At 39.5% G+C, this 72,089-nt stretch overlaps 4 protein-coding genes and 2 long non-coding RNA genes across 6 annotated transcripts in view; 4 read left to right on the top strand and 2 right to left on the bottom strand.

Annotated features, from left to right (window-relative positions):
- LOC125377892 overlaps positions 1 to 1,468 on the top strand; it is a gene marked incomplete at its 3' end in the record, with an annotated part of 9,045 nt that extends 7,577 nt beyond the window's left edge. The window contains exon 9 of the mRNA XM_048391970.1: positions 25 to 1,468. Coding sequence (XP_048247927.1) covers positions 25 to 1,468 — 1,444 coding nt within the window. The remainder of the gene's footprint in view (positions 1 to 24) is intronic.
- Positions 1,469 to 4,918: 3,450 nt separating this feature from the next.
- LOC125377884 lies at positions 4,919 to 6,701 on the top strand. Its single transcript, XR_007219855.1, has 2 exons — positions 4,919 to 5,187; positions 6,211 to 6,701. It is a non-coding gene; the product is annotated as an uncharacterized LOC125377884 (long non-coding RNA).
- Positions 6,702 to 36,900: 30,199 nt separating this feature from the next.
- On the bottom strand, positions 36,901 to 39,052 carry LOC125377885. The gene is made up of 3 exons (XR_007219856.1): positions 38,886 to 39,052; positions 38,557 to 38,617; positions 36,901 to 38,088 (listed from the first exon to the last, which is right to left on the bottom strand). It is a non-coding gene; the product is annotated as an uncharacterized LOC125377885 (long non-coding RNA).
- Positions 39,053 to 43,782: 4,730 nt separating this feature from the next.
- Positions 43,783 to 48,266, top strand: LOC124125692. The gene is made up of 6 exons (XM_046489039.2): positions 43,783 to 43,840; positions 44,576 to 45,645; positions 46,353 to 46,487; positions 46,998 to 47,155; positions 47,694 to 47,811; positions 47,913 to 48,266. The coding sequence occupies exons 1-6, from the start codon at positions 43,783 to 43,785 to the stop codon at positions 48,264 to 48,266; spliced, it is 1,893 nt and encodes a 630-aa protein (XP_046344995.2).
- Positions 48,267 to 49,154: 888 nt separating this feature from the next.
- Positions 49,155 to 50,375, top strand: LOC125377893 (ankyrin repeat domain-containing protein 50-like). The gene is made up of 2 exons (XM_048391971.1): positions 49,155 to 50,188; positions 50,340 to 50,375. The coding sequence occupies exons 1-2, from the start codon at positions 49,193 to 49,195 to the stop codon at positions 50,373 to 50,375; spliced, it is 1,032 nt and encodes a 343-aa protein (XP_048247928.1). The 5' UTR covers positions 49,155 to 49,192.
- An 11,750-nt stretch (positions 50,376 to 62,125) lies between these two features.
- On the bottom strand, positions 62,126 to 63,330 carry LOC124125687. Its single transcript, XM_048391973.1, has 3 exons — positions 63,142 to 63,330; positions 62,762 to 62,822; positions 62,126 to 62,439 (listed from the first exon to the last, which is right to left on the bottom strand). The coding sequence occupies exons 1-3, from the start codon at positions 63,181 to 63,183 to the stop codon at positions 62,126 to 62,128; spliced, it is 417 nt and encodes a 138-aa protein (XP_048247930.1). The 5' UTR covers positions 63,184 to 63,330.
- Between the last annotated feature and the right edge of the window lie 8,759 nt (positions 63,331 to 72,089).

Below are 72,089 nucleotides of genomic sequence, written 5' to 3' on the forward strand. Positions count from 1 at the left end.
TGTGGATGAGAAAGATAAGGAAGGCAGCACACCTCTACATGATGCAGCCGACCAGGGACATAGGAAGGTTGTGGAGGTGTTATTACAGAACAAGGCAAATGTGAATGAGAAACGGAATGATGGCAGCACACCTCTACATGATGCAGCCTACCATGGACATAGGAAGGTTGTTGAGGTGTTATTACAGAACAAGGCAAATTTGAATGAGAAACGTAATGATATCAACACACCTCTACATCTTGCAGCCTGGCAGGGACATTGGGAGGTTGTGGAGGTGTTATTAAAGAACAAGGCAAATGTGGATGAGAAAGATAAGAAAGGCCGCACACCTCTACATCGTGCAGCCTACCAGGGACATAGGGAGGTTGTGGAGGTGATATTACAGAACAAGGCAAATGTGAATGAGAAACGTAATGATGGCAGCTCACCTCTAAATGATGCAGCCTACCAGGGACATAGGGAGGTTGTGGAGGTGTTATTACAGAACAAGGCAAATGTGGATGAGAAAGATAAGAAAGGCCACACACCTCTACATCGTGCAGCCTCCCAGGGACATAGGGAGGTTGTGGAGGTGTTATTACAGAACAAGGCAAATGTGAATGAGAAACGTAATGATGGCAACACACCTCTGCATGTTGCAGCCTGGCAGGGACATAGGGAGGTTGTGGAGGTGTTATTACAGAACAAGGCAAATGTGGATGAAAAACGTAATTATGGCAGCACACCTCTACATATTGCAGCCTACCAGGGACATAGGGAGGTTGTGGAGGTGTTATTACAGAACAAGGCAAATGTGGATGAAAAACGTGATGATGGCCCTACACCTCTACATGAGGCAGCTTACCAGGGACATAGGGAGGTTGTGGAGATGATATTACAGAACAAGTCAAATGTGAATGAGAAACATCAAGACGGCAGCACACCTCTACATCTTGCAGCCTGGCATGGACATTCGGAGGTTGTGGAGGTGTTATTACAGAACAAGGCAAATGTGGATGAGAAAGATAAGGAAGGCCGCACACCTCTACATGATGCAGCCTGGCAGGGACACAGGGAGATTGTGGAGGTGTTATTACAGAACAAGGAAAATGTGGATGAGAAAGATAAGGAAGGCTGCACACCTCTACATCGTGCAGCCTCCCAGGGACATAGAGAGGTTGTGGAGGTGTTATTACAGAACAAGGCAAATATGAATGAGAAACGGAATGATGGCAGCACACCTCTACTTGATGCAGCCTGGCAGGGACATAGGGAGGTTGTGGAGGTGTTATTACAGAACAAGGCAAATGTGAATGAGAAACGAAATGATGGCAACACACCTCTACATCTTGCAGCCGTCCAGGAACATTGGGAGGTTGTGGAGGTGTTATTACAGAACAAGGCAAATGTGAATGAGAAACGGAATGATGGCAGCACACCTCTACATAATGCAGCCTACCAGGGACAAAGGAAGGTTGTGGAGGTGTTATTAAAGAACAAGGCAAATGTGGATGAGAAAGATAAGGAAGGCCGCACACCTCTACATGATGCAGCCGACCAGGGACATAGGAAGGTTGTGGAGGTGTTATTACAGAACAAGGCAAATGTGAATGAGAAACGGAATGATGGCAGCACACCTCTACATGATGCAGCTCACCAGGGACATAGGAAGGTTGTGGAGGTGTTATTACAGAACAAGGCAAATTTGGATGAGAAAGATAAGAAAGGCCGTACACCTCTACATGATGCAGCCTCCCAGGGACATAGGAAGGTTTTGGAGGTGTTATTACAGAACAAGGCAAATGTGAATGAGAAACGTAATGATGGCAGCACACCTCTACATGATGCAGCCTCCCAGGGACATAGCAAGGTTGTGGAGGTGTTATTACAGAACCAGGCAAATGTGGATGAGAAACGTAATGATGGGAACACACCTCTACATCTTGCAGCCTGGCAGGGACATAGGGAGGTTGTGGAGGTGTTATTACAGAACAAGACAAATGTGCATGAGCAACGTCAAGATGACAGCACACCTCTACATGAGGCAGCCTACCAGGGACACAGGGAGGTTGTGGAGGTGATATTACAGAACAAGTCGAATGTGAATGAGAAACATCAAGAAGGCAGCACACCTCTACATCTTGCAGCCTGGCATGGACATTGGGAGGTTGTGGAGGTGTTATTACAGAACAAGGCAAATGTGGATGAGAAAGATAAGGAAGGCCGCACACCTCTACATGATGCAGCCTGGCAGGGACACAGGGAGGTTGTGGAGGTGTTATTACAGAACAAGGAAAATGTGGATGAGAAAGATAAGGAAGGCAGCACACCTCTACATCGTGGAGCCTCCCAGGGACATAGAGAGGTTGTGGAGGTGTTATTACAGAACAAGGCAAATATGAATGAGAAACGGAATGATGGCAGCACACCTCTACATGATGCAGCCAACAAGGGACACAGGGAGGTTGTGGAGGTGTTATTACAGAACAAGGCAAATGTGAATGAGAAACGTAATGATGGCAACACACCTCTACATCTTGCAGCCGTCCAGGACCATTGGGAGGTTGTGGAGGTCTTATTACAGAACGAGGCAAATGTGAATGAGAAACGGAATGATGGCAGCACACCTCTACATAATGCAGCCTACCAGGGAGAAAGGAAGGTTGTGGAGGTGTTATTAAAGAACAAGGCAAATGTGGATGAGAAAGATAAGGAAGGCAGCACACCTCTACATGATGCAGCCAACCAGGGAGATAGGAAGGTTGTGGAGGTGTTATTACAGAACAAGGCAAATGTGGATGAGAAACGGAATGATGGCAGCACACCTCTACATGATGCAGCTTACCAGGGACATAGGAAGGTTGTGGAGGTGTTATTACAGAACAAGGCAAATGTGGATGAGAAAGATAAGGAAGGCCGCACACCTCTACATGATGCAGCCGACCAGGGACATTGGAAGGTTGTGGAGGTGTTATTACAGAACAAGGCAAATGTGGATGAGAAAGATAAGGAAGGCCGCACACCTCTACATGATGCAGCCGACCAGGGACATTGGAAGGTTGTGGAGGTGTTATTACAGAACCAGGCAAATGTGGATGAGAAACGTAATGATGGCAACACACCTCTACATCATGCAGCCTACCGTGGACAAACGGAGGTTGTGGAGGTGTTATTACAGAACAAGGCAAATGTGCATCGGCAACGTCAAGATGACAGCACACCTCTACATGATGCAGCCTACCAGGGACACAGGGAGGTTGTGGAGGTGTTATTACAGAACAAGGCAAATGTGAATGAGAAACGTAATGATGGCAGCACACCTCTACATGATGCAGCCTACCAGGGACATAGGAAGGTTGTGGAGGTGTTATTACAGAACAAGGCAAATGTGAATGAGAAACGGAATGATGGCAACACACCTCTACATGATGCAGCCTACCAGGGACATAGGAAGGTTGTGGAGGTGTTATTACAGAACAAGGAAAATGTGGATGAGAAAGATATGGAAGGCCGTACACCTCTACATGATGCAGCCGACCAGGGACATAGGAAGGTTGTGGAGATGTTATTACAGAACAAGGCAAATGTGAATGAGAAACGGAATGATGGCAGCACACCTCTACATGATGCAGCCTACCATGGACATAGGAAGGTTGTGGAGGTGTTATTACAGAACAAGGCAAATGTGAATGAGAAACGTAATGATAGCAACACACATCTACATCTTGCAGCCTGGCAGGGACATAGGGAGGTTGTGGAGGTGTTATTACAGAACAATGCAAATGTGGATGAGAAAGATAAGAAAGGCCGCACACCTCTACATCGTGCAGCCTCCCAGGGACATAGGGAGGTTGTGAAGGTGTTATTACAGAACAAGGCAAATGTGAATGAGAAACGGAATGATGGCAGCACACCTCTACATGATGCAGCCTACCAGGGACATAGGGAGGTTGTGGAGGTGTTATTACAGAACAAGGCAAATGTGGATGAGAAAGATAAGAAAGGCCGCACACCTCTACATCTTGCAGCCTCCCAGGGACATAGGGAGGTTGTGGAGGTGTTATTACAGAACAAGGCAAATGTGGATGAGAAACGGAATGATGGCAGCACACCTCTACATGATGCAGCCTACCAGGGACATAGGGAGGTTGTGGAGGTGTTATTACAGAACAAGGCAAATGTGAATGAGAAACGTTATAATGGCAGCACACCTCTACATGATGCAGCCTCGCAGGGACATAGGGAGGTTGTGGAGGTGTTATTACAGAACAAGGCAAATGTGGATGAAAAACGTAATGATGGCAGCACACCTCTACATCTTGCAGCCTACCAGGGACATAGGGAGGTTGTGGAGGTGTTATTACAGGACAAGGCAAATATGGATGAAAAACGTGATGATGGCAACACACCTCTACATGAGGCAGCCTACCAGGGACGTAGGGAGGTTGTGGAGGTGATATTACAGAACAAGTCAAATGTGAATGAGAAACATCAAGACGGCAGCACACCTCTACATCTTGCAGCCTGGCATGGACATTGGGAGGTTGTGGAGGTGTTATTACAGAACAAGGCAATTGTGGATGGGAAAGATAAGGAAGGCCGCACACCTCTACATGATGCAGCCTGGCAGGGACATAGGAAGGTTGTGGAGGTGTTATTACAGAACAAGGCAAATATGGATGAGAAAGATAAGGAAGGTTGCACACCTCTACATGATGCAGCCTGGCAGGGACACAGGGAGGTTGTGGAGGTGTTATTACAGAACAAGGCAAATGTGGATGTGAATGATAAGGAAGGCAGCACACCTCTACATGATGCAGCCTGGCAGGGACATAGGAAGGTTGTGGAGGTGTTATTACAGAACAAGGCAAATGTGGATGAGAAAGATAAGGAAGGCAGCACACCTCTACATGATGCAGCCTGGCAGGGACACAGGGAGGTTGTGGAGGTGTTATTACAGAACAAGGCAAATGTGGATGAGAAAGATAAGAAAGGCTGCACACCTCTACATGATGCAGCCTGGCAGGGATACATGGAGGTTGTGGAGGTGTTATTACAGAACAACGCAAATGTTTAAGAGAAAGACGATAAAGAAGAAACTGCTTTACAAAAAGCAGAGGCACAACATCACGATGATATTGCAAGGATTATAACTGAGGCAACAAATATACATGACCTGACAACCAATCATGGTACAATTATAGATAGGTAAGAGCAATGTGGAAATGATGCTTGAGTTGACAGCCCAAACACATATATTGTATACGCTGTTTTGCATAACAGTTTTGAAACCTCACGAAACCATATGATACCTCGAAGAGGACTGTACCATCAGACAATAAATCAAAATATCTATTTCAGCTAAATAAAGAATATAGACAGAGCATTTCTACAAGACCCCAAAACAACATACTAAAAGTCCCAAATCAATCAATCAAATATGTCATGAGAGAACAACAGTGTATTGATATTCCATGTCTGACCATGTCTTGGAGGTCATCTTGGAATTTTGGGCCAGTCAGTTAGTGTGACAAGTTTTATGCATATAAGTCCCAGCACACTGTTTCAGAGATAAAAGCTTCAACAGTCTAAACTCATATTTAGGAAATGTGTCGGCCATCTTGAAATTGCCGGCCATCTTGATGTTTTGTAGATTTGTCAATAGTCGAAAACGATCAATACGTGTGAATATCTTTTTAGAAACGTAATATGACTATTTTGCAACACAACACATGCTGTTTTTCATCAAAACATTGAACCTCATCTGAAATAAGGAAAATACTATTGAGAGATGGTTTCCATATTGAATTATGTAAATTAGACATATTTCCCAAACTGGGATTGCTTGGGACTTTAAGTATGTTGTTTTGGGGACCTTGTAGAGATGCATTTTGGTGAAATGAACTCTATTGCTATTTGTTCCAAGTGAAACCTTATTTTCCATGGGCTACATATGTCAGTGGGGACTTTGCAAAAACATTGAAATTATGTTAACCAATATTTTAACTGGATTAGGCTTCACTGTCTATAATAATGAATGATTCGTTGGTTTACGTTTATGAGTATGTGGGGCTTCCATTTAGTTGGAGTCTTTTTCATTAGATACGAATTCGAAAGCGCTGGAGGCTTTTACATCTTGATTTTGTATTATATGTCACAATAGCATCACTATTTTGATTAAGTCCTATTTTCTCTGAAATGTTGTGTCAAGTGCATGTGGTATTGTTTCAGGGTGACAACCGATGGCCAGTTTCTTATAAAATCATCGTCAGTTCCATACGGAAGCTATAACAATGGCGGTTGGCTTACATCCAACCCACCAACATCAACTTGTCCCGTGAAGCACACATCAGGAGAATTGCCAGGGGTTTATGTTCCGAGTCAACTGGGACAAGCAGTTTCCACAGACAGACAAAGTGTTATGGAAGAGATCGCCTTGCAGTCATCCCAACCATATCATATAGACGGAAATCTTAACAACCTCCATACAGATCCTGCACACATGGAGATACGTTCACCAAATCAAAGATCAGAAACCATATATGGAAACTCAAGTCATGTTCCCACTTGTTATTATGGTGTCCAGTGATACAGTATACATATACAGTTTTACAACCTCCATTAGGGGTCAGTCGTCTGAATTTGGGATGCAGAAAATAACGAGTTATTTGTCATTTGTGTCGATGTAGCATTGATGTTTCGGTAAGCATATCAATTCCATAGCTAATGGACCATAGCTAACTTCATGTCGAAAAAAGTCCTTTACGTTGCGTAGAGGATTACATAATAGATTCTTTCAAATGTTCCTAACTGGACATATGCACCTTTCAGTGTGTACCAAACTTTCCTGGGGCATTGTGTTAAGTTGAATTGAGTGAGTGTGCGAGTTGGATTTAACGCTGCTTTTAACAGTTTTCCAGTTATATCACGGCGTGACAGTTAAATATGGGAGGAAAGCCCGAAGTTATGCAGGTCTCAGACGTTTACCACTTCGGTGAAACCCAAGAGCACGGATATGGTGCTGACAAACCTAGATACATAATCTGGGCGAACCTGGATTCGAACCAACAATCATAGGTCTCTGGCGTGCCCAAGGGACGCAACTCTGCACAGCGAATCGCGGCACCTTAGACGACTGGGCCACTCGTGCCCCTGTGTTATGTTGAAAGTAGTGGGAGTGATTTGTGTCGATGTAGTTTTGGCGTTTCTGTATGGATCTCAATTCCATAGAAAAACCATTGTACTTTACAAATTCTAGGAACATGGCTAACTTCATGCCGACAAAATCATTTATGTTTAGAAAATTACATAACAGTTTCTTACAGTTTCCAACTGGACATATGCAGATTTCAGTGTGTTCCGAACTTTCTTAAAGCAAAGTGTTTTGTTGTAATTAGTGGGAGTGAGTTCAGATTGACGTACACAATGAATGTTTGCAGCTACATGTCACTGTGTAAAATATGTACTTGCAGGAACACGTTGGTGTCTTTCTATCATAGTCGGTATTGTCACTTTGATTTGTTTCTGCACCCTTTCCAGTGTCAGAGTTGTGAAGTCTCACACCCAATACGAAGCCATGTAACCTGTTGTACATGCAATATAGACTTTAAAGTATGTTCACGGTGACCACATATTCAGGAATATAATGATTGTTTTATTTCAAAGCAATTTATCCTATTAATTTCCATGATAGCATTTTCATGTTTGCCAAGACAAGATCAAATAGAATTCTTTGAGCTGTGTCCCTTGAACAAATACAGACTATATAGCCATTGGGAAAACCAACCTGTATTACATTCTTCCATGATATCAAACATATTCTTATGTGACATATTATGTGATAGATCACTGAACGAATTCCCGTAAGATATCGTTTTTATTACAAACATTGTATCTGAAAACGTATCTAAGGAGCGAACTATTCTACTAACATTCATGGTGTAATTAATATACTTTTATCATCAGATAACTCTTGTTAGTGCTGCATTAGTTAAATGGCCTGTTATGTATTGCCCATAGTTGACCCATTGTATAACCCCTTTGTGACTGTAGACCTACAATTATGTTTTTCAATAGAAGTTGTTTTTTGTTCATTTGTATTTTGTGCTGATTTACTGATTTGGCAATATAGTTTGAACCGTTTTCTATTATTGTTACCTGAATGCTCGAAATGGGTGTTTTGAGTTCAATTTACGGTCCCCAAAGTTAAAAGGTAGAACTAATCAAGATCCAGGTCGAATTCAAATATTTCGGAGAAGTCGAACTATTTCTTTGGTCCCCAGAAGTTCGAGGCAATTGGGTCCGATAGTTCCTTTATGTGTATATATCTGAATATGCATACAGGTAGAAAAAGGTGCTTATCCAAACGCAGTGAAGTCACACAGACTGAGCCATACCAGTGCAGCGTGTATCATAATCAGAACCAATCACAAACTATATTTACTAGACTTATCTAAATAAAAAATTCCCTGTGAAAAAGACAAATAAGTGTCTTTGTTTATTATAAGCAAATAAAGAAAATACGCAAAACCAAACCAAAACAAACTAACAATTGAAGGAAGTTATCCAGGTTACATGGCATAAATAAGCAGCATGTTTTGCAAGCACATTACATGTGTGATGATGAAGCCTGCTAGAATTGTCATCATACACCATTGCATTTGTAAATACCTTGCTCTGAAATAAAGTGGGCTAGACCGCCTCCATTGTCTTATGGATCGAGTATCAGAAAGATTTATTTCGTATGTGTGGCCATGAGGCCAATAGCACAATGACATTTTGTTGTAAAACAATCCGTCGTGAAGCAACACTTGTATACTGATTAGATTGTAGCTAAATATGGTGTACACAGTTTTATTTATATTCAATGTATTATCCTTCTTTCAAATATCTTATAAACACAAACTGCAAGTCTGAGAAGAATATGGCTATTTTTGCTGTTCATTAACTGTACAAATTTTCTTTGTGATGGATACGTGTAATAATAGTCAGGCAGGTATTTGATTCTTATATCCTCAAATACTGGACATATCAATAAAACATGGTATTCATTTTCTTGGTTATATTTGCAGAAAGGACACATCGATGTTAAAACCTCATTATCTTTGGAGTGTCTGTATACTTGTATATTGAGGGTATGTATACCACACCTGAACTTCGTTAAGCATCTGCGTAAAGGGAGAGAGTATCTGCCCAGTAACGTTTAATTGTGGTGCTCTTGTTACCCCGGCTGGCGCTCAGCATTAAGGGGATAAGACTGGTCCATTTGTGGTCAGTATACTGTGTCAGAGGTGAGTATTCATGTTAAAACTTCGGCATGGTGTATCAGTGGCTTGTTCTGTAAAAACGACATGAGCAGACACACATACATGTACACATACGCGTGCATGCACGTCACTTCATATAAGAGCAGTATTCTTGAACGCAACGTTAAACCTCAAACCTCATTTTGCCTTGCCTCACCTCTACAGAGAATGAAACAATTAAGGGAAAAAAATAAATAAAATGCCTGCTTATTTATGCTCGGCAAACGTATACTGAATATTGTTTGTGAAGTCAGGTCTGAAGATTTTCGGGGTACGAGTGGCCCAGTCGTCTAAGGCGCCGCCGTTTTCTGTGCAGAGTTGCGTCCCTTGGGCACGCCAGAAACCTGTGATTGTGGGTTCGAATCCCGGTGCGCCCAGATTATGTTTCTAGGTTTGTCAAAACCATACCCATGCTCGTGGGTTTCACCGAAGTGGTAAACGTCTGAGACTTGCATCACTTCGGGCTTTCCTGTCACATTAAGCTGACACGCCGTGATATAACTGGAATACTGTTAAAAGCAGCGTTGAACCCAACTCACTCACTCACACACTCTGGAGATTTAATTAGAAAGGAAATTAGATTCAGCCCCACTCACACCCGACATTGACGAAACATGGTGATTGTCCCTTGCCGATCTCAAATTATCAAGATTTCATTTCAATTACATGTTATCGCAAGCTGTACTACCAACGCCGTTACAAACATTATCCTGTCTTGTATCCAGTCAACAAAGTCAATTGTAGACAATGTCAGGGATAGATAGGGTTGAATAATGCATACCACGTTTACGGTAGCTGGTCAAAGGGAGGCAACTCTGTTTTCAGATATTATGTTAGCATTTGAAAAGTACGGAAGTTATCCTGACGAGACCTGGATACTGTGGGTAAAATGCTAACAGGCGTATTGTCAATAGAGGCATCACCTGTAGCTGTTCGTACTGGGCTTAAATGACTTTGTTTTCTGAATGTGGCAAATGTACGTAATAATGACGAAAGGTATAATGAAATGAAGTGCACTGATTTTTAAAAGGCTTTAAATGTTCTGTTTTGTGTTGAACTCATTTTCCAGAATGGAAATAGTATTTTCCTGTTTTAAATCATACCATGGAGCAAATTTGTTCTTCATCTCATGTGCATGAAATTTTGATCTTTTGATCACCACAACCATTGTACCTGTAACCTATTGTTCAGGTTGTGAGAAAGGGAGAGAAAACGTATACGCTTACTTATGCTATTTCTAGTGATATAAACAGAGGGACGGTTTGAATATTTTAAACGATGTACGATATGAAGGTTGTATAGCACTGTGATTACGAATTACGAATATGTTCTGATTACTGACTTGAATAATCAGTTTTTTATTCAATTTAATTTAGAAAGTATGTGAATTTCTGAGTAATTAATCATTGCTATCACTGTGAGGTGGAGGTATTTGAATTCGTCAGAGATGTTTGCATGGATAAGAGCGCCAAAACCCTTTGCATAATCACAAGAAATCTCTGTTGTAAGCAGACTCCATTTTACGATTTATTCTTTATTAAAAGCATCACTATCAACTGTCAGTATTTCCGGGAGATATTTCCCATGTAAGCTCGAATACGTAGCATTCTAAATTTAATAAATATACAACGCCAGAGAATAACCAGTCTTGATTATCTACCGAAACACATTCCATTGGGCGTAAAAGGCAAAATAGCGGGGAAAACTATAGGAATCGATTACTGATAATCACTGATGACACCACGTCTTCCGAAAGTGTACGCATGTCCTGCCCAACCGGTAGCAGCCGCGAGTGGTACAATCTGACTCCACGTGTTCTTGGGGTAAACTTGCAAATGCAGAAAACACAAAGAAACAGTGGTTTGATAAATATATTTCTTTCCCAAACATGATGACTGATGATATGCTCCCTGTTTACTGATTGCTGTATAGTAGACCTGAGATTACAATATTTCGGAACAAGGTAAAAAGGTATGGTCGAATTGATAAAAACACAGTTTGTTTTCATATTTATGTAATATTTCTTCTACCAAGGTGCAATTACACTGGCAAGGAGGACCGCCACTGCAGGATGTTGAGAATGTCCTCCCATTCGATCGTGCAACTCTCTTTACATGTCCATAGTGCTTTGACCAGGACCAGATAGGTGGCCGAACTGCCATTAAACTGCTTCCATTTAGTGAGCATAATCAAGATCTGCATATACATTGAACATGGGTGTGCAACTCTGCCCTGTTGGACAGCCACAATGCTGAGCCCAAGTTCAATCCCGACATGCTCAAATCCCATCCCGATATGTCTCGCAACAAGTCCGAGATCTCGTGGAGTTAAAGGAGTCTTCAGTCTCTCATTCACACAGCGTGTTGAACCTACACAGAAATCTGTATTACTTGATGTAACACCAATTCTACCACAAAGGCTCACATAAACAGGTTTCTTTCTGTTTTATGTGATTGACATGTGGTATCGAATTAACCTTTATTTATCTCCAATGCTCATCGATATTCCAAATAAGCAATACAAATTGACGGAAAAAGAAGTTGCACAAATCGTCCCATATACATATATGTCATCATAATAACGATCAAAATATGTTGAAAGTTATGCTGAACACATATGGCATATATTGCCAAATTTCTGAAATGAAATCATCAAATCATGATAAAGAATGTCGAACAAAATTATCAGTTTAATATGGGCAGTTATAATTAACGCACCTCTGCTTATGATCTGTTGGATGTAATACTCGATCAGCTCTTTGCTTGAAAGGTGCATTCTCTAGAACGAAAAACACACACTATCAATTGTGTGTTATATGATATGAACGAGTATTAGTATTTCCTGAAAGGCTTTGAACTCAAATACAGTATTGTTCGTCAGGTGGGATCAAACTTCCACATTATAACACTTGGTAACGTACCACCACTGAATATGGAATGATAAACAGAGACAATGTCTGCAGGAACAGTAGTGAGTATATAAAGACTTTGAACAGTATTTTCGTTACCTTATATCCACTATTTAGCATACAGAATGCCACTTGTTTAGTGTTAAACGATGTGTACATATATTACTACCATTAGTGTACGTTAATGAACATGTCTAAAAGGGAGTTATTAAGACGTACCTGATACTGAAGTCTGGAGAAGCACGAGGCAATATTCCCCATGCTGCCTATATATACTCGTATGACACTGATGTACACTACTCTGTCTGTTGAACTGATCTGACTGTATCAAGAGCTCTAAGTTACATGTGAGCACTGCGGGAAGCCCCTACACAAGAGGGGACACTACTTCTCACTCTCTCTCGCGATTGCTTCAACCAAAGATTTAGGAATTTCGGATTTTCGGATTTTTGGATATCCAAACTGATATAAAGGCGGAGTGGTGTGTAGTGGAGTAAGAGATTATAATAAACCTACATGGGGGTCATACCTCTTGCACTTTAAGTTTGTTGTTACATACTATGACCAACCATAATGAGGAAATAATATTACAGCAGTGTCGATAACTGACGCGTGGTCACAAAAGCAACATGCGTATGCCGCTTACACAGGGTTACGATGGTTTCTGAAGTAGGAGTGTTGTCGCCAATACAATCTATTACTGTAGTGTATAGATGAGAGAGCAGTCACAACTTCACCGAGATGCCTCTCTCCACTACGTCCAGCTGTTCAGTCAAAAACCAAGCCATCCCGTTCAAGGTGCCATGACTTATATGTTAGTCTTGCATGGTAGACCATAGACATGGGAATATTGTCACAAAAATGGTCTATTAAAAAGGATAATAGGTCTCAATCAAAATAAGTATCTAGAAATCATGACAATACGTGTGATAATGCAAGACAAAACTAAATAAATGTTGAATGCAAAAGCTGTGGTACATTGTTGATGCTGGGGGACCTGGTCAACGTGTAGGATATATGTCGGCGTTGTTTTGGCCTTGATATGGAATACCATCTAATATATATATAAATTAGGCTTTGTTTGTAAACTGCAATCAGCAGCCTTAAACTAAAAGAACAAGACCATAGAATGGAACAGAACTTGATGTTGAACGTGTCGGCAATACGAAAATGTCCATGATTGGACTATAATAATGCTTGGATATCTTCTCCAGCTGTAGTCAAGTCGTCTTTATGGACAGACAGACAGACAAACTATTCAAAACGAACACTACAAGGTCTACGCATCATGAATAAAGTTGACAATAATTTCACATACATTCTAATCGTTGACTTTCTTTGTGACGATCAACAACATCAGATCAGATTGTGGATGACAGAAGAACCTAATTAGTTATCACTTGCCCATTGAGGGGCGGTAGGGTAGTCTAGTGGTTACAGTGTTCGCTCATCACGCCTAAGATCCGGGTTCGAATCCACACATGGGTACAATGTGTGAAGCCCATTTCTGGTGTCTCCGGCCGTGATATTGCTGAAATATTGCTTAAAGCGGCGTAAAACATTACACCCTCACTCACTCACTCTTCCCCGTGAACACATGAGGCAGAGGACGGACGGACGGACAATAAGCAGTTGCTCAACTTTAATGTCTGTCTGGGATGATAATTGTAATATTGTGGTCTCCAGCTGGAGCTGCACTACAGCGTTTCTATTGCTGTTGATATGTAGAATATCCGTGAAACAACTGAATCTGTATGTTAAGCTAGGGCTGAACTACAGAAGACACAACATCTTCAGTTAATCAGGCATGCTTACAGAATCTTCTATAATTAGTGTAAAACGTAGCATTCATGAGATGTAATCTTCGATTCGCTGATGTTATTATTCAGTCGATCAGGAAAGATAAATTTCGTTGCACAGACCAAAACTAAGCACCCACCCATCGTCAACTACATAGAATTATAATTCTACTTCATTTGTTACATGTAGGTTATAGTAATTTTCGCATATCATATCACACACGAACTGAAGAAACGACATATATATTTATGAAATCCGGAAATCCTGTTTCTATATATGACATTTGTTCCTTTCTCAATACCAGCTTGTCATCAGTTGGTGTGTGGCATTGTAAAGGAATGACATTTGGAAACACACGTATACTTGACCTCATGGAAAGAAATCATTGTACCGCTCTTTGCCGGTCACTGGTGGTTAATATGAAAGGATGGGTTATCTTTCGTGCCAATTCTCGGGAAAGAAGAAAAGACTCAAACACATTCCTTGGTGTGTTGAACTCAAAAGTTGTAGACTTTTAAACTTTTATATTTATGAAATGACATTTGTTCCTTTCTCAATACCAGCTTATCATCAGTTGGTGTGTGGCATTGTAAAGGAATGACATTTGGAAACACACGTACTTGACCTCATGAAATACAATTCTTGAATTACGTCATCTTTAAATAGAACCCTTTCTGTAATTGGAATAGATCTGGACTTAACGCATATCATAAGCATGTGTTCAATTTGTTCAACTTCAATGAAAGCAAAAGAAAACGCTGGACACAAATGAAATCATTGTACCGCTCTGTGCCGGTCACTGGTGGTTAATATGGAAGGATGGGTTATCTTTCGTGCCAATTCTCGGGAAAGAGCAAAAGACTCAAACACATTGCTTGGTGTGTGGAACTCAAAAGTTGTAGACTTTTAAACATTTTTGATAGTTGTTATAAATAAATACCAATAATCACATCTTTACCAGTCTTTCATATGTACAAACACCAACAATATTCAGAAAGTCGTGCATTCATATATACATGTGCACACATTCGAACACATTCATGCACTGGAAACATATGATGCAACCCCTGACTTCCCTCTCTGATCCCAGCACATCCTTACCTTATGGCTGTATTATCAGCATGCTACACGTAGGTCACCAAACATTGTATTTCAGACACTACCGTAGCGTCATGTCTTTACATATGATAGTATGTCCCACCACACTTAACATGCATGACACGAAGTATGACCCTTATATGTGTCACACAGTGATGGCCGTCTCTTTCACATGCACTGCAGTTAATATAGAAGGCCTACCTGATATCGAAATCCTAACAAGCATGACCTAATATTCCCCATGATCATCATCCCAGCTACGAATCCGCAGCGTGTGGTGTTGTGACACAGTTAACACAACGTAGCCAGCCCAGTTTATACATGCATGACTGATGGGAGGGGACTCCCTTGTACAATTTACCGGCACATTGTAAATCTCAGACGTGTGTAACCAACAAATTACTGTCATTTCTCTAAATAACGGACTTCGGATTTCCGGGTTTTCGGCTATGAATCACCATGTCATTCAGTTACATAGATTGTCAGATGTGCTCCTGTCGTTTCCAGAGTGAATGAGCGTTTCAATTTCATTCGAAAATAGGACCCAATGTTTGTTAAGCAATTGGCACACTCTCACTGCAGATACTAATCTATCGGACTAGGACTATTGTTTGTCTGAAATGGGGGTTGCGCACTACGCAATAAAACGAAACGAAACACTTCGGGCATATCGCAGGGAGTTCATGCAAGATGTGAACAAGACAATCCGGCAATCCGACATAGTATATGACGTTTCGTTCATTTGTCAAAATCAGTTCATAACACTGTGGTTGAGACAAGCAGTTAGGTCTAGGTAGGATACGGACCTCATGTTATACTACTCATCAGGCATTTAGTACAGGCTGGGCCCTGAGGTATATATGAAAACTAAGTGGTATTAAATGTAATGGAGATGAAGGAAACTCCCTTACAAACAACATGAAGGTTTATCTGAAAGCGTACGACGCCGTTGGGTTCGGATGACACCCACACAGCTGAATGACCAACTCTGACCACCTGATTCGCTCCAGTCAGCTCTTGCAGCAACCATAGGATACTGGTGTCTTATTGATCACCGGAATATACACAGGGCAGATGCAATGTAGTATAATCACATGATCATCATCAGTAGCATAAGTTTGGACTCTTGGAACTACTACCGGACTGTCAGTAACACCACGTAGACTAACATAGACTCAAACATCCATATGTGCAATGTATAAATGAACAAAAAAAACTGTAGTTAAAAGCAACATTTATTCGTCAAACATAAGGAAATATCAAACATGTACGTTATTCTTAACATATACTAGAGCAGTGAGTCGACAGTGTTGTTGTTAGGTCAGGGGTGCACTACAAATGACACACTAAGTCGATGGTGATTGGAGAATGTTTAGTATGGCATCAATTTCGAGCGTACATCTACCTCTGCATCTCCACAACGCTCTGACGAGCACAAGGCCAGTGGCAGATCTGCCATTCCTCTCCTTCCACTTGGTGAGCATGTGTAGGGTCTGCATATAAAGTGAATTATGGTGTGAAACTTTGCCTTGTTCGATCACCACAAGATTGAGTCCAAGTTCGATTCCAATAGATTCAAACCCGATCCCAATATGATTTGCCACCAGGCTGACACCTTTCTGAGAAACAGGGATTCTCAGTCTTTCCTCATTTACAGGGCCTACAAAACAAATGTGAATGAAAATTATAGATGAGTCTTGAGTTTTGAGTAATTTTGTTTTTGACTTTTCAAAATTATATTTTAACAAACACTTTACAAATCAGAACAGATACGGAAAGTATGTTGCGAGACATAGTACATCTTAATATATGCAGAGGAGAATACATATTCTCTCCACGTCTACAGTATAGCATATGTGTACTTAAGATATTATTCGAAGTTCATATTGTATATTTAACATAATCAAATTGATCAAGATGAAAAGGACATATTGAATGACATTAAATAAACGAACCTGTCAATGTGACCAATGGATTATATGAACGGATCATCTGGTTGTGTGGCTGGTGAAGTCTCTGGAAGGGAGATGTTTATACCATCACATGTCATGTATAAAATTAAATGTTGCAAGCTTATGTCATATATACTTTTCGTGCTGTCATACACACACACACACACACACACACACACACCCACACACGCATACACGCACACACACACGCACACGCACACGCACACACGCACGTGCGCACGCACGTACACACACACACAGAAATAAAGACAGACTGTATAAGACCATGCAACCACAAACGCGCACATTGACATGCAAACAATGAGCTCGTTAGTTTCTAATAATTAAAGTTCACCTACCCGATACCTAAATCCAGACCAGCATGACACATAATTCCCCATTGTCGGCTCTGTACATACGTTTTACCCTCGGCTTTACTGATCTGCTGTCCGTTCAATCGCTTGCTATTTATATGTAGGCTTTGTGAAGGGGATTTCACTAAATTTGTCGACAATAATTTCTGTTGCAGAAAACCAAAACCGCCGAGTTTTTATTGACGGGCGTTTATTGAAGCAAAACGCATGCTATACATCATAAATCCGAAAATCCGACTTGTTGTACATTTACTTCACAATGTCAACTAGTTGGCGGAAACGTCTTTAGGCTGTGTGTGTGTGTGTGTTCTTTGTGTGTGTGTGTTCTTTGTGTGTGTGTGTGTTCTGTGTGTGTGTGTGTGTGTGTGTGTGTGTGTGTGTGTGTGTGTGTGTGTGTGTGTGTGTGTGTGTGTGTGTGTGTGTGTGTGTGTGTGTGTGTGTGTGTGTGTGTGTGTGTGTGTGTGTGTGTGTGTGAACGGACAAATGACCAACAACAACTTCAAACATTTCATGAAGATTTTCCTGCAGAATGTTTCCTTCGCAAAAATGAAATTTGAAAAGGAACACATTGTATTATATCCAGGAAATACTTAATGTGACAAAATTACGAGTTGAATGGGCTTGAAAACATGTAGAGCTACATAAGAGGGAACAATAGTGGTGGTGTGGATTTGCATACTGTGGAAATGATACAATCATGTTGTTCACCAAGTAAGCTGTCTCGTCATGTAAGTGAGCACCAACACACTTGAAGGTTGTCCTTTTCAATAGTACATAATATAAGATGAACATATATAGGTGAGTAAGTCAGTTCGCATTGAGAGCTCAATGGGATATAACAACATAGCGAAGAGCTTCACGTGAACTGATTGTGAAGGCCGAACCTTCTGCTGTTTGATTGACCTCGATGTGAACAGACAGCAGTTGAATCATCTCACATCAACTCCCTACACATCAAGTTGTGATTAAAGTGACATGCGTGATGATAAAGGAATATCTGCTATACTCTCATCCTGTTGAATTGAATGTAATGGTTACAAAGAGGAATATAGAAAAATGGCTATAGTGTACAACAATGTCACATAATACCAAATAGACTCAACATATTATGTTTTAGATATGGTACTAACGTTACAGTTGGTGAAGTGTGCTTTGGTTATTGCAGAGCATGTGTCGGATCTTAAATAACTGACAATTGAATAACTATTTTGAAATGCATTGATATTTTTGAATGGAATTGTGACATGTTAATAAATTAAGTTGGAACGGAGAATCTCTGACTGACTATGTCGGATTTTCGGACTAGCTAAGTCACGAGACAATTAAACGTTGTTGTCGTCTCTTGAATGACTTGGCGATCGATTACGCCTGTCCAATACTCTGAAGCGGAGATTTTTTTATCGAAAAGTACAGCATAAGTAGTATTTCATTTCAATGGTTTTCATAGTTATATTGCAGGTATTTTACATGAAGTAAAATTTTAAACTCCCGCTTTTGACAATGTTTTTGAACCCAAGGGGTAAAAAAACCCTTAACATCCACGTTAGTGTTCCTGGATATAATGCTAGTAATATGTGACGTGACGAAAATTTCACGTGGACCAATATGCCTGCAGCTTCAACTTATGGCATCTATATTTTCATGTTGTTTATGTACTTAAACGCATGTGCATATCATTCAAATTTCCTGGAAAGACACATTTTTCTTACAACTTAGCTTAAATTCAATCAAGGTTCGGCATCACAGGCCTAATCAAGTCATCCCAGAAATAGGAAATTAGGTATTTTTTTTACTAAATATGACATGCTACCTGTCAAAGTGATTTGCAATTATATCCCATACTATGACCTTTACAGGGAGATTTCACACCTCCTTATTCACTAACTTAAATGGATCGGGTGGTCATGCTTGGTGACTTGGTTGACAGAGTGGAGTAGTAACCCGACCACGTGAGTCATTGCTCATGATAGTGATCCCTGGATTCTTTGGTCGAGACTCGATACTTTACAGGCCACCGTGATATGTCAGGAGTATTGCTGGTAGCGGCATTTGGCAACAACAAATAGCTTTTATTAAATTTGTGAGAGTGGCGGGTGCTTGTGGTAGAGCATTACATGCTAATCATTCTGTGGATTACCTGGTGTCATCGCTGATTTTCACTGATTCATTCATTTACTTCTCATCACTATTTTGATCTTTTCCATGCATAAAGAAAGTGACAGTATTTCAGGCTTCTTTATAATTGAGACCGTTACTTGTAATTGTGTCATTCGAATTCTTTATCAAGCTAGTTGTAGAATCTAAAAGGGTATATTATTGAATTGTCTGTGACGGGTGCCACCAGTGGGACAGGATACCTTTTCGCGAACTTCTGGTATCATCTCTATTTGATTTCATACCTGAGAACCACTACAGCCCATGACCAGTATTTGCAAACTTCAAACCAGGAAATATTCTTACAAATAGAATACAGCTACTATAGAAAGTAAAACACAAATTGTCGTCCACAATCAATCAGCAGGATTCTACGACCGGCAAACCCTTGTGAAATTGTTCCAAAGAAGAGACAACAGAGAAACCGCTCATTTGGAACAACATAACACAAATATTTTGACTGTTCAATCGTGACGGGACACTGTAAAATCAAATCATATTGTGAGACGCAATTATGTCTCCGGAATTTCGGATTACGGATGACGTTTAGGGCGCATGTAATCATCCCTCGCTAGTTCTTCCTCAAATATCACAAGAGACAGAAAGACAAGTTTTTACAAAAGGCATCACAACAATTTATTAAAAGCATTTATTCTCAACACATACAAATTAAATCACAATGTATTACAAACGGAAAATAAAATAATGTTCAAATGAAGAGTGTTCAGTGTGCAACTTGAGGAAGCAGAAAATCAATCAGATCAGTCAGGATCCCAATTTATGTACAAAATCCTCAGTGAACCTAGCATCTCGACTCGATATTTCAAAGCGGGAACCCAATGAATCAATGATGACTGTACATGAGAAGAGTGTTCAGTGCAGCGCTCGTATATGAGAAAACATAAATGTAGGCATGATTTCTCTGTATGTGGTCGGGGAAACTCAGTGAAGCATTACTTATATACCCACTCGTGTATTCACAGCGTAAAGCAAGACAGTGTCAGGTGAAAACAGCTCTCCGACTTGATTACACAGACACAGTGGACGGTCCCTGAAGGATGTTGAGAATGTCCTCCCACTCAATGGTACACCTGTCATTGCATCTCCACAGTGCTCTGACAAGGACAAGGATGGTTGCAGTTCTCCCGTTCTTCTCCTTCCACTTTGTAAGCATGTGCACAACTTGCATGTATAGTGAATAAGGGTGTGCAAACGTGACTTGTTCGATAACCACGAGAGTAAGTCCAAGTTCGATGCCAACAGACTCGAACCCGATCCCGATGTGACTTGCAACAAGACTGAGATCTCTTCCAGATACTGGAGTATCCAACATCTCGTCATTTACAGCATATGCTTGGTTCCAGTGTGTTGGCCCTACAACATTAAACTCACAATAAACTACCAATAGACTTGTGTACATTTTGTTTGATAGATGATGTAACAACATTCGGTTCGCTTTCATTAATCCAAATTATTTCACTAAACAAAGAAAAATACGATACATACATACAGTAATTTAAAAAGAAATTAATGGGGTACACATAGAACTAAACTTCCTAAAATAGAATTATAAGACAAACAGATTGTTTAAATAAAGAACTAAAGGATGACTATGCTTGTCATAAGAGGCGACCAGCGGGATCGGGTGGTCAGGCTCGCTGACATGGTTGATGCATGTTATTGTATCCCAATTGCGTAAATCGATACTCATGATGTCAATCAGTGGATTGTCTGGTCCAGATTCGATTATTTACAGACCACCGTCATATAGCTGGAATATTGCTGCGTGCGACGTTAAACAAAAAACAAGCAAACCAAATAACAAACAATGTAATTTAACGTACATGTAACTCTCTCTGTCAGATTGGGTTCATTTTGGCAGTTTATCGAGTTCTCTGTGTTGGACAGCCTCTGGAATCGAATAAACACAGTTTAAAACACGATTGATAGCTACGCCATCACAGCAATAAAACAATAAAGATAATCTTACATAAACTAAACAAGACAATGCAATGCCAAATTCACGTGAACATGTACACACGCATTACACATATTGACACGCTAAAGTTCGAATAGGGAAAGCATGTGAAATATGCCTATATACATATGTATACATAACATCTTGACCCACCTGATATCGGGATATTGGCCAGCATGAAACAATATTACCCATGCTGTCTGTAATTATGCCTCTACTTCACACATGTGTATCCCACAGCCAGCTGACACAATCTGATAGTTTCGACTGTACTGACGGGCTTTATATATCGGACTAGCATAAGGGGATTCCCATTGTTGATTCACGTAGATTAGCAGTCACCGGCATATGCTACAGTCAACTTACAACCGATTTTCAGATCGCAGATCGCGGAGTTCGGACTTTAGGATTTCATATCAGGCTGATGGGTATGGGTAAAATAGGCCGGTGATGATGCAGGTGAAGGGACAAGAAGTAGTCCTGAAACGTCGTTACAAATAATAGAGAAATAGTGATCTCATGTCTGTCTTCTTGTAGGCTATTCAACAAGTCATATCGATATTTGTCCTTTCTTGGCCATTTATCATGTTCAGGTGCAGTAAATAATAAACCTGTTTATGTTGCCTTATGTTCAATGAAGTCATATTGTAAATTGACATTGGGATGGTTTTATATCCAAGTTGTTGACGCGTTGGCACAACACAACGAAGATCCAGTTAAAATTCCCATCAAGGGAACAATGTCTGACGTCATGTGTCTCTCGTCGTGTAATTGAATAAGGCTCCGTGTGCCACAAACGAATATTATATTTAGGCTAAAGAGTGGCAATGGTGATTGGGATTATTAAAGGTTGTGTTTACTTCGATAATAATTTGTCATAAACCTGGTTTAATACTTTTAATTCATCCAGAGATATTGACCCCTAGATTCAACCAAAATGAGCTGATTCCTTTTATAGCTACCATTTCACTACTTGGTGTATTCAGTTCACTTGTTCATTCGTCTCCTTCATCAGCTCAGGTGTAGATGAGCCTGTCGTCCTCATTTTCCTTATCAGCAATACACAGTATACAAGAACCATTAAATACATCCCATCACATTTCCTTCGAGGTTACGATTACAAATGCTTCTGTCTTCAGTCTATGTTACAGACAATAACTGAATAAATACTAAAATAGCCAACTAATAGTATACACATTCAGATATCATCCGACCTAATGTCTTCAGGGGTTTGCACATAATATTTTCGGCTCAAAGCAATATTACCAAGGAATACGATATGTATAAATCGGCATGTGCAGGAATCTGACACTGGTATATGATACATTAAAAGTGAACCTTGTTTAAACCGATCGATTACGATAAAAATCCTTCATCCGAAAATCCGAACAAGGCTATAAATACATGTCGCTGTAGGAACTGTTCATACCGGAATGTACACATTGTGTCAGGGCTATCCGGGGAGGTTGGTTGTCTATATAGTGTCATACTCAAGTTGATCACAGTACGTAGGAACAATTATGTTGCTGTGCTGATACAGAAATGATATACTATGAATTACATATGTCAGTAGCGGGGTGTATGCATTTTAACGTGCTACATTCATTTGAAAAGTTGAAGAAGAAATGAGGGCAAATATGAGCAATGATCTGGATTGGGATATTGAGGAAATGATATGATACGTTGTTATCTACATTCACATGTCTAATCATATAAGTGTTCACTAAAACACTTAAACTGGTTTAATTGTCGATAGTGCATAAGATAATCAGGCAGGGATCAATACGTCGGGTACAAATGACTTCCGCCAGAATATATACAAATGATATCTCACTGAGATATGAGTACATAACAAAGAACGTCCTTTGAACTAATAGTCTGATTGAACCGTCTTCTGCTTGATTGATGTCGATGTGCATGGGAAGCAGCTCATCACTTCACATCTACTCCCGAAACATCCCGCAAAGACTGATGGAGCATGTGTAGACAAAAGCAAAAGAAATCCTTTTCGTAATTATAAAAGAAAATCTGCTAAAACTTCATCATTATCAACCGATTGTGCAGGTTGCAAAGAGGAATGTGTAAAATGGTTATTGTATAGGACAATGTCCCATTATCCCAGCTAAACTCAATTTTATATGGCTACGATATCGTACCCACGATACACAGGCGAAGTGAGCATCAGAACAATTGGTTGGATGGGGGGGGGGGGGGGGGGGGGGGGGTTGGTGGGTGCGTGCGTGCGTGCGTGCGAGTGTTGCTGCTTGTAATAGTCCGGACTGATGCCGATTTATAGTGCAAGCTCAGTGAGATACCATGCCGCAGTTTAACATGAATACCCCACTCAGACACAGTATACTGACTCCGAGCCTACCAGTCCTTGTTTTATCCCATAATGCCGAGCGCCAGACAGGGTAACAAACTAGTACCATATTTTAACGTCTTTTGGTATGACGCGGCCGGGGATCGTACGCCGGACCTTCCGCTCTCCGGGCGGACGCTCCACCACAAGACCAAGGAGGCGGTTGTTATATTTAGGAGGTAGACTGTGCGTTCAGTTCCAAATTCAATTTTGCGCAGTTAAATCTAAGGTAAACTAGCCCTTCAATGTAAAAACAGTATGTTTATCTCCATTCTACCATATAAGCATATAAGGACGGCAACTTGGGAAGCTAACATGAGTTGAGCATCCCTAGAGAAAACTAAGCAAGCTTTGCAAGGCTTTTGTTCTACACCGCATGCCACCATTATGAAGTCATATCGTTCATTGTGACGCAAAACATATGACGTCACAGTCGTACATAGAAAAGCGCCAAATTCTAAGCTCTCTGTTGTCTCAAAAACTTAAATAGTTCTCTTTGTAGATTTCTATCGTCTTTTCTGCGCTAAATGTATTGGCACACACACTCTGTTTATTTTAGCAGCCGCAAGTTTGCATTTTGTAACCTGTAATTGTAGATGTTATTATTTAAATATGCCTACCGACAATGACCATGAATATTAGCTTCCGTGGTGATGCGACCGTCAAACAAGCTGTTTCAATCAGAGGGTTTTTCTTGTGATTTAATAGCCTTTGACTGACCCATCAGAATCGAGTAATTTACAAAATGATGGTAGAATTACTAATATAATGATTATCATTATAAAATGGGAATGATATTTGTACACCATGATAAGATATTCTGATCTACTTACGTTGTGTAACCGAAAACTCTTTCTTTCAAATAACCAGCAGCCAATCATCAGACGTTAAAATGAAATCTTTCCACTATGCATCGTTAACAATGCTGGCCCCCATTCACCATTTGTTTCTGAGATGAATACGCGAATTTTTTGTATACATTTGACCTCCTGAGCATGGCACTGTTGGTGAAGTGTTAGAACCTATCCCAATTTCACATCAAACCTCTCTTATCACATACATCACCCACTACATAGCACAATCTGCCATTTTCGTTGTTACATGGTTTTAACATGCCTCCAGTGTGCACTAATATACAAAGAAAATCGTAGATAATACATATTCAGTAATGTCAATGTGGGTTTGTGATAGCTGACGAAAAAGGGAGGTAACTCTATCGACTCTGTTTCCAGATTTTCGAACATGGATAGGGAAATGAGACAAATCCATATACACTTAGTGTAAAGTAGTAAGACTGGGACGCATGTTTATACAGGCACAGATACACATTGCACAATATTGATTCTGTATAACACCTTGTACACAGGAGGTAGATGATAATAATGTCCAAATTTGTAGGTTGATGTCACGTCCAATCAGCATATTTTCTTCATCTCTTTTGATACATAAGGAACATATGTGCGACAATCATGTGGCTTAGAAAACAGGAAACATACTGACGCACGCACGCACGGACACGGGACAAAATATACAGTTTCTTTTTCTGTCAGCTCGTATTGCTGATTAGGAATGTCAAATGGATAACAAGTAATTTCTTCAGGTGTATAAGCGTAAAATATACAGAAAGGATTGTGTAGATATTTGTGCTTGTCAAACTTTTTTTTGCACACAAAATCTTTCTCCGCACAACGGCTCTTTAGGTGAAACTTTAACGGGGTATAGGCGACGCCCAGCAGTATTTGTGACGTCATTTTATATGTATAAATAGATCAACGTTGAGCGCGTCAAATCGGGTCACACAGCCAGTCGTCTATCGGCTGTGTAAACATATCATTCTGAATGACTTAACCATATACAGACACTTATATATTCAGGGCATGTCCTCTTTATCATGTGTCGGTGTACTCTCTTCAGACATAAAAAAGTTATATACGACCTTACTATATAAAAACATTACAAATAATCATTTCGGTAGCAAACTATTTTCTATGTACTTAATCTAAATTTTTTAATAAACATTCAACAGTAATATCAGCCTTGTAACTATATCTGCTTGTGGCTAGTGACCTCATTCGTATGGTATGCGGAGATAAAATCACGCAGATATCCCCGACGCTTCGCCACTGAGGCCTATGCTTGCATAAGCTGCCGTAGAGTGAGAGAGAGAGAGAGAAAGAGAGAGAGAAAGAGAGAGAGAGAGAGAGAGAGAGAGAGGAGAGAGAGAGAGAGAGAGAGAGAGAGAGAGAGAGAGAGAGAGAGAGAGAGCAAGCAATAAGTGACATAGAAACAGGAAATAAATAGTAAAGTATAAATAGGTTTGTGGGGAACTCCATGCCAGTATGTTTCATCCAGTATGGGTGTCAGCGGGCTCCTAATTGTCGCTCTGCATGTTCTCGTGTTTAGAGCTAAGTGTTTGTAATTTTCTTTAATATTCAAACCGGAAGACAATCTTTTCATAAGTATCAATCGTGGAAAAATATGCATTTCATTTGAATAAATATTATGGTTCAACAATAGTGTCAACTCCCCAGAGGGACAGGTAAAACAATGTGAACTCTCCCTACCTCATATTGGCTTTCTATTGTGTAAGCCACACTCTATAAGTACACAAAATAATGAGGCTGTTATATAATTATTAACACGTTATAATGTTAAAATTTTCCCAAATAGTTACCCTGCAAAGCCCTGCACTGGTCTTCTATCACTGCCCCCCACGTGAGACGTATATAATCCATGTTCGGGGCCGTCATGTTTGTTCAGATTCATATATACGATCACATCAGTACAAATAAACTTGGAGAAATTGCTTCGCATCAAGATATAGTTTTATTGGATGTGCTTTTATTGACATATGTATTGATTATTTCCATGTCCACTGCAAAACATGCTTTAATGCGTACTTTACAACTGTCACGTGTCTGTGTACATGCATGTTTATATATTATTTTCTCTATGTCATTTTGGTGACTTCAGACTATTAGTCTGGTCTCTTGTTATGGTCAGGTATAAAGACGCTTTCTCTGATAACAGACATAGCTGTGCAGACTGTTTAATTATTCATATAATTGTGAACACCCGATGTCATCACTGATGTTCAGTGATCCTTCTACATGTATCATTCATCCTCATCCTGCCTCTTTACGCCAAATGGAATCTGTTTCGGCAGCTAATCGAGACTGGTTATTCTCTGGTGTTCACGTCTTATATTTAAATGTGTAACTTTTTAACATATGAATAATTACAGCACGTATAGATCATGATCTGATTTGTTACATGAGATCGCAATAAATTCTTCACTAATGGGATAAAATCTACCGATTTAGACATATTTGCCCTCATAGCATTGCGCTATCGCGTGTTGTCTGTGATAAACACAAACGAATACTCTTGACCTACTCAAAGGGAGTTTCCTCCTTCAGTCAATGGGCTGACAGTGGCCCACATTGTTTATCACAGATGTTGAATGGCATCCCATGCGTGAATACAGTCACGGAATGAGAGAGAGAGAGAGAGAGAGAGAGAGAGAGAGAGAGAGAGAGAGAGAGAGAGAGAGAGAGAGATAGAGAGAGCACTAAGTGACATAGAAACAGGAAATAAATAGTAAAGTATAAATAGGTTTGTGGGGAACTCCATGCCAGTATGTTTCATCCAGTATGGGTGTCAGCGGGCTCCTAATTGTCGCTCTGCATGTTCTCGTGTTTGAGAGCTAAGTGTTTGTAATTTTCTTTAATATTCAAACCGGAAGACAATCTTTTCATAAGTATCAATCGTGGAAAAATATGCATTTCATTTGAATAAATATTATGGTTCAACAATAGTGTCAACTCCCCAGAGGGACAGGTAAAACAATGTGAACTCTCCCTACCTCATATTGGCTTTCTATTGTGTAAGCCACACTCTATAAGTAGACAAAATAATGAGGCTGTTATATAATTATTAACACGTTATAATGTTAAAATTTTCCCAAATAGTTACCCTGCAAAGCCCTGCACTGGTCTTCTATCACTGCCCCCCACGTGAGACGTATATAATCCATGTTCGGGGCCGTCATGTTTGTTCAGATTCATATATACGATCACATCAGTACAAATAAACTTGGAGAAATTGCTTCGCATCAAGATATAGTTTTATTGGATGTGCTTTTATTGACATATGTATTGATTATTTCCATGTCCACTGCAAAACATGCTTTAATGCGTACTTTACAACTGTCACGTGTCTGTGTACATGCATGTTTATATATTATTTTCTCTATGTCATTTTGGTGACTTCAGACTATTAGTCTGGTCTCTTGTTATGGTCAGGTATAAAGACGCTTTCTCTGATAACAGACATAGCTGTGCAGACTGTTTAATTATTCATATAATTGTGAACACCCGATGTCATCACTGATGTTCAGTGATCCTTCTACATGTATCATTCATCCTCATCCTGCCTCTTTACGCCAAATGGAATCTGTTTCGGCAGCTAATCGAGACTGGTTATTCTCTGGTGTTCACGTCTTATATTTAAATGTGTAACTTTTTAACATATGAATAATTACAGCACGTATAGATCATGATCTGATTTGTTACATGAGATCGCAATAAATTCTTCACTAATGGGATAAAATCTACCGATTTAGACATATTTGCCCTCATAGCATTGCGCTATCGCGTGTTGTCTGTGATAAACACAAACGAATACTCTTGACCTACTCAAAGGGAGTTTCCTCCTTCAGTCAATGGGCTGACAGTGGCCCACATTGTTTATCACAGATGTTGAATGGCATCCCATGCGTGAATACAGTCACGGAATGAGAGAGAGAGAGAGAGAGAGAAGAGAGAGAGAGAGAGAGAGAGAGAGAGAGAGAGAGAGAGAGAGAGCACTAAGTGACATAGAAACAGGAAATAAATAGTAAAGTATAAATAGGTTTGTGGGGAACTCCATGCCAGTATGTTTCATCCAGTATGGGTGTCAGCGGGCTCCTAATTGTCGCTCTGCATGTTCTCGTGTTTGAGAGCTAAGTGTTTGTAATTTTCTTTAATATTCAAACCGGAAGACAATCTTTTCATAAGTATCAATCGTGGAAAAATATGCATTTCATTTGAATAAATATTATGGTTCAACAATAGTGTCAACTCCCCAGAGGGACAGGTAAAACAATGTGAACTCTCCCTACCTCATATTGGCTTTCTATTGTGTAAGCCACACTCTATAAGTACACAAAATAATGAGGCTGTTATATAATATAATATAATAACGGAATGAGAGAGAGAGAGAGAGAGAGAAAGAGAGAGAGAGAGAGAGAGAGAGAGAGAGAGAGAGAGAGAGAGAATCATAGAAACAGGAAATAAATATGCAAACAATGAACTCGTTAGTTTCTAATAATTAAAATTCACCTACCCGATACCCAAATCCGGACCAGCAGGAGACATAATTCCCCATTGTCGGCTCTGTACATACGTTTTACCCTCTGCTGTGGAGATCTGCTGTCCGTTCAATCGCTCGCTATTTATGAAGGCTTTGTGAAGGGGATTTACCTTCAAACTTCAAACATTTCATGAAGATTTTTCTGCAGAATGTTTCCTTCGCAAAAAATAAATTTGAAAAGGACCACATTGTATTATATCCAGGAAATACTCAATGGGAAAAAATTACGAGTTGAATGGGCTTGAAAACATGTAGAGGTACAGATCTAGAAGAGGGAACAATAGTGGTGGTGTGGATTGGCATACTGGGGAAATGATACAATAATGTTGTTAACCAAATTAAGCTGTGTCGTCATGTAAGTGAGCACCAACACACTTGAAGGTTGTCCTTTTCAATAGTACACAATATAAGATGAACACAAAAAGGTGAGTAAGTCAGTTCGCATTGAGAGCTCAATGGGATATAACAACATAGCGATTGGCTTAAATTCAATCAAGGTTCGGCATCATAGGCCTGATCAAGGCATTCCAGAAATAGGAAATTAGGTAGATTTTTTTACGAAATATGACATGCTGCCTTTGAAAGTTATTTTCAATTCTATCCCATACTATGACCTTTACAGGGAGATTTCACACCTCCTCACTCCCTTACTTAAATGGATCGGGTGGTCATGCTTGGTGACTTGGTTGACAGCGTGGCGTAGTAACCCGACGACGTGAATCATTGCTCATGATAGTGATCCCTGGATTCTTTGGCCGATACTTTACAGGCCACCGTGATATGTCAGGAGTATTGCTGGTGGCGGCATTTTGCAACAACAAATAGCTTTTATTAAATTTGTGAGAGTGGCGGTTGCTTCTGGTAGAGCATTACATGCTAATCATTCTGTGGATTACCTGGTGTCATCGCTGATTTTCATTGATTCATTCATTTACTTCTCATCACTATTTTGATCTTTTCCATGCATAAAGAAAGTGACAGTAATTCAAGCTTCTTTATAATTGAGATCATTACTTGTAATTGTGTCATTCGAATTCTTTATCAAGCTAGTTGTAGAATCTAAAAGGGTATATTATTGAATACATAAAATCGGATTTTCGAAACAACTAGAATTTTTACCACTACAAATCTGTTGCAATGGTGCATAGATATGAGTGCAGTCACAACTTTATTTACGCATGTTTCGTCATAACGCCAATCTTTTCCGCTATCCCTTTGCAGTCAGCATGCAAAAGCTTTCACATATTATCCTACGATAGTTGTCTAAATGTTTTATGGTAAAAGTGTAGAGGACTGGTTAGGATAATCATTTCCCTGTCTGTGACGGGTGCCAGTGGGACAGGATACCTTTTCGCAAACTTCTGGTATCATCTCTATTTGATTTCATACCTGAGAACCACTACAGCCCATCACCAGTATTTGCAAACTTCAAACCAGGAAATATTCTTACAAATAGAATACAGCTACTATAGAAAGTAAAACAAAAATTGTCGTCCATAATCAATCAGCAAGATTCTACGACCGGCAAACCCTTGTGAAATTGTTCCAAATAAGAGACAACAGATAAACAGCTCATTTGGAACAACATAACACAAATATTTTGACTGTTCAATCGTGACGGGACACTGTAAAATCAAATCATATTGTGAGACGCAATTATGTCTCCGGATTTTCGGATTACGGATCACGTTTAGGGTGCATGTAATCATCCCTCGCTAGTTCTTCCTCAAATATCACAAGAGACAGAAAGACAAGTTATTACAAAAGGCATCACAGCTATTTATTAAAAGCATTTATTCTCAACACATACAAATAGAATCACACTGTATTACAAACGGAAAAGATATTAATGTTCAAATGAAGAGTGTTCAGTGTGCAACTTGAGGATACAGAAATCATTCAGGTCAGTCAGGATCCCAAATTATCTACATAAGCCTCAGTGAACCTAGCATCTCGACTCGATATTTCAAAGCGGGAACCCAATCAATCAATGATAACTGTACATGAGAAGAGTGTTCGCTCGTACGAGAGAACATAAATGTAGACATGATTTCTCTGTATGTTGTCGGGGAAACTCAGTGAAGCATTACTTATATACCCACTCGTGTATTCACAGCGTAAAGCAACACAGCGTCAGGTGAAAACAGCTCTCCGACTTGATTACACGGATACAGTGGACGGTCCCTGAAGGATGTTGAGAATGTCCTCCCACGCAATGGTACACCTGTCATTGCAACTCCACAGTGCTCTGACAAGGACCAGGCTGGTTGCAGTTCTCCCGTTCTTCTCCTTCCACTTTGTAAGCATGTGTACAACTTGCATGTATAGTGAACATGGATGTGCGAAAGTCACTTGTTCGATAACCACTAGAGTAAGTCCAAGTTCGATGCCAACAGACTCGAACCCGATCCCGATGTGACTTGCAACAAGGCTGAGATCTCGTCCAGATACAGGAATATCCAGCATCTCTTCATTTACAGCATATGCTTGGTTCGGGTGTCTTGGCCCTACAACATTAAACTCACAATAAACTACCTATTTACTTGTGTACATTTGTTTGATAGATTATGTTACAACATTCGGTTCACATTCATTATACCAAATTAGCTTTATCAAACAAAAAGGTATGGTACATACATAAAGTAACGTAAACAGAAATCATTTGGTACACATAGAACTAAACTTCCTGAAAGACAAGCAGATTGTTTAAATTCAATAAAACTAAAACATCAAACTAAAAGGCGACTATGCTTGTCGTAGGAGGCGACTAACAGGATCGGGTGGTAAGGCTCGCTAACATGTTTGTTGCATGTCATCGTATCCCAATTGCGTAGATCGATACTCCTGATGTTAATCGCTGGATTGTCTGGTCCAGACTCGATTATTTAAAGATCGCCGTCATATAGCTGGAATATTGCTGAGTGCGACATTAAACAACAAACAAACAAAAAAACAAGCAAACAAAATAGCGAACAATGTAATGTAACGTACTTGTAACTCTCTCTGTCAGATTGGGTTCATTTTGGCAGTTTATCGAGTTCTCTGAGTTGGACAGTCTCTGGAATCGAATAAACACAGTTTCAAACACAATTGATACCTACACCATCATAGCACTAAACTAATAAGGATAATCTTCCATGATCTAAACAAAAAAATGCATTGACAAATTCTCTTGAACATGTACACACGCATTATAAACATTGACACGCTAATGTTCGAAAAGGGAAAGCACGTGAAATATGCCTATGGCTGTATACATACCTCTTGACCCACCTGATATCGGGATATTGGCCAGGATGAAACAGTATTACCCATGCTGTCTGTACTTATGCCTCTACTTCACACATGTGTATCCCAAAGCCAGCTGACACAGTCTGATACTGTCGACTGTTCTGACAGGCTTTATATATCCGATTCCCGATTCCCGTAGTACTCTTACATTGTATATGGCAGTAGCGTAAGGGGATTCCCCTACCGGTTTTCCGATCGCAGTTCGGATTTTAGGATTTCATTTGCCATATCAGGCCGATAGGCATGGGTGAAATACTTGTGCCGGTTGTATTAACACTTGCGTCAGTCGTGTGTTTATAGCCATTTAGAAGATAGAAGAATGTAAAAAAATGAAAGGTGTTTGGATGACAACTTCTTGCCCGTTCATCGTGTGACGATGCAGGTGAAGGGAGACGAAGTAGTCCTGAAATCTTGTTACAAACAATAGAGAAGTTGTGATCCATAAGAGTTTCATGTCTCTTTGGATGACACCTGCACGCAAGTCATATCGATACTTGTCTTTTCTGAGCCATCTGTCTTGTTCAAGTGCAGTAAATAATACACTTGTTCAAGTATATTCAGTTAATTGTTCATGTTGGCTTTCATCAGCTCATCTGTAGATACGCGTGTTCTTATTTTCCTTATCATCAACACACGGTATGCAGAAACTGATCAAGACAAGAACCATTAAAACCATTCCATCACATGTCTTTTGATGTTACGATTATAAATGATTCTGTCTTCAGTCTATGTATTTTGGCAAGGATGTTAAAACAAAAACATTTGCATATGATATATGTGTCTCAAAGCAATATAACCAAGGAACACGATATGTATATACATTGGTAAGTGTTGGACGCTTGCGCCGTAATATGATCAATTCGATCAAACCGATCTACCACACTAAAATCATCGATCCAAAAATCCGACAAAATGTTATACATGTAAAAGCATGTCGCTAGAGGAGCTGTACATGCCGGAATGTGTACATTGTGTCTGTGTTTTGCGGGAAGGTTGGTTGGATATATGATGTCATTCTCAAGTTGATCACAGTACATATGAACAGTTATGTTGCTGTGCTGATAAGGAATTGACATACTATGAGTTCGCGGCAGTGTCAGTAGGGTGTGTATACGATGTTACGTGCTGAATGGGCTTGAAAATATGAAGAAGAAATGAGTGGAAATATGAGCAGTGATGTAGATTGGTATATTGAGGAAATGATATAACATGTTGTCTACACTCACATGTCTCATCATATAAGTGTGCATCATATAAGTGTGCACAAAACACTTTAACTTGTTTAGTTGTCAATAGTGCATAAGATAACCAGGCAGTGATCAATACGTAGTGTAAAATTGACTTCCGCCAGAATAGATATAAATGATGTCTCACTGAGACATGAGTGCATAACGAAGAACTTCCTTTGAACTAATTGTCTAGTGGAACGTTCTACTGTTTGATTGATGTCGATGGACATGGGAAGCAGTTCAGTCACCTCGCATCTACTCCCGATATATCCCGCGAAGACTGAGTGATCATGTGTAGTTAAAATTCTGTTCATTATTATAAAAGGAATATCTGCTAAAACCTAATCTTCATCAGCTGAAGAGGAATATGCAGAATGGTTATAGTATACAACAATGTACGATTATCCCAGATAAACTCAATATGTTATGGTTAATATATCGTACCCAAGTTACACAGGCGAAGTGAGCATCAGAAAAATTGTCAGATGTTAAGTAATTGGTGATTGAATAAATTATACATTTGAACTATCGGACAGAACTGTTACACGTAAGTGTATCCGGTTTTCTAACGTACAATGACTGATTGAAGGTGTCGGGTTTTCGGACCAATGAAGTGAAATTTTCCATTTACAAAGAAAATATATTTACCTTCTCGTGTACCAGGACACAGGCTTACTTGAATGGCTTGACGATCGACTATGTCGGGTACGATTCTCAACATGACAATAACGTTTATGACAATTTGGATGCCCTTGTTATGTGGCTAAAATATATTAAACTGACTTACATTATGAGCAAAAAATGTTAAAAACCTTGGTATCACGACTGCATACAAAACAGTGGTTACATTTATTATTCTGTTTCGGGTGAGAATTATGCATCACCTGTGGAATGTGGTACTCTGTTAAAGTTAAATTGTGCGTAAATAGTAAAGCGGGCGGTACGACGTTTCAGGACTTTCGGATTTTCGGACTGCCGTCAAAAGGCGTATTGGAAAGAAATACATGGCGTTATGAATAAGTTCTGATTACTGTTTACAAACACTTGAATATTTTTTGTTATCATTGCTATCACTGTGAGGTGGAAGTATTATAAGCCTTCGGCTCGTGATATTTAACATAGGGCGGGACGCATAAAACAACATGAACCCCTCGTGGTATTGCTGAAACGAATTTATCTTACTGACATGTTTTAATTTGCACTTGTTAAAGAATTGAAGCAAATTCAAAATTGATAGAAAACAGATGTTTGATTGAGCTGAGGATAACTTGTGGTGCTATGTTACGTGACTTTGTTGACTCGGAAAAATGCGTGCAGCTTTTTGGTTCGAAGCGGGGTTGAAGGGATTCATTCTCCCGCTCAGGGATCACGTGATGCCTGTCTTCTTCGTTGCGGGGTATAAGCGATTATTCTCCCGCTGAGACATTTATGTTCCACCCAGGCAGAATACATAATATTTTATCAAGATCACGTGGACCAATCATATATCAACATTCTGAAATGGAGATATGATGGAACAGAACAGAGAATAATTGGAAAAGCAGATTTTTTATATCTGACTTTATCATAAGTATGTGTTATTTTATGCAGTGTCAACTTAACTTGGAGGAAAAATGAAGCGCAGATCATTTACTTTTACCACTTTGGCGGAACATCCGATCATTGGTATGTTCCTGACAAAACAAAAATCATAATTAGCACAAATCTGGGATTCGATCCCTCAATCATAGGATTTCGTCACGCTGATTATGTACAGCTATTTGCAACGCACCAGACTACTAAGTCACCATCTTGAGTCGTTGAAATGAAGTGTTGGTTATGTGACAAATATAGACTTCATTGTTGTTCGCATTACCGAGCTCATCACTGTAGTGTATGTTCCTTCCAATTGAAGTTAACTGAAATATGATAAAACAAAAGAGTACGATCTTTCATTATTCTTTGTATATATATATGAGAGATATTTCACAGATCAAATGGAATCTAAAGCATTCCCAATTTATTATTTCATATTATTACACAGGCCAGACAGGGAGCGGAGAAATCCCCCGATAGGTGTGATAACTATATATATTTGCTATACATGAAGGCAAATCACATAGCCACTTTTACCTCGACACATCTGATTGCTGTACAGGAGGGGTGATATCGATATCAAAATATCGTGATTCCACCACAAAATCAGTTGATGCTCCATTGAATGTTTATTATTACTGAGATTGCAGTGACTGCAGGATGTTGAGAATGTCCTCCTTTTCGATCGTGCATCTCTCTTTACATGTCCAGAGTGCTTTGACCAGGTCAAGGTAGGTGGCCGAACTGCCATTCCACTGCTTCCATTTAGTGAGCATAATCAAGATCTGCATATTTATACATTGAACATGGGTGTTCAACTCTACCCTGTTGGATAGCCACAACGATGAGCCCAAGTTCAATCCCAACATGCTCAAAGCCGATCCCGATATGTGTCGCAACAACGCCGAGATCTCGTCTCGTCACTGGAGTCTTGAGTTTTCCGTTTTCACAGTGTGCTGAACCTATATGACAAATACAAGATGCACAAAATGTTATTCACGGCTGTAATTAGATGTAGAATATAATATTAGTTCCCGAGAGCTGTTATTGCGACAAAACAGTTTAAGAGAAAAAAATAACTGAAATGATAACATGTGCATGGGAAGCTAAAACATATTACAGTAAAACAGTTAAAGAGAAATACAGGAAACCACAGGGGACAATCATGTATCAGCTTTACAAATAGAGCATTTCTATATGGAGCCTGACCAATTCCAAAGAAGCCTGCAGAAATCTATATATGATTCAACGTTTCGCAAATCATTTGAAAGGCAATTTCAGACCCGATGGCCTCACAAGCAGAACATAGATGTTGTTACCCAGGGATTCTCAGCTGAGGGAGTTTGAAGGAGTTGGTTTGACTTCTGATTTCACGAACACTTTTGTATTTTATTGATATATCATGTTTCGAATTAACCTAACTCAGTTACCGAACTATATTGTCAAACAGATTTAAAAAAACTACCAGAAAGTTTCAGAAGAAAATGCATTCATAGAATCTTCAAAACAGATATTATGAAGAATGAGTAAAACAAACCTTTCTTTACGACCTGCTGAATGTTTATGTCTATATATATCTCAGCCCATGCTGCATTGACGATGCACATCTCTCTATAGATGTGATCACACACCACAGAGGCTGCACAAGACGACCTGTCATAACCTGTCATCATTCCTGAAAACTACTACAGCCCATGACCTTACAAATAGAATAGAGCTAATGTATAAAGTCAGAAAATAATGGCGTCCTTAATGAATCAAAAACGATTCTACAACCGGCAAACCTAGTAATAGTGTTCAAAATCAGAGTCAACAGATAGACAGTACCCTTGAAATTACATTCTAAAAATAATTTTGAATTTTCAATCCTTAATACAGTCGGGACATTTGTTATGTGAGAGGCAATTATGTTCCCGGATTTTCGGACTACGGATGACGTTTAGAGCACAGCTTGTTATCCCTCGGTCACTGTTCCGCGAATATCACAAGAGGCAGAATGACCAGTTCTTACAAAGGACATCATAGCAGTTTATTAACATACAAATACAATCACAATGTATTATATACGGCAAATTAATGATAACTGTACATATGATGAGTGTTTAGTGCGCAACTTGCACGAGGAAAAACATCATCCGGTTCAGTCATGGTGAATCTAGTATCGCGACTCGATATTTCAAAGGGATTGTTTTGCACAATCTAAATGTGCAGGTGCATGGCTACGCAGAAATAGATGTTAGTACCTGAAGGATGTTGAGAATATCCTCCCAATGAATAAATCAGTGATAACTGTACTTGAGAAGGTTGTTCAGAGCAGCACTTTATTAACCTGACTTAGTGGACGGTCCCTGAAGAATGTTCAGAATGTCCTCCCACTCAATCGTACATTTCTCGTTGCATCTCCACAGTGCTCTGACGAGGACCAGGCTGGTGGCAGATCTTCCATTCTTCTCCATCCTCTTCGTAAGCATGTGTACAACCTGCATGTACAGTGAATTTGGGTGTGCAAACGAGACTTGTTCGATAACCACGAGAGTAAGTCCAAGTTCGATGCCGACACACTCAAACCCGATCCCAATGTGACTTGCAACAAGGCTGAGATCTCTTTCAGATACAGGGATATTCAGCCTCTCTTCATTCACAGCATATGCTTAGTTCCAGGGTGTTGTACCTACAAGAACCATTCCCAATAAGCATGTACTTCACATGTGTATGTGTGTGTGCATGAATGCATGTGTGTGTGTGTGTGTGTGTATGTGTGTTTGTGTTTGTGTATGTATGTATGTGTGTGTGTTTGTGTGTGTATGTGTATGTGTATGTGTGTGTGTGTTTGCGTTTGTGTGTGTGTGTGTGTGTGTGTGTGTGTGTGTGTGTGTGTGGGTGGGTGGGTGTTTGTGTTGTATATTTACTGTCAATGTTTAAATTCCCTATCAATATTCTACGTTATTTTAACTTATCTTAAGATTAAAATCACTCAAAAACCAAAGAGATATTGTTAATGTACCACAACGTAAAAAGAAAACGTTTGGGTGGATGCACAGACAATGGGAATAATGTCAAGCTTGCATCTGATAAAGCATAACGTGACGAACAATCGATATCTTACATTTAGTAAAACGATAAATGCGACTGAACGTACCTCTCAGTTCAAGCTGATGGTTATAATGGCAGGTTATGTGGTCGTCTGTCTTGGACATTTTCTGGAATCAAAATGAACACAATGAGGCATATTCCTGGTGACGCTTGGATCCCGCATATTGTAAACTTTAAACCTGTTTTAAACCACGTTTGAGAACTGTGACAGGCGTCACAAGAAGTAGGGTAATGTTACATAGACTAGTATACATAAATAAACATAAAGTCGCAATTGCACGTGTACACACGAGGACGCGCATATACAATGATGAACAGTGTCACGCTGACATTCATTAATTGTTGGGAAAATAGGCGAAGGGAATATTGACTTACCGGATACCTGAATCTTATCCAGTATGAAACAATATTACCCATGCTGCCATGCTGCTGCGGATTTTCGGATTTCATAAGCCGTTCCAATCTTGGGCTGTGTGTTGGTGAAATAGCAGTGTGAATACCTGTTTCCATCACTGGGCCTGCTTTCTAGTCCAGGTGCATTAAACGACACGCTGGTTTGAGTTGAATCATCAGTATGCACATCGTGTGCATTGATACTAGGGCGGTGGGTAGCCCAGAGTGTACGTGTAGGTAAAGGGGCGTCCGGATATGGTATGATATTGGCACTTATTTTCTATAATTAATAATATATTTGTTTTATTAAAGGATCTATTTGTTTACTTTGAGCGTGTTGCTTTCATCAACTCATGAAATCATTTGCCTGTTGTTCTCAGCACACGTTTCTTATCCTCCGAAAAATCCGACAGAACTGGGTCAGGTATTGACATATTCATTCACTACACACTTGACTTCGCCAGGAGATATATCGTCCGCCTGTCTATAAATAGCGGCCCATAAATAGGGATAGTCCCTGTCGCACAACTAATACGATCGAACCAATAGTGTACACATAGTGTCAAACTTGAGTTTCCAATACACAGAATGTAGGCCTCAAATGATGTAAGAGTCATTAGAGCTTGTGGTGATGTGACCTGGCAGTCTTTTCAGCCTAGCGCTGTGTAATAGATATATGCGAGCCCAGTGTATGGTGTCTTGCTGTGTTATCGCCCTTCATGTAAAGGAAGTTTAGTGGGGATTACATTACAGGCCATGGCACATTTTTCAAAAGTTTGTATTTGAAATCAGGAATAAATTTATGATGGAAATGTATCAAATAAGATAATGAGGAAAAACACACCCGTACGCATAACGATACTATTCTAATACAGAATAAATAAGGTGCTTTTTTTCAATGCAAACATACTCAACAGTCGGTAGTTAATTTGGAGCAGTCAAAGCTCTATTAGGATTTGGCTTACAGCCGTTCCTTGATGAAACTAATACGTAACACCTGATCACGAACTGCACATGCCCCTTTGACAACCACGGTACAGTGTTTGAACCGATCTAGGTCCGAAAATGCGACAAACGTCAACCTTGCAAGGCTATAAATATATGTCACTACATGGATGCACATACCGGCGTATATACATTGTAGCAGTGACTGGCAAAAGGTTCGTTGGAGTTATGATGTCACACTCAAGTGGTTTTCGTACACTATGACACCGATTGAGGTTAAGATCGAAGGTAGGGTTCCGTTCCACAATATATAATTGTCAATGCACGAGAATAAATAAATATATGAATGTACCACTGAAAATCAATGATGACAGCAGGTGTTCGAGGAAAGGGTAAGCATGTCCTGTCCTACCGGTAGCACCTGTCATTCATACAAAGCGATCGTAGCACCAGGACCAGGGCGACCGTAACTCACACACTTTAGCATAGACCTACGACAGTCGGAGCGCTAAGATCGCTCAGGGAAACGGGGCCTGCGAAGCCATACACAATGTAAAGGCGTCATTTGTGGACAATATTAAGCTGAACCTTTACGGCAGCTATGTTGTTTGGTTAATGTATGTGACAGCAGTGTGCATGCAGTATCCTTCCCGGGGAAGTGTAACTGACAATATTAACAGCTTCTGCACATGGCATTTAATTTATTTCATAATATCATTTAGTGGGCGAAAATATCCTTAGAGTGTTAAGGGCTGCATGTCATTGTGTGTGGGAAGTTGAAAATGACATTTAACAACTGACTCAAAGAAGTAAACATCCACAAGAAAATAATTGATTACAATACTGTTTAGGGTTCAGCTAAGATACTACTGCTGCATATTATGTCCAGGAAACTCATTGATTCCAGTATGGCTACTCGCTATTTCAACGTTTTAGAGTTTCCCAAGTGTAAACTACGTAGATACTTGGCTACATAACGCGATTGTTTACAGACCGCCGTTATAAAGCTGGAATATTGCTGAGTGTGGCGTTAAACAACAAACGAACGAACGAACGAGATCTACATCAATCTGGTCAACCCTGTCAACCCTGTCACCCGCCGCTATTTACCCACTTACCTTTTAATTCAAATCGTCTAAGCCAGATAATAACAGTCTCTCTTATGTGCCGAAACAGGTTCCTCAGCGCGTAAATGCAAAATTGTTCATATGATCAGAGACACAATCAATCAGGTATGACACCAGGTCCTCACGAAAGGGTAAACATGCCCTGCTGTATCTGTATAACTTTCTACTCACCTAACGCTGCATTGAAACAATACTTCTGCCACACGGCTCTATCACTAGCCCGCCTCTGTGGTCAAGTGATAGAGCATCCACACAGAGAGCGGAAGGTCCGTGCACGTCGCTATATAAGTGTACTAATCTTCGACGTGACCTTAAACCCAATTTCCATTCCCTACAGGTCTATCTTCGTGAAATAACGTCTACCTTTCGCATTGAATGCGTCAGCAGCACTGGGTTCACAGTGATCTTAAAGTATCCACATTGTCTGACCTGGTCATGTTTTAACGATGGGAACGATGGGTGCGTCCAAATCACTGAGATCAAAGTTTGTATATGATACCAGACTGCTCAAAGTCTACCCAGATCAGCTTCAACATCCTCCTGGAGCGGACATGGCACATGTCTTGTCTTGAAGAATCTGGGTACAGAATCATCTGGTAATTTGCCTTGAGGTGAGGTGAAATTGGGTTTAACGTTGCGTCCAAGATTATTGCACTTATATAGCGACGTGCATGTACGTGTGTATGTGTGGCTGCTTGTACTTGTCCTGACTGATGCCTATTTATAGTGCTAGCTCACTGAGATACCATGCCGCAGTTCAACATGAATACCCCACTCAGACACAGTATACTGACTCCGAACCGACCAGTCCTTGTTTTAGCCCCTTAATGTCGAGCGCCAGACTGGGTAACAACAAGTACCATCTTTTAACGTCTTTTGGTATGACGCGGCCAGGGATCGAACCCCGGACGTTCCGCTCTCCGGGCGGACGCTCTACCTCTAGACCACGGAGGCGGTCAAAATTTGCCTTTACTTCATTCAACTTTACCTTCCGACTCTTACTTAATCATTATCGTCTAAAACGTCTGAAGTCTAAATATATTGACTCCAATTAACAACAAAAACACATATTTCATAAACAACCTGTGAAATTTTTGATGAAATATTGATTTTTAGTTTACTTTTCATTTTTGAAAGTCAGATTGAAACAATTTTAATATCTAAGACAAAATTGTTATGGATGATATCAATAGCGAATGGAGTTGAAACAATGTTGATACAATGTTTTTCAAGTAAGCAAACTCAGATCCACCAAATTTCAACATTAGAACAATGACAATGTTGGGATACTTCAGTGGAGGGAGACATTATTATAAAGTATGAATATCTGTGTAAGTTGGGGCACAGGTGATTATGAAAATTGTAAAAACACATTTCTCGGTGACGTGGAGTTCATTTTGTCAGGGGGCGGTCGGGTAGCCTAGTGGTAAAAGCGTTCGCTCGTCACGCCGAAGACCCGGGTTCGATTACTGACATGGGTACAATGTGTGAAGCCAATTTCTGGTGTCCCCCGCCGTGATATTCCTGGAATATGGCTAAAAGCGGCGAAAAACCATACTCACTCACTCAACCAGGCAATAAAGATCAACAGAGGTCATTGTTACAACATCAGAAACCTTTGAAAACAATAGGTTTCTAACTGAGTAACATTTCTCTACTCATGTCGCTAGACAACAATATTGTAATTTGTAATATTTTGTTATATTTTGATCAAGACCTGATTTGAAACCACAATAAAGTATGTATATTAAGTATATTCACCTGATCACGAAGACTGACGCTTTTTTGGATTGTTACGCGGACATGTACAATGCTCATCTTGAAATATGGTCACACAGTGTACTATAGAAATAAGGCAGGGTAATAACAAATTCGAAGGGGGCTCGAACCACCTATTTTCCGCTCTCTGGGCAGACTCGCTTTATTTTTCCCCGCAAGCCACACACAGAACAACAAACCAATAACAGAACGTCCCCTGTGGTACAAGGAGAGACGTTTATGAAGCCCTGAGGCGTTATAACAAGACCAACACTGATACGTAGACAAATACAGGGTACCTAATGAATATTCATGCTTGGGTGTAGTTCAGCACATAACCTTTTGTCATCTACAGGTTCAAGTGAACAACCGATTTTATAAACCTCAGAGTGTTCATTTGTATTGATCATTAGGTTTCTTCAGACTTGAGAAAGACCCACATGAGGTTTTACTTGTGTAGAAAACCCGGGACTTACTGTGGAAGACCCGGGGACTTGATTTTCATCGTTATAAAAAGTTACATATTTCAGATCTAGTCGCTGGGTCTTCCACAGTAAGTCCCCAGGACTTCAATACCCTTTAATGTTTTTTTTAAAAAAAACCGCAATTCTAGATTTCCTGTACTTTAATTGAAGTTGGCATTTACAATGATATTCTTTGCAGGCCCAACTTCCTGCGGCAGCGCAGAAACGGTGTAGGTCGGCATTTTTAGTTTTCGTTTGTGTGAGAATAAATCGTCACCTTCCTCTCTTTCCCACATCTTGCCACTAAATGAAACTCGACTGTAAGCTGTCCACATTATGACGGAGACGCTCACGGGCAATGCGTGCGTGCATGACACCAGTAGTCGTCACACAACAAAGCTCACGGATGCGTTTATAGTCTCGTTATATCGCATATAAAATCCTCGTTATTGCGTATCTCAATTAGAATTAACTTTGTTGGTTTATAAGTCAGATAAAACACTTATCCTCGGTTTTGGTTGAAAATGTAAACCCGCCCGGTCGGAAAGATCCTGCGGGCCTTCGGCCCTTAGGATCTTCCCTCCCATGGTGTACCTCTATAAGGTGGTGTACCTCTATAAGATAACCTCGGGAATGAGAGAAGGTGAGGCAGTTGTGTTCAGGCTTAATATTACCACGAGTCAGGGATGAATACATATGAAGAATGTTAATATTTCATGGAAAGCTGATATTATTTATTACACAATTTGAATTCAAAGGGTTTGTTAAGCACACATGATCAATGTCCTCAAAGCCACATTAATATACACGTCGGGGTCACCCTGCCCTGGTATCAGCTTCCTTTTACAGCCCTGTGATAACCGGTTTTATGTTTGCTAATATTGTTGACAAGTGATTGTCGTGCAGTAAGTCACTGCATGAATTAAGTTTATTTGTCTGTATCATTATTAAAACGACTTCTTATGCAATATTTTCTATCTATGTTTTTCTTTTCACTCTTTCCATCACCTTTACAAAAATTGTGTACTTAAATAATGAACATTGTTTGATGTCAACTTGTAGAAAATCTATTGTTAGATTAATCAATATGGGCTAAACAAGAATCAAGTATCGTGTTGCATCTCAGGGAGGGAAAAAAAGGACATGGTATTCATCATCACAACCTCTAATACGACATATTTATGCATGACCTTACAGCTAATTTGGCATTGAGGTGGGTTGATTTTAGAGTTATGTTACACTATTGACTGTTCACAGTTTTATTAATTAACATCTACATCACAGGTGACACACTAACACACAAAGAATTTTCAGGGATAGTTCATCTTCAGGATTACAACATTGTTTGCAATGTTATGATGTTAATTTCTATTTGCAGATATCTGGAAGGATGACAAATATCACTTCAGAAGTGATGGAACTCGGAAGCAGCCTGGCTCAAGTCCAGTCATATTGAAGCAGTACCACAAGGCTTACACCGAGGACAAGACGACAACAAGGGCCTTTGTCAAAGAAGCTTCGTATCTGTACAACCAGCCTCTGAAACACGTTCTAGTGCAATATATCGGGGACCACACACAAGCACAGCCTGCTCCTCAACGAAAGAAGCGTGGTCAACAGACACTTCATTCCCCAGGTGACAGTAAATGTAGGAAAGTAGAATCAACTGGTGGAGCTGTGCAGTCAGGTGTCACGGAGAACACTAACTCCAACCTGGACCCTGAAGATCATTCATCACCGACAGAATTGGAAGACAACGGTAAATCAAACACTATTCTATGTGTAACATTGAATAAAGCAAAGGTGTCAGAGACTGAAACAAAGAATGATCAAGACACAAATCAAAAACGCTGCAGGACAGGAGATCACACAAGTGATGATGACATTGAATATTTTGCTACAACGTCAGGCTCCCCTGTCAAGAAACTTCGTTTGCAGTCTCAAGTTGACAATGAGAACACAATTGTAACCTGTGTCACTAACACACCCTACACTTATCTGTACACATTTCTTGAAGGCGTAGAAAGAAATCGTGATGTGATAAGGGTCGTGCAACAGGTTTTATCTTTAACAAGGTTCTGGAACAAGGACTGTACCAACAAAGACAATCCGTGCTTGTCACTCATTGAAGAGGTCGACAAGAACTGGAATGTAGATGTAATTAAAGCAAGGAACTGGGTTAAATGTTCTGTAAATACTGACGTGCTGAGCTTGAACCAAGACCAGTCAGTTTACATAAACCTCATCGCAGCAGTGCTTGTTGGAGCATGCCATACCAGGACTGAAGTACAGGACTTTGTGAAAACACTGAAGGATCCTCCTTCACACCTGAAGCATGTACAAGAGGACGTCCCCCTGTCACGTGACTGTACATACACAGTTGGCTGCTACACCATCAGAGGAGATGTTCTGTCTCGCCTGGAAACCAACGAGTGGCTGACAGATGAAGTAAGTAGTCCACCTGCAATATTTACACAATCACACAAACTACATGCCTAGTTAACCATCCAAGAAAATCATTTCATAGAGCATGGGAGGCTTTCGATTTCATCAAATGATGTTAGTATTAAATATAAACTGGGGGCGTGAGGGTGGTGAGTGTTTCAGTCACCTAATACTCATTGATAGTGCCTTGAGGTAGGCGAGCTAGAGCTTGAGTTTGATTAAACGCCTCTTTTTGACAGTAGTGTCATGGTGCGTTGGATTAAATTATGAAGAAAGTAATGCACATCTTTGACGTTAACCACTTTGTTGATTCCCATGGTGAATCTGCATAGCGAAATGCGGCGCCTTGGACCACTGATACCCCATCTTAAGATTAATACAGCAACTTTTGGCGGTTTCTTCTTTTTACACCAGTATTAGTTAACTATCAATTCATATAATGGTGCTAATTATCAACTCATTGCCATGCATCTCGATTCTGCAATGATGGCACTACTCACCTGCAATGGGCATTGTTCACAAAATCTAGTACATCACCAGTCAAATTGTCAGTCAATGCTAACAGCCGAGATATTCTCTTCATGATGGATATGTGATGTGCAGCGGATCCTGTTTTGATTTGAAATTACAAGCGTTCCTTTTGAAGCGAAAGCATTGGAGGATTAAACAGTATAATAAATATTCTAATAAATGAACTCTTACCTGTCCAGATCATGGACACATACCTGCACCTCCTGGAGGGAGAGTGGTGTTCCCGTGTCAGCTTCCACTGCCTGGTGCTGCCTACAGAGACAATCATACTTTGGGAGGCAGGACACTACACAGACAGGATAAGGGGGAAAGATGTGAGTGACGTGAGATTTTTATATTTCTTATAATTCTGTCATTCCGAGTGTACCATTGCATGTCCACCCTACCATGAACATGGGCAAGACTCGAAAGATATTTTGCAGTAATTGTATATTTTTTGTGATAACATATGATTCGTCTATGCCATGATTGCGTATTCAGTATGCTAGAAGTTGTCACTTGCAATTGTGCGCACGAAGCGACCATATGCTGCAATGGGTTTCAATTGAGTCAAAGCCAGTAACCCCATTGATCATAATGCTATTCGTTTTCAATATGCAGTTACAAAAGCAGATATTGCACATGAACATATTCGTCTTGCTACATATTATTTTATGAATTGAAAATCTGGTTGTCAGAGAGGGGTCTTTAGAATTTCTTAGTTCCAAGTTCATGATACCAATTCACTAATATCTCTGTTACTGCATCATATCCATCTTATGTGAAGCACGTGTTTCTGGATATATTGATCGTACACCGGAAAGGCATTTGTTGTGAACTTTCAGGAAAATTTGACAAACTACACGTGGATCTTAATGCCAGTGAACATGCCACGTAATCAACATTGGGTGCTACTGGTGGCTAATGTCAAGGATGGAACAGTGGGCGTGGTTAATTCTAAACCCTCCTTAGATGTTGAGGACAAGGTTGTACAACACTGGAGGTAGGTGGACAGAACAGTGGGCGTGGTCAATTCTAAACCCGCCTTATATGTAGAACACCCATTTGTACAACACTAGAGGTAGATACAAAAAAAAGAGGACGTGTGGCTGCACATTATAAATGTTAAAACCAAGCTATCCAATTTGAAATGTTGAAATGTTGATTTCTCAAAAACAAACATGAATATAAATAAGATCCATCGAAAAATGTTCGATACACCCACATTTGTAGCTTTTACTTTTGGGTAGAAGATATAGAACAACTTGTTCACAGGGTTACCCAGTTCCCCAAATGGGTACACTGTGTGAATGATTTAAACGCCATCAATACAGTTATGTCACTCATTCATTTAAACCATAACATCTGTATTTGCTAACATAAAACCTAATTATGGACAAAGCAGGAGAGAACATCAGAAATGCCAGGACCGGATATTTTAGGCACTGCTGTATTAACCTTCTGCTCTACCTTTACTTTAACACCAGTCCACATGAGTTGAAGATGTTATCGCCATCGAGTAATATACTTGTATTCCTCAGGCTTTTTCTAAACCACTTGAAATCTACGTCTAAGGAAAGGAGCAAGTCATGGATGATGAAACAGTACCCAGTGATAGAACAGTCAGATGGACACAGCTGTGGAATATTCGTTCTGATGGTAGGTTGGTTTGAAGCTATGTTTTTGATATGAAAGGCAACATGTGTCTCAATAACCACGTATGAACGATACCTTTTCATTTCTAACCTTCATATTCTCAGGCTGCTGATGCAATTTTGGCGGAGAAGTCTCCAGGCATCATGAGGAACTGTCACATTGAGAAATACAGGCTGTATGTGCTTCAGAGGATACTACAGTATGCCAAGGACAAGGGAGATATGCAAGGTGGAGGAAATCACATGATGGCAGTTGATGGACAGGGTAATGTCCCAAACGAAATTCAAACTGTAACGCTGGAGACAAGAGATGTACTGGAAAATAGCTGTACAATGACAACAGAACAAGGAGGTCCAAATATTCATGAAGAGGATGGACATGAAACACATGAAGGAACCGACTGTGCTATCGCCAGTGATGAAAGTATGCATTCTGGAGATCATTACTTTGTTACGTAATTGTAAGGCGTTACGCAAGGTATTATACTTTAGATCTACATGTGCAATGGTGTATACTCCTTTCATACAAACGGTATTTGTTTTTACAGATACTGATGACTACCCATGTTTGGATCAGCACCTGTTGCATAAGCAGAAGATGGCGTGCTTGTTAGTGGTTGCTTTGGCGGAGAATAACCTGGAGGAGAGGATGCTATGGGCAGGGTCTAACACAGGGACTCGCGTGGAAAGAGAAACCTACAAAAAATATATTGTTTGGGCACTTAAGGCTTTTGACATCAATGAAGAAGAATACACTGAAAATATGATGAAACCTATTTTATCCCAATTGACGGGATGCTGTCTCCATCATGAAGCAGGCTCATATAGAATAAGAAATCATGAAGTAGCAATAAAGCTTAGAGAAATTCTGCTACGTGATGTTAGGCAGTTGGTTGAAAGGATGGATATCGAGTTCATATTTCGTTATGTGACATTTAGAGATGATCCAACTGAAGAGGAACAACTAAATGTGTCTTTCAACCTCGAATTGAAACATGATGATCTGCATATTGTAGCGAAGCGGTTTGCTACAGCTTTACACGGCAGACAGTTTGCCTTTGTGTGCATGCATTCCCTATTCCAGGTAGAGACATTTGTTGATATGGTTTGGGAGAAATTGTTGCATAATATGAACAAGGACAGTTCTGTACTGTTGAAAGTATTGTCAAATAATGACATTGTACATGGATATTCCTTTCTGTTTTGGGCGAGCATCACAGACAACTCACATTTGTTGAGGAGAGCATTGTTCAGTGTTCAATTGAATGCAGAGAGCAGAAAGGAAGCTTTGTTTGGAAGTAAAGTTTGGTAAATGTTCAATTTTGGACATTGCCTGTATGAGTGGGTTGTCTGCAGTGGCTTCCAGATTGTCACATTTGATCAAGATGAGCAAGAAGAAAAACAGGTCAAGAAAGAATACATATGTACATTTTGCATCCTTGTGCCAAAAGGGCAAAGATACCATGGATACAATTACAAAAATTGGAAAACTGAATGTCAATATAAAAGGCCCTGAAGGAACAACACCTTTACATTACGCATGTGCAGTTGGAATTGTTAGCATTGTAAGCTATCTGTTACAGGAAGTAGTGGACATTGGTGAGCAAAACAAGAAGGGTGAAACTGGGCTTCATTTGGCATGTATATATGGAAACGCAGAAGTTGTTACAATGTTATTACAGAACAAGGGAATAATTCATGTGAAAGATAATGCTGGCCGCACACCTCTACATGATGCAGCCTGGCAGGGGCACAGGGAGGTTGTGGAGGTGTTATTACAGAACAAGGCAAATGTTTATGAGAAAGATAAGGAAGGCCGCACACCTCTACATGATGCATCCTGGCAGGGACATAGGGAGGTTGTGGAGGTGTTAATACAGAACAAGGCAAATGTGGATGAGAAACGTCAAGATGGCAGCACACCTCTGCATCTTGCAGCCCATCAGGGACATCGGGTGGTTGTGGAGGTGTTATTACAGAACAAGGCAAATGTGGATGAGAAAGATAAGGAAGGCTGCACACCTCTACATGATGCATCCTGGCAGGGACATAGGGAGGTTGTGGAGGTGTTAATACAGAACAAGGCAAATGTGGATGAGAAACGTGAAGATGGCAGCACACCTCTGCATCTTGCAGCCCATCAGGGACATAGGGTGGTTGTGGAGGTGTTAATACAGAACAAGGCAAATGTGGATGAGAAAGATAAGGAAGGCAGCACACCTCTGCATCTTGCAGCCCATCAGGGACATAGGGTGGTTGTGGAGGTGTTATTACAGAACAAGGCAAATGTGGATGAGAAAGATAAGGAAGGCCGCACACCTCTACATGATGCATCCTGGCAGGGACATAGGGAGGTTATGGAGGTGTTAATACAGAACAAGGCAAATGTGGATGAGAAAGATAAGGAAGGCCGCACACCTCTACATGATGCATCCTGGCAGGGACATAGGGAGGTTATGGAGGTGTTAATACAGAACAAGGCAAATGTGGATGAGAAAGATAAGGAAGGCCGCACACCTCTACATGATGCAGCCTGGCAGGGACATAGGGAGGTTATGGAGGTGTTAATACAGAACAAGGCAAATGTGGATGAGAAAGATAAGGAAGGCCGCACACCTCTACATGATGCATCCTGGCAGGGACATAGGGAGGTTATGGAGGTGTTAATACAGAACAAGGCAAATGTGGATGAGAAACGTCAAGATGGCAGCACACCTCTACATGATGCAGCCTGGCAGGGACATAGGAAGTTTGTGGAGGTGTTATTACAGAACAAGGCAAATGTGCATGAGAAACGCAAAGATGGCCGCACACCTCTACATGATGCATCCTGGCAGGGAGATAGGGAGGTTGTGGAGGTATTATTACAGAACAAGGCAAATGTGGATGAGAAAGATAAGAAAGGCCGCACACCTCTACATCGTGCAGCCTGGCAGGGACATAGGGTGGTTGTGGAGGTGTTATTACAGAACAAGGCAAATGTGGATGAGAAACGTCAAGATGGGCACACACCTCTACATGATGCAGCCTGGCAGGGACATAGGAAGGTTGTGGAGGTGTTAATACAGAACAAGGCAAATGTTTATGAGAAAGACGATAAAGAAGAAACTGCTTTACAAAAAGCAGAGGCACAACATCACGATGATATTGCAAGGATTATAACTGAGGCAACAAATATACATGACCTGACAACCAACCATGGTACAATTACAGATAGGTAAGAGCAATGTGGAAATGATGCTTTAGTTGACAACCCAAACCCATATATTGTATATGCTGTTTTGCAGAACAGTTTTGAAACCCCACGAAGCATATGAGACCTCGAAGAGGACAGTACCATCAGACATTTATCAAAATATCTATCATTTATCTAAGAATATAGACAGAGCATTTCTACAAGGCCCCCCAAACAACATTCTAAAAGTCCAAAATCAATCAATCAAATATGTCATGAGAGACCAACAGTGTATTGATATTGAATGTCTGTCCATGTCTTGGAGGTCATCTTGGATTTTTTGGCCAGTCAGTTAGTGTGACAAGTTTTATGCACATACGTTCAAGCACACTGTTTCAGATATAAAAGCTTCAACAGTCTAAACTCATATTTAGGAAATGTGTCGGCCTTCTTGAAATTGCCGGCCATCTTGATGTTTTATAGATTTGTCAATAGTCGAAAACGATCAATAGTTGTGAATATCATTTTAAAACCATAATATGACTATTTTGCAACAGAACACATGCTGTTTTTCATCAAAACATTGAACCTCATCTGAAATGTGGAAAATACTATTGACAGTTGGTTGCCATATTGGATTATGTAAATTAGACACATTTCCCAAACTGGGATTGCTTGGGACTTTAAGTATGTTGTTTTGGGGACCTTGTAGACATGCATTGTGGTGAAATGAACTCTATTGCTATTTGTTCCAAGTGTAACCTTATTCTCCATGGACTACATATGTCAATGGGGACTTTGCCAAAACACTGAAATTATGTTAACCAATATTTGAACTTAATTAGGCTTCACTGTGTATACTATTGAATGATTTCGCTGGAGGCTTTTACATCTTGATTTTGTATTATATGTCACAATAGCATCATTATTTTGATTAAGTCCTATTTTCTCTGAATTACTGTGTCAAGTGCATGTGATATTGTTTCAGGGTGACAACCGATGGCCAGTTTCTTATGAAATCATCGTCAATTCCACACGGAAGCTATAACAATGGCGGTTGGCTTACATCCACACCACTAACATCAACGTGCCCCGTGAACCAGACATCAGTAGAATTGCCAGGGGTGTATGTTCCGGGCCAACTGGGACAGGCAGTTTCCACAGACAGACAAAGTGTTATGGAAGAGAGATACATCGCCTTGAAGTCATCCCAACCATATCATATACACGGAAATCTTAACAACCTCCTTACAGATCCTGCACGCTTGGAGATACGTTCACCCAATCAAAGATCAGAAACCATATATGGAAACTGAAGTCATGTTCCCACCTATGTCCATGCTCCAGTAGTTGGTGACACATTGCCTAGTTCAGATACCACTAGTAATTCTGAGAATGTCATCATTCACTACACTGAGTCTGGGGAAAAGATAGAGCTGCAGCAGCTCTAAAAGTGGTCTAGAAAGGAGTTATCATTGTTATTATGGTGTCCAGTGTTACAGTATACATATACAGTTTTACAACCTCCATTAGGGGTCAGTCGTCCGAATTTGGTTTGCAGAAACAAACGTGTTATTTGTCATTTGTGTCGATGTAGCATTGATGTTTCGGTAAGCATATCAATTCCACAAAAAAACAAAAACATTTTACTCTACAAAGGCTAGGACCATAGCTAACTTCATGACGAAAACATCATTTATGTTGCTTAGAGGATTACATAATAGATTCTTTCAAATGTTCCTAACTGGACATATGCACATTTCAGCGTGTACCGAAGTTCCTGGGGCATTGTGTTAAGTTGAATCGAGTGAGTGTGTGAGTTGGATTTAACGCTGCTTTTAACAGTTTTCCAGTTATATCATGGCGTGACAGTTTAATATGGGAGGAAAGCCCGAAGTGATGCAGGTCTCAGACGTTTACCACTTCGGTGAAACCCAAGAGCACGGATAGGGTGCTGACAAACCTAGATACATAATCTGGGCGAACCTGGATTCGAACCCACAATCATAGGTCTCTTGCGTGCCAAAGGGACGCAACTCTACACAGCAAATCGCGGCGCCTTAGACGACTTGGCCACCCGTACCCCTGTGTTATGTTGAAAGTAGTGGGAGTGATTTGTGTCGATGTAGTTTTGGCGTTTCGGTATGCATCTCGATTCCATAAAAAACCCATTGTACGTTACAAATTCTAGGAACATGTCTAACATTAATGTTTAGAAGATTACATAACAGTTTCTTACAAATGTTTATAACTGGACATATGCAGATTTCAGTGTGTTCCGAACTTTCTTAAAGCAAAGTGTTTTGTTGAAATTAGTGGGAGTGAATACAGATTGACGTACACAATGAATGTTTGCAGCTACATGTCGCTGTGTAAAATATGTACTTGCAGGAACACGTGGGTGTCTTTCTTTCAAAGTCGGTATTGTCACTTTGATATGTTTCTGCACCATTTCCAGTGTCAGAGTTGTGAAGTTTCACTCCCAATACGAAGCCATGTAACCTGTTGTACATGCAATATAGACTTTAAAGTATGTTTCTCATATTCAGGAATATGATGATTGTTTTGTTTCAAAGCAATTTATCCAATTATTTTCCATGATTTCTTGGCAAACATGAAAATGCTAAAATCAAATAGAATTCTTTGAGCTGTGTCCCTTGAACAAATACAGACTATATAGCCATTGGGAAAACCATGATATGTGACATATTCTAATGTGACATATCATGTGATAGATCACTGAACGAATCCCAGTAAGATATCGTTTCTATTACAAACATTGTATCTGAAAACGTATCTAAGGAGCGAATGATGTTGGAAGCATTATTCTACTAACATTCATGGTGTAATTAATATACTTTTATTATCATATAACTCTTGTTAGTACTGCATTAGTTAAATAGCCTGTTATGTATTGCCCATAGTTGACCCATTGTATAACCCCTTTGTGACTGTAGACCTACAATTATGTTTTACAATAGAAGTTGTTTTTTATTCATTTGTATTTTGCGCTGATTTAATGATTTGGCAATATAGTTTGAACCGTTTTCTATTATTGTTACATGAATGCTCGACATGGGTGTTTTGAGTTCAATTTATAGTCCCCAAAGTTAAAAGGTAGAACTAATCAAGATCCAGGTCGAATTCAAATATTTCGGAGAAGCCGAACTATTTCTTTGGTCCCCAGGAGTTCGAGGCAATTGGGTCCGATTGTTCCTTTATGGGTATATATCTGAATATGTATACAGGTAGAAAAAGGTGCTTATCCAAACGTAGTGAAGTCACACAGACTGTGCCATACCAGTGCAGCGTGTATCATAATCAGAACGAATCACAAACTATATTCACTATCCTCATCTAAATATACACTTTCCCTGTAAAAAAGACAAATAAGTGTCTTTGTTTATTATAAGCAAATAAAGAAAATACGCAAAACCAAACCAAAACAAACTAACAATTGAAGGAAGTTATCCAGGTTACATGGCATAAATAAGCATCATGTTTTGCAAGCACAATACATGTGTGATGATCAAGCCTGCTAGAATTGTCATCATACACCATTGCATTTGTAAATACCTTGCTCGGAAATAAAGTGGGCTAGACCGCCTCCATTGTCTTATGGATAGAGTATCAGACAGATTTATTTCGTATGTGTGGCCGTGAGGCCAATAGCACAATGACAGTTTGTTGTAAAACAATTCGTCAAGATTTCATTTCAATTAAATGTAATCGCAAGAGCCGTACTGCCACCGCCGTTACAAACATTATCCTGTCTTGTATCAAGTCAACAAAGTCAGTTGCAGACAATGCCAGGGACAGAAAAGGTTGAATAATGCATACCACGTTTACGGTAGCGTGTCAAAGGGAGGCAACCCTGTTTTCAGATATTTTGTTAGCATTTGAAAAGTACAGAAGTGATCCTGACGAGACCTGGATACTGTGGGTAAAATGCTTACAGGCGTATTGTCAATAGAGGCATCACCTGTAGCTGTTCGTACTGGGCTAAAATGACTTTGTTTTCTGAATGTGGCAAATGTACATAATAATGACGAAAGGTATAATATAATGAAGTGCACTGATGTTGAAACGGCTTTAAATGTTGTGTTCTGTGTTGAACTCATTTCGAAATAGTATTTTCCTGTTTTCAATCATACCATGAAGGAAATTTGTTCTTCATCTCATGTACATGAAACTTTGATCTATTGATCACCACAACCAAAGTACCTGTTACCTATTGTTCAGGTTGTGATAAAAGGGAGAGAAAACGTTTACGTTTACTTATTCTATTTCTAGTGATATAAACAGAGGTACGGTTTGAATATTTGAAACGATGTACGATATGAAGGTTGTATAGCACTGTGATCGAACTACGAATTACGAATATGTTCTGATTACTGACTTGAATAATCTGTTTTTTATTCAATTTAATTTAGAAAGTATGTGAATTTCTGAGTAATTAATCATTGCTATCACTGTGAGGTGGAGGTATTTGAATTCGTCAGAGATGTTTGCATGGATAAGAGCGCCAAAACCCTTTGCATAATCACAAGAAATCTCTGTTGTAAGCAGACTCCATTTTACGATTTATTCTTTATTAAAAGCATCACTATCAACTGTCAGTATTTCCGGGAGATATTTCGCATGTAAATCGAATCCGTAGCATTCTAAATTCAATAAATATAAAATGTTAACGCCAGAAATAACCAGTCTTGGATATCCACCGAAACACATTCCATTGGGCGTAAAAGGCAAAATAGCGGGGAAAACTATGAGAATGGATTACTGAAAATCACTGATGACACCACGTCTTGTGAAAGTGTACGCATGTCCTGCCCAACCAGTAGGAGCCGCCATTGGTACAATCTGACTCCTCGTGTTCTTGGGGTAAACTTGCAAATGCAGAAAACACAAAGAAACAGTGATTTGATCAATATATTTATTTCCCAAACATGATGACTGATGATATGCCCCCCGTTTACTGATCGCTGTAAAGTAGAGGTGAGATTATAATATCTCTGAACAAGGTAAAAAGGGTATGACGATAGTCATGTTCGAAATGATAAAAACAAAGTTTCATTTCTTGTAATATTTCTCCGACCGAGGTGCAATTACACTGACAAGGAGGGCCGTCACTGCAGGATGTTGAGAATGTCCTCCCATTCGATCGCGCATCACTCTTTACATGTCCATAGTGATTTGACTGGATCAAGATAGTTGGCCGAGCTGCCATTCCACTGCTTCCATTTAGTAAGCATAATCAAGATCTGCATATACATTGAACACGGGTGTGCATGTGCCCTGTTGGATAGCCACAACGCTGAGCCCAAGTTCAATCCCGACATACTCAAAGCCTATCCCGATATGTCTCGCAACAAGTCCGAGATCTCGTGGAGTTACAGGAGACTTCAGTCTCTCGTTCACAAGGCGTGTTGAACCTACACACAAATCTGTATTACGTGATGTAGCACCAATTCTACCACAAAGGCTCGCATAAACAAGTTTCTTTCTGTTTTACAATATATCAAATACTCATCGATATTCTTAATAAGCATTACAAAATTAAAGAATCGAAATTGGCCTATGTCCTCCCATATTCATTTATGTCATCATAATAATGAGTAAAATATGTTAATAGCTACACTTAACACATTTGATACTAGTATATTACAAAATTCCTGAAATGAAATTATCAAATTATAATAAAAACAATTCTCACAAAATTCTCAATTTAATGTGGGGATTTAACACACCTCTCCTTATGATCTGCTTGATCCAGTACTCGAACAGGAGACCGTCTGAGACCAGCATCACTTCGGGCTTTCCTCTCACATTAAGCTGTCACGCCGTGATATAACTGCAATACTGTTAAAAGCGGCGTTGAACCCAACTCACTCACACACTCTGGAGATTGAATTAGAAGGAAATTAGATTCAGCCCCACTCACACCCGACATTGACGAAACATGGTGATTGTCCCTTGCTGATCTCAAATTATCAAGATTTCATTTCAATTACATGTTATTGCAAGCCATACTGCCACCGCCGTTACAAACATTATCCTGTCTTATATCCACTCAACAAAGTCAATTGTAGACAATGTCAGGGATAGAAAAGGTTGAATAATCCATACCACGTTTATGGTAGCTGGTCTAAGGGAGGCAACCCTGTTTTCAGATATAACGTAAGCATTTGAAAAGTACAGAAGTTATCCTGACGAGACCTGGATACTGTGGGTAAAATGCTTACAGGCGTATTGTCAATAGAGGCATCACCTGTAGCTGTTCGTACTGGGCTAAAATGAACTTTGTGTCTGAATGTGGCAAATGTACGTAATAATGAAGAAAGGTATAATGAAATGAAGTGCACTGATGTTGAAACGGCTTTAAATGTTCTGTTTTGTGTTGAACTCATTTTCCAGAATTGAAATAGTATTTTCCTGTTTTAAGTCATACCATGAAGGAAATTTGTTCTTCATCTCATGTACATGAAACTTTGATCTTTTGATCACCACAACCAAAGTACCTGTAACCTATTGTTCGATTGTGAGAAAGGGAGAGAAAACGTTTACGTTTACTTATTCTATTTCTAGTGATATAAACAGAGGGATGGTTTGAATATTTGAAACGATGTACGATATGAAGGTTGTATAGCACTGTGATCGAACTACGAATTACGAATATGTTCTGATTACTGACTTGAATAATCTGTTTTTTATTCAATTTAATTTAGAAAGTATGTGAATTTCTGAGTAATTTATCATTATCACTGTGAGGTGGAGGTATTTGAATTTCCCTCAGACGTTTGTATGGATAAGAGCGCCAAAACCCTTTGCATAATCACAAGAAATCTCTGTTGAAAGCCGACTCCATTTTACGTTTCTGACTTTATTAAAAGCATCACTATCAACTTTCATTATTTCCGGGAGACATTTCCCATGTAAGCTCTCATCCGTAGCATTCTAAACTTAATAAATATAAAGCGCCAGAGAATAACCAGTCTTGATTATCTACCGAAACACATTCCATTGGGCGTAAAAGGCAAAATAGCAGGGAAAACTATATGATCGATTACTGATAATCACTGATATCCGAGATCTCGTTGAGTTACAGGAGTCGTCAGTCTCTCGTTTACACAGCGTGTTGAACCTACACAGAAATCTGTATTACTTGATGTAGCACCAATTCTACTACAAAGGCTCACATAAACAGGTTTCTTTCTGTTTTGTGTGATTGACATGTGGTATCGAATTAACCTTTAGTTACCTCCAATGCTCATTGATTTTCCAAATGAGCAATACAAATTGACAGAAAAAGAAGTTGCACATATCCTCCCATATACATATATGTCATCATAATAACGATTAAAATATGTTGATAGTTATGCTGAACACATATGGCATATATTACCAAATTTCTGAAATGAAATGTTCAAATTATGATAAAGAATGTCGCACAAAATTATCAGTTTCATATGGGCAGTTATAATTAACGCACCTTTGCTTATGATCTGTTGGATGTAATACTCGATCAGCTCTTTGCTTGACTGGTGCATTCTCTAGAACGAAAAACACACACTATCAATTGTGTGTTATATGATATGATGGAGTATTAGTATTTCCTGAAAGGCTTTGAACTCAAATACAGTATTATTCGTCAGGTGGGATCATACTTCCACATTATAACACTTGGTAACGTACCACCACTGAATATGGAATGATAAACAGAGACAATGTCTGCAGGAACAGTAGTGAGTATATAAAGACTTTGAACAGTATTTTCGTTACCTTATATCCACTATTTAGCATACAGAATGCCACTTGTTTAGTGTTAAACGATGTGTACATATATTACTACCATTAGTGTACGTTAATGAACATATCTAAAAGGGAGTTATTAAGACGTACCTGATACTGATATCTGGAGAAGCACGAGGCAATATTCCCCATGCTGCCTATATATACTCGTATGACACTGATGTACACTACTCTGTCTGTTGAACTGATCTGACTGAATCAAGAGCTCTAAGCTATATGTGAGCACTGCGGGAAGCCCCTACACAAGAGGGGACACTACTTCTCACTCTCTCTCGCGATTGCTTCAACCAAAGATTTAGGATTTTCGGATTTTCGGATATCCAAACTGATATAAAGGCAGAGTTTGTCAAAGAGGTGTGTAGTGGTGTAAGAGATTATAATAGACCTATATGGGGTCATACCTCTTGGATTTTAAGTTTGTTGTCACATACTATGACAAACAATAATAGAGAAATAACATTACAGCAGTGTCGATAACTGACACGTGGTCACAAAAGCAACATGCGTATGCCGCTTACACAGGGTTACGATGGTTTCTGATGTAGGAGTGTTGTCGCCAATACAATCTATTACTGTAGTGTATATATGTGAGAGCAGACACAACTTCACTGAGATGCCTCTCTCCACTACGTCCAGCTGTTCAGTCAATAACCAAGCCATCCCTTTCAAGGTGCCATGACTTATATGTTAGTCTTGCATGGTAGACCATAGACATGGGAATATTGTCACAAAAAATAGTCTTTTAAAAAGGATAATAGGTCTCAATCTAAATAAGTATCTAGAAATCATGACAATATCTGTGATAATGCAAGACAAAACTAAATACATGTTGTGTACAATAGCTGTGGTCCATTGTGGGTACTGGGTGACCTGGTCAACGTGTAGGATATATGTGGGCGTTGTTTTGGCATTGATATGGAATACCGGCTAGCATAAATAGGTAGCATGTTTAAGGAACATATTGCTGTCTACAGCTATTTTCTATATATTTTAGGCTTTGTAAACTGCAATCAGCAGCCTAAAAACTGAAAGAACAAGACCATAGAATGGATCAGAACTTGATGTTAGACGTGTCAGCAATACGAAAATGTCCATGATTGGACTATATTTATGATTGGATCTTCTTCAGCTGTAGTCAAGTCGTCCACACGGACAGACGGACACACTATCATACCTCTTCCAAATGTCCACTGCAAGGTCCACGTATCATGAATGTTTTTGACAATAATTTCACATACATTCTAATCGTTGACTTTCTTTGTTCCTACACCTTGTAAAACATCTTTCAAACGCAGGTAATGTGATGATCAACAACATTTCTATTAACAGTTCGTTCGTTACATCAATTTCAGTTTCCGGAATTTCAGATGGCTAATGACAGAAGAACCCAATTAGTTATCACTTGCCCATTCTTCCCCGTGAGGGGCGGTAGGGTAGTCCAGTGGTTACAGTGTTCGCTCGTCACGCCTAAGACCCGGGTTCGAATCCTCACATGGGTTCAATGTGTGAAGCCCATTTCTGGTGCCCACCGCAGTGATATTGCTAAAATATTGCTAAAAGCTGCGTAAACATTACACCATCACTCATTCTCTCTTCCCCGTGTACATATGAGGCAGAGTGACTAGTTGTTTCGAAGGACGGATGGATAATTAGCAGTTGCTCAACTTTAATGTCTCACTGGGATGATAATTGTAATAATGTGGTCTCCAGCTAGAGCTGCACTACAGCGTTTCTATTGCTGTTGATATGTAGAATATCTGTGAAACAACTGAACATGTATGTTAAGCTAGGGCAGATAAAATGTGTAGCTCTGAAGCCCAGATGACAGTAAATCATGCATGCTGACGGTATCTTATATAATTAGTGTGAAACGTAGCATGCAGAAAATGTAATCTTCGATTCGCTGATGTTATTATTCGGTCGCTCAGGAAAGATAAATTTCGTTGCACAGACCAAAACTAAGCACCCACCCATCGTCAGCTACACAGAATTATAATTCTACTACATTTGTTACATGTAGGTTACAGTCAACGTCGCATATCATATCACACACGAGGTGAAGAAACGATATATATATCCTGTTACTATATATGACATTTGTTCCTTTCTCAATACCAGCTTATCATCAGTTGGTGTGTAGCATTGTAAAGGAATGACATTTGGAAACACACGTACTTGACCTCATGGAATACAATTCTTCTAGATATTTTCATTCATACTCAGTGGTTATAGGCTGCTTATCAAATCTTCTCAATGTCAACACCACGTGGAGTAAGCTGTCTACTTCAGACGCCGTAAAAGCGTGTTTGATCATAGTATTGAGACGAGAGAAGCCATATTATTACCAATAAAACTCGTATATATGATTTGTTTCTTTTGTATATATGTGTGATGAGGTTTTATTTTACTCGAAAAGCGTAAATTCGTGTGGGATAACACACAATATGTTGATGTTGAGCAGTATATCAATCAATATAAGTTATGGTGTATCAATTAATTGTCTCCTATCATGGGAATCCGGTAAAGTGGACAGGCACACTGACACGTATGCAGGATTTCTGCACTTTCCTCACTTTCTCCAGTAATAATGATGATATTAGTGTTAGATTGTCAGATGTTTTCCTGTCGTTTCCGGAGTGAATGAACGTTTCAATTTCATTCGAAAATATGACGCAATTTTGCATACTCTCACTGCAGATACTAATCTATCTATCGAACTAGGGACTATTCTGGTTTGTCTGAAATGGGGGTTGTCTGTGGGCACTACGCAATAAAACGAAACGAAACGAAACACACTTCAGGCAGCTATATGGCAGATAGTTCATGCAAGATGTGAACAAGACAATCCGACAATCCGACATAGCATATGACGTTTCGTTTGTTTGTCAAAATCAGTTCATAACACTGTGGTTGAGACAAGCAGTTAGTTCTAGGTAGGATACGGACCTCATGTTATACTACTCATCAGGCCTTTAGTACAGGCTGGCCCCTGAGGTATATATGAAAACTAAGTGGTATTAAATGTAATGGAGATGAAGGAAACTCCCTTACAAACAACATGAAGGTTTATCTGAAAGCATACGACGCCGTTGGGTTCGGATGACACCAACACAGCTGAATGACCAACTCTGACCACCTGATTCGCTCCAGTCAGCTCTTGCAGCAATCATAGGATACTGGTGCCTTATTCATCACCGGATTATACACAGGGCAGATGTAATGTAGTATAATCACATGATCATCATCAGTAGCATAAGCTGGGACGCTTGGAACTACTAGCAGTGAGTCGACAGTGTTGTTGTTATTTTAGGTGTGCACTACGAATGACACACTAAGTCGATGGTGATTGGAGAATGTTTAGTATGGCATCCATTTCGAGCGTACATCTACCTCTGTATCTCCACAACGCTCTGACGAGCACAAGGCCAGTGGCAGATCTGCCATTCCTCTCCTTCCACTTGGTGAGCATGTGTAAGGTCTGCATATAAAGTGAAGTTGGGTGTGAAACTTTGCCTTGTTCGATCACCACAAGATTGAGTCCAAGTTCGATTCCAATAGATTCAAACCCGATCCCAATATGATTTGCCACCAGGCTGACACCTTTCTGAGAAACAGGGATTCTCAGTCTTTCCTCATTTACAGGGCCTACAAAACAAATTAACATCACATTTTATGATTTAAAAAATGTGAATGAAAATTATAGATGAGTTTGCGTTTTGAGTAATTTTGTTTTTGTCTTTTCAAACTTACATTTTAACAAACACTTTACAAATCAGAACAGATACGGAAAGTATGTTGCGAGACATAGTACATCTTAATATATGCAGAGGAGAATACATATTCTCTCCACGTCTACAGTATAGCATATGTGTACTTAAGATATTATGCGACGTTCATATTGCATATTTAACATAATCAAATTGATCAAGATGAAAAGGACATATTGAATGACATTAAATAAGCGAACCTGTCAATGTGACCAATGGATTATATGAACGGATCATCTGGGTGTGTGGCTGGTGAAGTCTCTGGAAGGGAGATGTTTATACCATCACATGTCATGTATAAAATTAAATGTTGCAAGCTTATGTCATATATACTTTTCGTGCTGTCATACACACACACACACACACACACACACACACACGCACGCACGCACGCACGCACGCACGCACACACACACACACCCACACACGCATACACGCACACACACACGCACGCGCGCACGCACGTACACACACACACACAGAAATAAAGACAGACTGTATAAGACGATGCAACCACAAACGTGCACATCGACATGCAAACAATGAGCTCGTTAGTTTCTAATAATTAAAGTTCACCTACCCGATACCCAAATCCGGACCAGCATGACACATAATTCCCCATTGTCGGCTCTGTACATACGTTTTACCCTCTGCTTTACTGATCTGCTGTCCGTTCAATCGCTTGCTCTTTATATGTAGGCTTTGTGAAGGGGATTTCCCTAAACTTGTCGACAAAAATTACTGTTGCAGATAAGCGGCCGCGAGTTTATCGACGGGCGTTTATTGAAGCAAGACGCGAGAACGCGAGGTCTTTCCCAGGGTGTAGCAACTAAGAAGACTGAGAGGTAATGCATGCTATACATCATAAATCCGAAAATCCGACTTGTTGTACATTCACTACACAATGTCAACTAGTTAGCGGAAACGTCTTTAGGCTGTGTGTGTGTGTGTGTTTTTGGTTTTGTGTTGTTGTTTTTTGGTGTGTTTTGTGTGTGTGTGTGTGTGTGTGTGTGTGTGTGTGTGTGTGTGTGTGTGTGTGTGTGTGTGTGTGTAATAAAGGAATATCTGCTATACTCTCATCCTGTTGAATTGAATGTACTGGTTACAAAGAGGAATATAGAAAATGGCTATAGTGTACAACAATGTCACATTATCCCAAATAGACTCAATATATTATGTTTTAGATATGATACTAACGTTACAGTTGATGAAGTGTTATTATTAAATAACTGACAATTGAATAACTAGTCTGAAATGCATTGATATTTTTGAATGGACATGTGAATAAATCCAGTTGAAACAGAGAATCTCTGATTGACTGTGTCGGATTTTCGGACTAGCTAAGTCACAAGACAAGTAAACGTTCTTGTCGCCTCTTGATTGACTTGCCGATCGACTACGCCTGTCCTATACTCTTTTTTTTATCGAAAAGTTCAGCATGAGTAGTATTTCATTTTAGTTGTTTTCATAATTATATTGTAGGTATTTTACATGAGTAAAATTTTAAACTCCCCCTTTTGACAATGTTATTGACCCAGGGGGTAAAAAGCACTTAACATCCACGTTAGTGTTCCTGGATATAATGTTAGTATTATGTGACGTACATTAGTGTAGAAATAGTACAAACTATACAAACATCTCGTTCTAGTGATGTTTCAAAGTGAATGTCACGTGGACCAATATGCCTTCAGCTTCGACTTATGTCATCTACATTTCCCTGTTGCTTATGTACTTAAACGCATGTGCATATTATTCAAATGTCCTGGAAAGACACATTTTTCTTACAACTAAGCTTAAATTCAATCAAGATTCAGCATCACAGGCCTGATCAAGTCATCCCAGAAATAGGAAATAAGGTAATTTTTTTACGAAATATGACATGCTACCTGTCAAAGTCATTTGCAATTCTATCCCTTATAATTACTATGACCTTTGCAGGGAGATTTCACACATCCTTACTCACTTCCTTAAATGGATCGGATGGTCATGCTTGGTGACTTGGTTGACAGCGTGGCGTAGTAACCCGACGACGTGAATCATTGCTCATGATAGTGATCCCTGGATTCTTTGGTCGAGACTCGGGTATTGCTAGTATCGGCATTTGGCATACATACAGATAAAATAGTGTTTCTGTGTGTATGTGTGTGTGAGTGAGTATGTGAGTGTGTGTGTGTGTGTGTGTGTGTGTGTGTGTGTGTGTGTGTGTGTGTGTGTGTGTGTTCGTGTTTGTGTGTGTGTGTGTGTGTTCGTGTGTTCGTGTTTGTGTGTGTGTTTGAACGAACAAAAGACAAACAACAACTTCAAACTTTTCATGAAGATGTTTCTGCAGAATGTTTCCTTCGCAAAACTGAAATTTGAAAAGGATCACATGTTTTCATATCCGGGAAATACTTAATGGGCGTGAAAGCATGAATAGCTGCATAAGAGGAAAAATAGTGGTGGTGTGGATTGGCACACAGGAGAAATGAGACAAGCATGCTGTTAACCAAAGTAAATCGTCTCGTGCACCAATACACGTGAATGTGTTTGCTTTTCAATAGTACATAATATGATATGAACTTATACACATTAGCAGGTCATTTTGCGTTGAGAGCTCAATGGGATATAACAACATAGCGAAGAACTTCACTTGAACTGATTGCGAAAGCGGAACCTTCTACTGTTTAATTGACCTCGATGTGTACGTACAGCAGTTGAATCATCTCACATCTATTTTCTATACATCAAGTTTTGATAAAAGCGACATGGGTAATAATCAAGGAATATCTTCTAATATTTTCCTCCTGTTCAATTAAATGTACTGGTTACAAAGGAATATCTGGGTAATAATAAAGGAATATCTGCAAATATATCGTCCTGTTCAATTAAATGTACTGGTTACAAAGAGAAATATCGAAAAATGGTTACAGTATACACCAATGTCACATTAGCCAAATAGACTCAACATAATATGTTTTAGATATGGTACTGAGGTAACGGCGCTGCAGTGCGCATTGGTTATTGCAGAGCATGTGTCGGATCTTAAATAACTGACAATTGAATAACTATTTTGAAATGCATTGATATTTTTTTAATGGAATTTTGACATGTGTTATTATTAAATAACTGACAATTGAATAACTATTCTGAAATGCATTGATATTTTTGAATAGATACGTGAATAAATCCAGTTGGAACGGAGAATCTCTGATTGACTGTGTCGGATTTTCGGACTAGCTACGTCACAATCGCCGCCGACAAGTAAACGTTCTTGTCGTCTCTTGTACCGGGTCTCGACTACTTCTGTCCTATACCCTGAAGCTGAGATTGTTTTGTCGAAAAGGTACAAAGTAAATAGTATTTCATTTCAATGGTTTTCATAGTTAGAGTGCAGGTATTTTACATAAAGTAACATTTTAAACTCCCGCTTTTGACAATGTTATTGAACCCAAGGGATAAAATGCATATGTGACATACATTAGTGTAGAAATGGGACAAACTATACAAACATCTCGTTCTAGTGATGTTTCAAAGTGAATGTCACGTGGAATAATATGCCTTCAGCTTCAACTCATGTCATCCATATTTCCCTGTTGCTTATGTACTTAAACGCATGTGCATATCATTAAATTTCCTGGAAAGACACATTTTTGTTACAACTAAGCTAAACTTAAATCAAGGTTCGGCATCATAGGCCTGATCAAGTCATTCCAGAAGTAGGAAATTAGGTAGATTTTTTTACGAAATATGACATGCTGCCTGTCAAAGTGATTTTCAATTCTATCCCATACTATGACCTTTACATGGAGATTTCACACCTTCTTACTCACTTACTTAAATGGATCGGGTGGTCATGCTTTTTGACTTGGTTGACAGCGTGAAGTGTCTTTGGTCGAGACTCGATACTTTACAGGCCACCGTGATATGTCAGGAGTATTGCTGGTGGCGGCATTTGGCAACATCAAACAGCTTACATCTTTTATGAATTTTATGAGTGTGGCGGGTGCTTCTGGTAGAGCATTACATGCTAATCATTCTGTGGAATACCTGGTGTCATCACTGATTTCCAGTGATCCATTCATATACTTTTCATCACTATTTCATCTTTTCTATGCATAAAAAAGTGACAGTGTTTCAGGCTTCTCTATTATTGAGAATATGACTTGTATGTTTGTCATTCGTATACTTTGTCAAGATATTTGTAGAATGTAGGGGAGCATATTATTGAATACAAAAAATCGGATTTTCGAAACAACTAGATTTGTCATCCCTACAACTCTGTTGCAATGGTGCATAGATATGAATGCAGTCACTAATTGTCCAAATGTTTTATGGTAAAAGTGTAGAAGACTGGATAGGATAGCCATTTCCTTGTCTGTGACGGGTGCCACCAGTGGGATAGGATACCTTTTCGCGAACTTCTGGTATCATCTCTATTTGATTTCATACCCGAGAACCACTACCGCCCATAACCAGTATTTGCAAACTTCCAACCAGGACTATAATAGAGCTACTATAGAAAGTAGAACACTGATTGTCGTCCATAATCAATCAGCAAAATTCTACGGCCGACAAACCCTTGTGAAATTGTGCAAAAGAAGAGACAACAAATAAACAGTACACTTGGAACAACATAACACAAATAATTTGACTGTTCAATCGTGACCGGATATTGTAGAGGCAAATCGTTATGTGAGAGGCAATTATGTCTCCGGATTTTCGGATTACGGATGACGTTAAGACCACAAGTATTCATCCCTCGCTAGTTCATCCTCAAATATAAGAGACAGAAAGACAAGATGTTACAAAAGGCATCACATCAATTTATTAAAAGCATTTATTCTCAACATATACAAATAGAATCACAATGTATTACAAACGGAAAAGATATTACTGTCTAAATAAAGGGTGTTCAGTGTGCAACTTGAGGAAACAGAAAATCAATCAGATCATTTAGGATCCCAATCTATGTACAAAAGCCTCAGTGAACCTAGCATCTCGACTCGATATTTCAAAGTGGGAACCCAATGAATCAATGATAACTGTACATGAGAAGAGTGTTCAGTGCAGCGCTCGTATATGAGAAAACATAAATGTAGGCATTATTTCTCTGTATGTGGTCGGGGAAACTCAGTGAAGCATTACTTATATACCCACTCGTGTATTCACAGCGTAAAGCAAGACAGTGTCAGGTGAAAACAGCTCTCCAACTTGATTACACAGACACAGTGGACGGTCCCTGAAGGATGCTGAGAATGTCCTCCCACTCAATGGTACACCTGTCATTGCAACTCCGCAGTGCTCTGACAAGGACCAGGCTGGTTGCAGTTCTCCCGTTCTTCTCCTTCCACTTGGTAAGCATGTGCACAACTTGCATGTATAGTGAACATGGATGTGCACAAGTCACTTGTTCGATAACCACGAGAGTCAGTCCAAGTTCGATGCCAACAGACTCGAACCCAATCCCGATATGACTTGCAACAAGGCTGAGATCTCTTCCAGATACAGGAGTATCCAACATCTCATCATTTAAGGCATATGCTTGGTTCCAGTGTGTTGGCCCTACAACATTAAACTCACAATAAACTACCTATTTACTTGTGTACATTTTGTTTGATAGATGATGTTACAACATTCAGTTCACATTCATTATTCCAAATAGCTTCACTAAACAAAAACATTTGGTACATACATAAAGTAACGTAAACAGAAATCATTTGGTACACACAGAACTAAACTTCCTGAAATATAATAAGACAAGCAAATTGTTTAAATTCAATAAAACTAAAACATCAAACTAAAAGGCGACTATGCTTGTTGTAAGAGGCGACTAACAGGATCGGGTGGTAAGGCTCGCTAACATGTTTGTTGCATGTCAATTGCGTAGATCGATACTTATGATGTTAATCACTCGATTGTCTGGTCCAGACTCGATTATTTACAGATTGCCGTCATATAGCTGGAATATTGCTGAGTGCGACTTTAAACAACAACAAAACAAAATACAAGCAAACAAAACAACAAACAATGTAATTTAACGTACATGTAACTCTCTCTGTCAGATTGGGTTCATTTTGGCAGTTTATAGAGTTCTCTGACGTGGACAGTCTCTGGAATCGAATAAACACTGTTTCAAACACGATTGATAGCTACACCATCAAAGCAATAAAACAATATGGATAATCTTACATAAACTAAACAAGACAATGCAATGACAAATTCACATGAACATGTACACACGCCGACGCGCATTATATACATTGACATGCTAAAGTTCGAATAGGGAAAGCACGTGAAATATGCCTATGGCTGTAAACATAACATCTTGACCCACCTGATATCGGGATATTGGCCAGCATGAAACAATATTACCCATACTGTCTGTATTTATGCCTCTACTCCACACATGTGTATCCGACAGTCAGCTGACACAATCTGATAGTGTCGACTCTTCTGACAGGATTTATATATCGGAGTAGCATAAGGGGATTCCCCTGTGGTGTAGCACATTGTAGTACATTGTCAGTCACCGGCATATGTTACAGTCAACTTACTACCGATTTTCGGATCGCAGATCGCGGAGTTCGGACTTTAGGATTTCATATCAGGCTGATGGGTATGGGTAAAATAGGCCGGTGACGATGCAGGTGAAGGGACAAGAAGTAGTCCTGAAACGTCGTTACAAATCATAGAGAAAATTGTGATCCATAAGAGTCTCATGTCTGTCTTCTTGTAGAGTATTCAACAAGTCATATCGATATTTGTCCATTCTTGGCCATCTGTCTTGTTCAGGTGCAGTAAATAATAAACCTGTTAATGTTGCCTTATGTTCAATTAAATCAGATTGTAATTTGCCATTCGGATGGTGTGATACCTAAGTCGTTGAAGCGTTGGCTCAACACAACGAAGATCCAGTTAAAATTCCCATCATGGGGACACTGTGTGACGTCTTGTGTCTCTCGCCGTGATTGCTGGAATCTTAGCAGGGTAAAACTGTACGTCTCACTCAAAATATTATTTATTGATTATGGCGTCTTGTGCTGCAAACGATTATTGTACAAAATGTACTTAGGCTGGAGTGGTAAAGGTGATTTCAATTATTAAAAGTTTTTTTTACTTATAATAACTTGTCTTGAACCTCGTTTAATACTTTTAATTTATCTAGAAATATTAACAGCAAGATTCAACCAAAATTCCTTTTATAGTTACCATTTCACTACTTGATGTATTTAGTTCACTTGTTCATTCGTCTCCTTCATCAGCTCAGGTGTATATGAACCTGTCGTTCACATGTTCCTTATCACCAATACACGGTATTCAGGATTTTGATAAATACAATCACCATTAAATACATCCCATCACATTTCCTTCGACGTCACGATTACAAATGCTTCTGTCTTCAGTCTATGTTACAGACAATAAATAATAAACACCAAAATAGTCAATTTATAGTAGACACACTCATATGATATCATCCGACATAGGGCCTTGAAGGTGTTTGCACATAATATTTGTGGCTCAAAGCAATATTACCAAGGAAAACGATATGTATATATTGGTGTGTGTAGGAACCTGACACTGGTATATGATCCATTGAAAGTGAACCTTGTTTAAACCGATCGATCACGATAAAAATCCCTGATCCGAAAATCCGAACAAGGCTATAAATACATGTCGCTGGAGGAACTGTTAATACCGGAATGTATACATTGTGTCAGGGCTTTTCGGGAAGGCTGGTTGGATATATGATGTCATACTCAAGTTGATCACAGTATGTAGGAACAATTATGTTGCTGTGCCGATACAGAAATGATATACATGAATTACATATATATCAGTAGCGGGGTGTATGCAATTTAACGTGCTGAATTCATTTGAAAATTTAAAGAAGAAATGAGGGGGAATATGAGCGGTGAATTGTGATATTGAGGAAATGATATAATATGTTGTTATCTACATTCACATGTTTCATCAAATAACTTTGCACCAAAACACTTGACCTTGTTTAGTTGTCAATAGTGCATAAGATAATCATGCGGTGATCAATACGTAGTGTAAAATTGACTTCCGCCAGAATAGATACAAATGATACCTTTGACCGTCAAACCAGCTGTTTCAATCAGAGGGGGTTTCTTGTGATTGTGATTGAATAATTTACAAATCCATGGTAGAATTACTAATATAATGATTATCATTATTAAATGGGAATGATATTTGTACACAATAATAAGATATTCTGATATACTTAAGTGGTGAAACCGAAAACTCAAATAACAAGCAGCCAATCATCAGATGTTAAAAAATTAAATCTTTCCACTATACAGCTTTAACAATGCTGGTCCCCATACACCATTTGTTTCTGAGATGAATACGCAACATTTTTGTATACATTTGACCTCCTGAGCTTCACACTGTTTGTGAAGTGATGTCGTTAGAACCTATATCCCAATTTCACTAACCTCTGTTATCACATACAATACGCCGCACCATCTGCCATTGTCGTAGAAATCGTGTTCACATGTCTCCAGTGTGCACTAATATACAAGAACAATCGTAGAAAATACATTGTCAGTAATATCAATGTGGGTTTGTGACAGCTGATCAAAGGGAAGTAACTCTATCGACAAATGATACCTTACTAAGATATGAGTGCATAACAAAGAACTTCCTTTGAACTAATTGTCAAGTGGAACGTTCTACTGTTTGATTGATGTCGATGTGCATGGGAAGCAGTTCAGTCGACTCGCATCTACTCCCGAAACATCCCGCGAAGACTGGGGGAGCATGTGAAGATAAAAGCGACAGAATCTTTTTCATAATTATATAAGAAAATCGGCTAAAACCTCATCATTATGAACTGAATTTGCAGGTTAAAAAGAAGAATATGAAAAATGGTTTATAACATTGTCCCAGTATCTCAAATAAACTCGGCATTATATGGTTAAGATATCGTACCCACCTCACATGAGTGAAGTGATCATCAGAACAAGTGTCAGATATGAAGTAATTGGTGATTGAAGAAACTACAGGTAGGTAACTACAGGTTCGGTTTGAAAGTACAATGTCTGATTGAAGGTGTCGGGTTTCCGGTCCAGTGAAGTGAAATGTTCAATTTACAAGATATTTACCTTATCCTATACCAGGACACTGGTTTGGTTGAATGGCTTCGATCGACTACGTCTTTCATATATGTGCTCTCTCTTAAATCGAGGCTGCTTTATCGAAAATTTTATGTGAATACTATTTCCATTAATGTATCAATCCTTCTTAATAGTTCTACCACGTGTATATTACACAGAGTACAACGATATGTATTTATTTCTTTATACGCACAAGCGGATTATTGAACCAAGATATAGTGTTGGTACTATGAGACATATACTAGTGTAGAAGAAACCAAAGAGAGGTAAACCCCCAAGTGAGGCATTAGATAAAGTGAACCCCATTTGTATAGACAGATTTTGATAGCAAAATTGTCGCATACGATATGGAAACTTTGGGGATTCATAGTTAATACTTTTAGTCATTCACAGACATATGAATACATGT

This window comes from Haliotis rufescens, unplaced genomic scaffold (assembly GCF_023055435.1).
Source record: "Haliotis rufescens isolate VD_foot unplaced genomic scaffold, xgHalRufe1.0.p SCAF_103, whole genome shotgun sequence".
Taxonomy (NCBI): Eukaryota; Metazoa; Mollusca; class Gastropoda; order Lepetellida; family Haliotidae; genus Haliotis; species Haliotis rufescens.

Coding starts and splice junctions, on each gene's coding strand:
- LOC125377893 (XM_048391971.1), top strand. CDS start 49,193: ATGAGCAAGAAGAAAAACAGGTCAAGAAAGAATACATATGTACATTTT. Junction 50,189..50,339: donor AGGTGTTAATACAGAACAAG/GCAAATGTGGAT, acceptor TACATGATGCAG/CCTGGCAGGGACATAGGGAG.
- LOC124125692 (XM_046489039.2), top strand. CDS start 43,783: ATGGTGTACCTCTATAAGGTGGTGTACCTCTATAAGATAACCTCGGGA. Junction 46,488..46,997: donor ACAGGATAAGGGGGAAAGAT/GTGAGTGACGTG, acceptor GTGAACTTTCAG/GAAAATTTGACAAACTACAC. Junction 47,156..47,693: donor AAGGTTGTACAACACTGGAG/GTAGGTGGACAG, acceptor TGTATTCCTCAG/GCTTTTTCTAAACCACTTGA.
- LOC124125687 (XM_048391973.1), bottom strand. CDS start 63,183: ATGGGGAATTATGTGTCATGCTGGTCCGGATTTGGGTATCGG. Junction 62,823..63,141: donor GGTCCGGATTTGGGTATCGG/GTAGGTGAACTT, acceptor TCTCCCTTCCAG/AGACTTCACCAGCCACACAC. Junction 62,440..62,761: donor TCCATTGGTCACATTGACAG/GTTCGCTTATTT, acceptor TTTGTTTTGTAG/GCCCTGTAAATGAGGAAAGA.